Source organism: Onychomys torridus, chromosome 13, assembly GCF_903995425.1.
Source record: "Onychomys torridus chromosome 13, mOncTor1.1, whole genome shotgun sequence".
Classification (NCBI taxonomy): Eukaryota; Metazoa; Chordata; class Mammalia; order Rodentia; family Cricetidae; genus Onychomys; species Onychomys torridus.
Genome location: NC_050455.1, coordinates 61,900,162 through 61,972,250, shown reverse-complemented (window position 1 = coordinate 61,972,250; position 72,089 = coordinate 61,900,162). Strand labels below are relative to the sequence as shown.

General features: G+C 42.3%; 1 protein-coding gene across 1 annotated transcript; it reads right to left on the bottom strand.

Annotated features, from left to right (window-relative positions):
• Nucleotides 1-27,526: 27,526 nt before the first annotated feature.
• Mex3c (mex-3 RNA binding family member C) lies at nucleotides 27,527-46,918 on the bottom strand. The gene is made up of 2 exons (XM_036204785.1): nucleotides 46,112-46,918; nucleotides 27,527-29,820 (listed from the first exon to the last, which is right to left on the bottom strand). The coding sequence occupies exons 1-2, from the start codon at nucleotides 46,869-46,871 to the stop codon at nucleotides 28,595-28,597; spliced, it is 1,986 nt and encodes a 661-aa protein (XP_036060678.1). The 5' UTR covers nucleotides 46,872-46,918; the 3' UTR covers nucleotides 27,527-28,594.
• Nucleotides 46,919-72,089: the final 25,171 nt, after the last annotated feature.

Sequence of the window (72,089 nt, the reverse complement as noted above, 5' to 3'; positions counted from 1 at the left end):
GAGTTGGAGTGGTTGTGAGCTTTCTGACACAGATGATAGGAACCAAACTCTGGTCCTTGGGAAAAGCAACAAGAGCTCTAAACTGCTGAGTCATTTTTCCAGCCCCAAGTTCATGGATTTTCAAGGCTACACATAATTTCATGTATGAACACAAGGTCATCAACAAATACCTTATTGTTATTGGGTGACTGAATTGTGTGCACACAGGCAAGTCCAACCTACAGCCTGTGGGCTGAATGTGGCTAAGGATAGCTATGAATGTGACCCAATGCAAAATTGTAAACTTACTTAAAATATTATGAGTTGCTTTTTCAAGATTTCTTTTACTTTTGAAATGTATTTGGGGGCGGGTAATGGCTAGAGAGCTGTTCTTGCAAAGGACCTGGGTTTAATTCCCAGCATTTACATGATGGTTCATAGCCACATATAAGTCCAGTTTTAGGAGACTCCAGTGTCTTCCACTGACCTCCATGAGCACTAGACACATACACAGTGGCAGTGTATACACATGCAGGTAAAATAAATCTCAAAATATTTCCAGAAATTATTTGTAAAATTACAGTTTTTATTGTACTTGTTCTTTGGTAATTTCACACACATGTATAATGCATTCTGGTTACTCCAGCTCCTTCTCTGTCCCATCTCCTCTCACCCCCGTCAGGTTTCTACCCCCAGCTTACATATAAGTCTCTTTCTCATGCCCATGTCTTTTTGTTTTGTTTTACGACCCACTGAGTTTAACTAGAGCTGTCTGTGTGGCCATGGGTTTGGAACCGTCCATTGGAGCCTGGTGGGCTCCCTCGTGGGCACACAACTGAAGACAATGACCAGCAGTCCTCTGCTAGACCTGTCAGTAGCCACTAGTTCAGCAGGGAGGGTTAGGGCCTGTGCGACCCTCTCCCACCCAAGACTGACTAATGCTAGGCTCATTTTGTGCAGGCTCAACCTCGCTGCTCTGGGATCATGAGTGTCATGGCTGAGTAGTGTCCGGAAGATAGCATGTCACAGTCCTTTGCCCCGTCTTCCCTGTCTTCAGTTCTCCCTCCCTCCCTCCCTTCTTCCCACCTTCCTTTCCTCCTTTCCCTTTAGAATTTCTGTTATTCAATTTTTGACAGTTTCATGCATGTATCTCTTCACGTTTTATCTCCTCCCTTTTCAGAACATTGAGTTTGATTAATGCTTCATGCTGGAATGTTCCCGTGATCTTGGGCAGATCACCACAGCTGTAGCCTGTTCACAAGTACAACATTTATGTCACATCCAGAAGACTGTAGTCCAAGGACCCCTCCCCATCCTCTGGCTCTTACATTTCTTCTGTCTCTCTTATTTAAGAATTATTGGTAATAGTTCTTTAAAGGTCTGATAACATTTACAAGTGTTTCAGTCTGCGCCTGGACTTCTTTAAGTTGTGAGATATTAAATTATTGTTTTAAACTCGCTGTTTGTTATAGATTTATGTACATTATTGGTCTCGTCTTAGCTTAATTTTAGTAGGTCATATACTGTTAATCCCACTGGTCAAGAATAAAACCACTACTACTATTTTAAATCAAATTTGAAGCAAGATTTAATTAAATACTCTCCAGGAAGGATGGACTGTCTGGCTAGGTCCATCTCTGGGTTCCCAGAAAAATGGTACCAAGTCATGTTTTGTAGAGGCTTAAAAAGGCGAAATCCACAATTCACTGCATTTCCCATCAGGTCCATTCAGGTGCAAACATACATCCTGACATAGTTCCTGCCTGTGTACCTTGTACCCACACCCAATCAGGGGCCATCATACATCCTGACATAGTTCCTGCCCATGTACCTCCTCTCCACATGTGATCAAGCACATCTGGTGCAGTTAGGTCAAACAAACACAGGACAAACAGGAAATTATTCTTAACTGTCTTAACTGCAAACAGAACCCTTCACCTGCAAGGTACAGTTTCCCATCTTGTTATCACACTAACTTACAAGGTGTATTGTTCTTGTTCCTGCTTTGGTCTCACAATACATCTAGAAAAAGAATTCATCTATTTTTTTCCAGTTCTGTAGAATATATGTCTTTAAGGTATGACCTAATAATTTTCCTAAATTTTATTGGTATCTGTTGTGATTGCTCCCTTTTCATCTCCAAATTTTGTTAATTTAAATCTTCTCTCTTTTTTGGTTAGTTTAGCTAGGAATTTGTCAATCTTGTTTATCTTTGCAAAGAACCAACTCTTTGTTTCATTGATTCTTTGTATTTTTTGGTTTCCATTTTATTAACTTCTGTCTTGGTCTTAATTTCTTTCCAGCTACTTATTTGGGTTTAGCTTGCTCTTTCTTCCCTGCTTAACCCATTTAGCTAGCCTGTGTCCTCTGGTTGAAGAGTTGAGGTCACTAATCTTTGTTTTTAATTTAATTTAATTTAATTAACTTTTTCATTTATTTTATTTTATTTATTACTGACCAAAATTTTCCCTCCCTTCTCTCCTCCCAGTTTTCCTTTCTTTTTTTTTTAAATATGTATTTATTATGTATACATTATTCTGCCTGTGTATATATGTCTACATGCCAGAAGAGGGTACCAGATCTCATTACAGATGGCTGTGAGCCACCATGTGGTTGCTGGGAATTGAACTCAGGACCTCTGGAAGAGCAGCCAGTTGCTCTTCACCTCTGAGCCAACTCTCCAGCCCGAGGTTGTGAATCGTTTGGGTTATTGTTAAGGGTGTGTTTCAATTGCTGTCATTTCGCTGCTTTTGTGACATGAGTGTTCGGAGTCCTCCTTTGGGGACTCCTTGCCCTAGCTTCCTTTCTGTTGTTGTCTTAAAAAAGCAACTTAGGGGAGGAGAGGGTTTATTGGCTTCTATTTCCAGGTCACAGTTCATCACTGAGGGAAGTCAAGGCAGGAACACTCAAGCTGAGACCATAGAGGAGCACTGCTTGATGGCTCCCTCACTGGCTGGTCAATAGGCTTCTCGTACAGCCAAGGGCCACCTGTGTAGAGAATGGGGCAACCTACAATAGGCTGGGCCCTTCTACATCAGTGAAGACAAGACAACCCTTTACAGACATGCCCACGGGCAAATGATAAAGACAATTACTCAACCGAGACAATTACCCTCTGCCAGATGACTCTAGGCTGCATCAAGCTGACACTTGATGCTAACTAGGACCATGTTATTTTCATAGCGTTAATTTGTCCTCATCCTATACCCTCTGGGTTATGCTTACTAGTCTCCATTTCTAGGCATCTCTTCTAGTGTTTTCTGCAGGCCCAGATTGGCGGACATAAACATGAATTCCTTTAGCCTGTTTATGTCACGGAAAGGTTTTCTTTCTCATGTAAGGATGGCAGATAGTTTTGCTGGGTAGATTAGTCTGGGTCAGCATCTCTGGTATTTTAGGACTTGATGTACCTTATTCTTAAGCTCTTCTGGATTTCAAAGCTTTCATTATGAAGTCAGCTGTTACTCAGATGGGCTTGCCTTCATGTGTGACTAACAGCTTCTTGGTGCCATTTTTTTTGTTCTGTATATTTAGTGTTCTAGCTATAATATATGGAGATTTCTTTTCAGATCCTATTTTGGTATCTGTGTGCCTCTTGTGTTTGAATAGGCACCTCCTTCCTTAGTTTGGGAAACATTTCTTCTCTGGTTCTATTGAAGATCTAGTCTGTGCCTTTGACCTGGAATCCTTTGTCTTCCATGCCCGTAATTCATAGATTTGGTCTTTTCATGATGTCTCAAAATTTCTGCATATTCTGCTTATGAGTTGAAAAAACACATCATTTTCTTTGATTAAGTGGTCCAAGTTTTTTTGCTATGTCTTAAAATCCTGACATCCTGTCTTCTTTAGGATCCACTCTGTTTGTATAGCTTTCCATTGAGTTTTTTTAGAATTGGGTTGATGAAATTTTCACTTCCATATACGTTTCAGCTTAGATTTTCTTCAATAGTTCAATCTCTTGGTCAAAGTCTCATTTTATGCCCTGAATTGTTTTCATTACTTTACTTAGTTGTTTCTGTTTTCTTGGCCTTCAACTGGGAGTTTATTCCTGTCCTCTTTAAGTTCACTCAAGTATTTATTAGTCTTTGAATCCTTTGCTCCATGAACACGTTTATAATTATTCTTTTAAATTCTGTATCTTGAAAGTTGTTTACATTGTTCTCATTACTATAGGATTGATGGTCTTTGTGGGGAACATAGTCTTTTTTTCCATATTGCTTATGTTTTCTGTAATGGGACCTGGGCCCCTGGAGATAGGTTTTTGGTTTGTATGTTTGATATGGGTTTTAAGCCTCGTGTGTTATATAGGGGTTTATTTGATCCTGGGTTTTTTTTTTTTTTATTGTTGTTTACTTTTTTTTCTTTTTTCCTGTTCTCCTATCTTAAGTGACTTTAGATAAGGTAGTGTATGAGTAGTTAGTCGTTCAGACTCTCAGGATGAGTGGGGAGATTCCAACTCTGTGGCTACTGGGGGTAGCTGGGGTCAAGGTGGCTGTGTGAGTAATGGGTGAGGTCTGTGGGTAGGCATCAGGGTGGGGCCAAGGTGTCTAACTCTGATGACTGTATGAGTAATTGTTTAGGGAAGATATGGGGTAGGTGGCTGGGAGGGAGGGCTGAGGGGACATATCACCAGCACCTGTAGGTGTGGCTGGCTGCTGGGGTTGTGCCCGGGGAGAGCAGCTCACAGAAGGATCTAGGGCTGGGGCTGCAAGGGCTGACTAAGAGTCCTTGAATGCTTAGGTAAATTTTTTTGTAGTAAAGTGCTATTAACCCCTTACAGACTTTTTATTTTCCCAAGATTGTCTAGGGCTTACTCTTAGTTTTATCCATTTTTGCTTTCTATATTTTTGAGGCTTATGTTATTATGTGTAGACTTATACTGGCTAAGTCTTCCAAATGAATAGAACTTTCATCATTTTACAATACTTCTCTACCTATAGTGATGTTTCTTGACCTTAAGGTATTTTTTTCTGATATTACTAGAATTCTTTCAAATTCCTTTAGGCGTTCTATTGTTCAATCTTCTTTTGTAATTTGAGTTTTGCTGGTCTGCATGTTTTATTAGTTAAGTTTGTTCTTGGGAAATGTCATATGTATATAATGTATTCTAATTATCTCCTCCCACCCATTCCCACTCTTGCCTTTCTCTCATGCCTACCAATCCCTTTCCCAGTTTCATGGCTTTTGGTTTTGTTTTATGACCTGTCTAGTTTAACCAGGGCTGTATGCCTATTGGATTAGAACTATCCACTGGAGGCCACTGGAGGTCTCCATTGGGTACATAACTGAAGGCAATGACTATCCTTATCCCACTAGTTTAGCAGTGAAGAGTTGGGTCCCTGATGACTGACGACTGATGGGCCTATTCTTGTGTAAACCTAATGCAGTTGTCTACAGCTTCTGTGAATTCATAATCACAATAGTTGTGTTTTGCCCAGAAGATGGCATCCCATAGCCCTCTGTCTAACCTCCAGTTCTTACATTTGTTTCCACCCTCTTCTAAAATGCTCTCAAAGCCTTAGAGGAGATATCTTGATCAAGTTTACAGTACCAGGTATGGGCTTCTTTCTATGATGTGGGCCTCAAATCTAATCATGGGGTGGCTTATCCCCGTAACAATAGTGCAACTGTTGCGCTGGGGGTATATCTTGCCTGGTAGATTGGTATTACAAGTTTAAAGGCTCACATCTGGGTAAGATCACCAATGCCTTTTCCCCTAGCATCCTCTGTAACTTGGAAGGCTAGTCAGTAGGGAGGAGGCTTCAATCTCAATTCGGGTTGATTTCTCTTTATCATGCAAGATGTGTGGTGTCTTCAGCAATAGCGTCTTGTCATCTGGCACTTGCGGGGTAACCAAGGGGAATGGAGAGATCCTGTGTTGTTTTGGGGGCCTCTGGGACCTCACTGACCAACCACTCATAAGGAGGTACTCCTCTGGTGTTGGACCTTTCATGTAATAACCCACAGCTTCCAGAAGCAGCTTTTTTTGTTTTTTGTTTGTTTATTGAGACAGGGTTTCTCTGTGTAGCGTTGTGCCTTTCCTGGAACTTGCTTTGTAGCCCAGGCTGGCCTTGAACTCACAGAGATCTGCCTGGCTCTGCCTCCCAAGTGCTGGGATTACAGGCGAGTGCCACCAATGCTTGGCTTCCAGGAGCAGTTTTTTTTCAGGCATGCAGTGTGTCTACTTTTAAACTTTAAAAATTATAAATTTTGTTTTGCTTTTCTTAGACTGGGCAAGCACAGTAGTGAGAAGAGGGGAAGTGTGGAACATGAGTTTTCAATCTGTAACTGACTGTGAACAATCGATTGTGATAAGTCACTACCTTCAGACCAGCCGAGTTATGTTTATTAACTTGGTTACAGATAGACTTCCATATGGCCTTTTCACATTCCATTCATTTTTATTAACTCTATTCCACCCCTCTTGTCTCCCCATTACCCCGCCCCACCCCCTTTTCAACATTTCCATCACCAGTATTCTCCCCTTCTACTTACATGATCCCTGCTTTCTACTGCTCCCCTCCCTTAGGGTCCCCCATTCCCAATGGTCTCTTTCTAGTTCCTGGCTTCCACAGGTGCTTCCGGCTGAGATTAAAATTAGAGATTCACCGGCGGCGGTGGCACACGCCTTTAATCCCAGCACTCAGGAGGCAGAGGCAAGTGGATCTTTGTGAGTTCAAGGCCAGCCTGGTCTATAGAGTGAGATCCAGGAAAGGCGCAAAATTACACAGAGAAACCCTGTCTCAAAAAATAAATTAATTAATTAAATAAAATTAGAGATTCAATGCCAGGATCCACGTAGGAGTGCGACCATGTGTCATTTGTTTTTCTGTGTTTGGTTATCTTCCTCAATAGAACACTTTCCAGTTCCATTTACCTGCAGTTATTACAATTCTGTTTTTTGTTACAGGGGAGTAAAATTCCATTGTGTTCATGTACCACATTTCCATTTTCCATTTCTTAGCTCCTGTGACTGGAGCAGCAATGAACATGGATGAGCGAGTGTCTCTGTAATTGGAAACAGAGTTATTTTGGAATATGCCATCTGTGTGAACATCAGCCAGCGTCCTTGGGCTCTTGATACTGATCTACCAGTGTCTGCCGTGCTGAGATCTTGACTTGCTCAGTAATTTTTCACTCTTCTGCTGGCTCTCCGATGCCTCCAATGATGGTTATTGTTAATCTAGTGTCCCTAGTTGTTGAAACTATTGCCATCTGCTTATTCTCTCATTAATAGAAGTAGAAATTTAGTACTAACTGTACGCTATCTGAGGAAGAGCAGGTATAGAGTGTTGCCACTAAGAGACTAGCCTAACCCATGTGGGAGAGTAGCCTAACCCTCAGCAGGACCTGGCAGCACAGCCCTGTAATATCAGCTAGAGGAAGGCTGAGACAGGAAAGTCACAAGTTCAAGACCTTCCTGGTCAACTTAGTGAGATCCTGTCATAAAAGGGGGGGGATAAAAGGAGGATAGGATACAGCTCACTGATCAGGTGCTTGCTCAAGATGCATGAGGCCATAAGTAGGTTCAGTCCTGTCTTCATTAAGGTTTCTATTGCTGTGAAGAGACACCGTGGCCACAGCAATTGTTAAAAAAGAAAACATTTAATTGAGGTGGCTTACAGGTTCAGAGGTTCAGTCCATTGTCATCATGGCGAGGATGTTGCTGAAGGAGCTGAGAGTTCTACATCTTGATCTGCAGGCAACAGGAAGTGAACTGAGACGCTGGGTGTGGCTTGAGCATATATGAGACCTCAAAGCCCAACTCCACAGTGTCACACTTCCTCTGAAAAGGCCACACCCACTCCAACAAAGCCACACCTCCTAATAGCACCACTCCCTATGAGCTTATGGGAGCCAACTGTAGCAGGAATCTTAAAAGTTCTTATTAATGAAATCAAACCTGAGCCAGGTATTGGGGTGAATGCTGGAAGATCAGAGAAGCAGAACAAGCCACAGCTATCTCGCCTCACCAGTTCCTCAGCTGATCCTGTTTCCTCAGACTGAATGCCTCTGAGTCCTCATCCAGAATGAATCTCAGCTGAACTGTGCTGCTCCAAAGCCTGAATGCTTAACCAGCCAAAATGCTTCCAGTTTCTGGTCTTCACACCTTATATATCTTTCTCTTTCTGCCGTCACTCCCTAGGATTAAAGGCGTGAGTCACCATGCTTGGCTGTATCCTTGAACAGATGGATTTCTGCCTCTGGAATGCTAGGATTAAAGGCGTGTGCTACCACTGCTTATCCTCTATGTTTAATATTGTGGCTGTTCTGTCTCTGACCCTAGATAAGTTTATTAGGGTACACAATATTTCAGGGAACACAATACCACCACAGCCAATTACAAATCCCCACTACCGGGGCAAGAGAGTCCCATCCACAGTGTCTGGGAAAAGATGATTCAGAGACCCAGCATGATCCTGCATCAGAGGTTGAGGGTGTGTTGTAAACTAGGCTTGGGAACTTCATATATTGCTCATCTATGTACTGAGTCTTTTTCTGTCCCACCGGCCAGCTCCCAAATAACTACATGGAGACTTAGTAATTATGAAATCTTGGCCTTAGTTTAGGCTTGTCCCACTAGTTCTTATAACTTAAATTACACATTTATATTAATCTATGTTTTGCCTCGTGGCTTTTCTTTCATTTTGTCCCTCCATGTCTTGTCAGCCTCTGATGTGTGCCTGGATTCATCTCCTACTTCCTTTCTCTCTGCCTGGAAGTGTCGCCTATACCTCCTGTCTATTGGCTGTTCAGCTCTTTATTAAACCAATCACAGTAATATATCTTCACCCAGTGTACAAACATCCCATGACACATCTGAGTAAACATAACCTAAAAAAGTAAACATAACTCAAAAGAGCACCTGAGATGACCCATGCCAGCCCAAGCAGAATTTGGATCTGACACTAAGCCAGTGTGAGTGCTAAGGGATGGTTTGACAGCCTGGGCCTCAGAGATAGGAGTCTAGACCAGAGACCAACAGCCAACCTGCCTTTGTTTAGGGCCAGGGACTAGTGAGTGATATCCAAACTCTAAAGGTCTGACCCCTTACTCTAGACTTCCAGCCTCCAGAATGGCGAGGAAATGAATTCCTGTCCTTTAAGCACAAGGGGACAAGGAAGGGGGAGGGTGTGGTCAAAGACTCATTGCTGACGGATGGTGAAGTTTCTGTTCCCACTGGCAACGGCACTCATGTGCTCCTGAAGCATCCATCTTCTGACAGACCCTCTCCCCCACCCCACCCTCCGACTTTTCCTTTGCTCCATTTGTTTCTAAGTGGGACTGCTTCACTTACAGTGTCTTTCTTTACCAAGCGCATCCTAGTGAGTTCAGCAACTTCTCTTCCTAGGAGACAGAAAGCCCAGATCTCTGAGATTGCTGTCTGTGGGGACCCAGCATCTGACATCTCTGTTCCACGGCTGGAGGCCCAGGAGACTGTTGACTGGACTTGAGTGCTCACCTCCCTATGGGCAGCAGGGCTAGCCTTGCACTGTGTGTTGTACACTTACTCATGAACATCACTGTTGTGGAATAATCTTTTTGTACACTGTGGAGATGTGTCACTCGGACTGGTTTAATAAGAAGCTGAATGCCCAATAGCTAGGCAGGATTTTCAGGGCAGAGAGCGTACTGGGAAGGAGGAGGAGTCGCCAGCCAAATGCAGACGAAGCATGACATGTAGAAAATAAGGTAACAAGCAGGAACCATGTGGTAGCATGTAAATTAATAGAAATGGGTTAATTTAAGGTATAAGAGCTAGTTAGAAACAAACCCAAGCTATTGGCTGAGCTTTCATAATTAAGTCTCCATGTCATTATCGGGGAGCGGGCGGTGTTGATAAAAAAAAAAAAAAAAGTCCAATTACACATCATGGTTTCTGCTTGTAAACCTCTTGGGCTGCTGTGCTTCTGCTTCTGCATCTAAGGAGGATTGGTTCCTGGGAAATCTGAGCAGCAGCCCCAACAAGGCCATGACCTTCTTTCCCAGCTGTACCACCCCAGACCTAATCTCAGGGATCTTCCAGTCCCCTGGCTTGAGAGGCCAGGGATCAGGGGACTTCGTGCCTTCCCTCCAAAGTTGTGAAACAGTTAAGTATCTTAGTGTTCTATTGCTGTGAGGAGACACCATGACCACAGCGACTCTTATAAAAGAAATAGTTTGACTGGGGGCCGGCTTACAGTTTCAAAGGTTTAGTTCATTATCTTGGTGGGGAGCATGGCAGCATGCAGGCAGACATGGTGCTGGAGAAGTAGCTGAGAGTTCTACATCCTAATTCACAGGCAGCGTGAAAAGAGAGAGGAGAGAGAGGAGAGAGAGAGAGAGAGAGAGAGAGAGAGAGAGAGAGAGAGAGAGAGAGAGAGACATTAGGATTAGCTTGGGCTTTTGAAACCTCCAAATCCACCCCACTGACATACTTCCTCCAAAGAGGCCACATCTCCTAATCCTTTCAGTGCCACTTCCTGGTGACTAACTATTCAAATCTATGAGCCTATGGGGGCCATTTGCATTCAGACCACCTCGCTGCCATGGCAATGACCTCACCTGGCTATGGTACCTTTAATGTATCTGCAGCTCTTTAGGGAAATGTGTGTGTGTGTGTGTGTGTGTGTGTGTGTGTGTGTGTGTGTATACATGTTCACAGATAAATCATATATCAGCTAGTTGTAAGTTAGTGCACATATATGAAATTCACTTTGTCTTTATTGACCACAGCAGTAAAATCAGAACACTTCAAGCAAAAGGATGATCAGAGACTGTGCTAGACAAACCCACCCTGGGCCCCCACTGGCTGCTTCTTCCCTAACTTCCACCTTTGCCTCTTTCTGCCCTCTGCATCTGTTTCCAGGCAGGCAGTTTTTGGCGGCGCACCTCCCCAGCACTCTTCCCTTTGCTAGTTCTCAGCCTTCAAATACTTCAAAATCCTTCTAGCAGTCACCATTGTCGTCAATAATTGTAGACCTGTGATTCAAGTACAAAAGTAGTGATTTTTAAAACTGAGTCGTGCACAGGACTCTTAACAAAGGAAACCAGAGTGCCAGAGTTGATGTAAATTATTTTGCCTATCACATTAAACACGAACATTATTTAATATAAACACATATGACATCAACACCACATAAAATTATATAAGCTGCATGCTTCAACAGCTCTTATATAACTCTAAAACCCCAGGAAATCTAGAAACGAACAACCAAGGTCCCCACAAATCAGCCCAACCTAGTCAGCACCTTAATAAGAGCTGTTAGACTGTTTTCTGAATCTACACTCTGTGAAGATACCATCCTGAAGGGATGATGCCTGTCTTCACTATAACCTCACTGGAGAATGACATCAGCGTTGTGTTTGTACGTGAAGTAGTCTGCTCTATCCTTTAGAATTAACTGAATTCAAGAAGTGGGGGCTGGATCTGGTGTCCAGGCTGATCTTGGACAAGGATCACCCAATCCTCCTGCCTTGGATTCCCAAGTATCTGGGAGTGCCTGAATCACTGCCTGCTCTTTTTCAAAGATTAGTACTATGTAGTCCTGACAGTAGTTTGTGAGATGGTTTTGCATGTGATGTGAACATGTTCTCATCGGTCTTTAAGGTTGTCATTGGACTCAGACTGAAATTGTCGCTGAGACTATGTGGGATGTTCTGGGGTGTTTGTAGACCGCAGTCTGTATACGAGTGTATTTTTCTGCCTTTCCCAGAGGGAGCTGCTTTGGCTCTTCCTGCCAGGCTGTCCCTGGTTACTCTAAACACCCTAGGGAGCCGAGGTCCCCTAAGGAGCACAGACCTGTTTTTGTTTTGCATTTCCTGGGTGGGGCTGGGCCCACACACAATGCCCAAGTGGACCCCAAACACAAAAGGGCCTGCTCAAGGGTGGCTCCTGATCATCGTGCAGCTTGTCTGTGTCTATCCCCAGAGTTGCTTGGTGGTGGTGAGGGAGGGGGCCTCAGTTCCCTGGCTGCTCCTGACTGGGAGACTAGTTGCTCACGGTGACTCCACCTGAGGAAAAAAAAATTAGCAGTTCAGTCCTTGAAAGAAACTAGCAACTCAAAGGATGGGCATAGCAACTAAATGTGACAGAAAATAGGATTTCAGAAATGCCACAGGAATCCCCATACTTCCTCCGAGTCTCAGTCCCCAACTGACATCTAGGCCACTGGTAGGAACCAAAGCTGATGACTCTGGGCAGGGGTCCAGTAGCTGCTTACGCCCTACCTGCCTCAGGCGAGACTCTGTACTTCTGGGCATGTACACATGGGCAGATGTCCTGATGAAGCGCATCCCTTAGAGGCCCCGACATTGTTTTTAGAGGAAAGGAGAGGGATGCAGTGTTCAGTAGGCAGCTGAGGTAAGCAAGATGATCTTTGAGGTCATGAGAAGGAAAGATTAATCCATCTGTGAGGACTAGTGTTTCACTGCAGAGCTGAGGAAGCCCTGCACCCTGGAGCTCTAGATTGCCCCATAGTGCAAGGCTCTGGGGAAGAGAGCACCATGTGTGCATGGCTGGGTGAGCAAACTGCAGCTGAAATGTCCCTACTGAAGGGGATTTCAAGATTTAGTTATCTATTTTTAATAACCCAACTCTCTTAGCTGCGTGTCGGTGGTACACACTTTTAATCCCAGCACTCAGAAGACAGAGGCAGGAGGATCTCTTGAGTTTTTGGTCACCTCTGGTCTACATGGTGAGTTCCAGGACAGCCAGGACTACACAGAGTAACCCTACCTGGAAAAACAAAACAAAACAAAACAAAAACTAACAAAAAACAAAACAAAACAAAACAAAACACCAAACAAATAAAACACTGTTGAAACGAAGCTTGGACTAAAGATACACACTCATGCACATACTGCAGTGTGCAGGCCCCAAATGGCAGACAGTAAAACAGTGGCTCTTTAATCAGCAGCGATGGTGGGGATTTGGTCAAAACTGAAATAATTCAAGACCACTGAAATATGGTTTCACATCTGTAAAATGTGGGGAAAAAAGTTATCAGGAAGACCCTCTCCATCTCTGCCCCAAACCACCTTTTACAGGAGTCTCTTGAGAACCAGGGGAGTCATACAACATGGGATGCAGCCACAGTGGAAGGATGCCTGGTTCAGACAAGGCAGTGAGATTGTCAGCATCTCGTGCTCAAAGCACACCCATGTTCACCCTGGCCACTTCCTGTGGTGGCAGGCATTTGCACCTTTTTGCATTGACTTCTGATGAAAAAAAAATACCAGAATGACAGACCTTGCGTGTAGGCTGTGGAGAGCAGAGATGATTGCAAGCAGCTTCTTCTTGGGCCCAGCATAGCCACATCTGGTGCCCCAGTGTAAGCAGTATGGAAGTCTGCTCATTGCTACTATGCATGGCGCCCAAGAGTATTGTCATTAGAGTTTATCATGAAGCTTCCTGCAAAAGGGCCAGAAGAACCATGTGGGAATAACAAATTGTGGATGGTCCATTCTCCCCTATGATCAGTGAGCTTGCTCAACTCCTCTGCTCTGTGAGACAGATTGCTATAGTGGGACGTTTTCATTGGAACTGTCAGCTCTCCAATAATAACACAGAGACTTATTAATTATGAAAGCTTGGCCGATAGCTTAGGTTTGTTCCTAACTAGTTCCTAACTAGTTCTTATAACTCAAATTAACCCTTATCTTTTTTTTTTTTTTTTTTTTTTTTTTGGCGTTTTTTGAGACAGGGTTTCTCTGTAGCTTTGTGCCCTTTTCCTGGAACTCACTTGATAGCCCAGGCTGGCCTCGAACTCACAGAGATCCATCTGGCTCTGCCTCCCGAGTACACCACCACTGCCCGGCTAACCCATATATTTTAATCTACATTCTTCTATGTGGCTCAGTTACCTTTACTCTGTATTTTCCATGCTGCTTCCTCTCCATCTGGCTGGGGACTTGGCCTTCTTCTTCCCAGAATTCTCTTTGCCCTGAAAAATCCTGCCTAGCTATTGGCCATTTAGCTCATTTTTAAACCAATCACAGTGACATGTCTTCACACAGTGTAAAGGGATATTCTACAACCGAGTGCTGATGACTGCAGATGGTCATGAACGTGGGGCACATGTGGAAAACAGCTGGGCCTACTGTACACACCCTTGCATTCTTATTGGGTGCTGATTCAACATGAGCACACCCCAGAAAACCTTTGTGGGTTGCTCCACTGCAAATTAAACTCGGGGCATCTGTTGGATGAACTGGCATTAATGTAGTTATCCATCCCTCCAACACATAGTGCTGTCTGCCTGTGATACCACTAATGAATAAACAAATATAAGTGATACCACTAATGAATAAACAAATATAAACACAGGCTTCCCTGCGGTTGTTCATCTAGAAGGACTTGTCTCTGGTGATTTCCTTGGACACCATGCTGCTGGGAATATGAATCAGGAAGTTACCTGGGTGTGGTGACGCACGCCTTTGATCCCAGCCTCTGGGAGGCAGAGGCAGGCAAATCTCTTGAGAGTTTGAGGCCAGCTTGGTCTATGTAAGCAAGCTACAGGACAGACCCTGTATCACACAGACACACACACACACACACACACACACACACACACACACCCACACACACATACACACACACACACACACACACACACACACACACACACAACAAAAAAAAAAGAAGAAGAAGAAGAAGAAGAAGAAGAAGAAGAAGAAGAAGAAGAAGAAAGAAAGAAAGAAAAAAGAAGAAAAGAAAAAAGAATTTGAGGTTAGATGTGGATATGAACCTTCCTCCTCCCTCCTCTGCTGTGCCTTGAGTGAGTCACTTTGGCTTTTGAGCCATAGGTTTCCCCCTGTAAAATGGTGATAACATGTCTTATTCATTCAGGGCAACTACATGAGATGGGGATGAATGCAGAGAACTAGGAGTTGCTCAGTCCTTTGGGGGTTCTAGAATATTTCCATAAACCTTCTCAGTTGTGCGTCATTCATTTGGAAATCTGAAATCTAAACACTTCAAATTCTGAAACTTGCAAAGTGTCATGTCTCAAATACCTCAAACATTACAGCGACGTGGAACAATCTGGCCTTTCAGCCTCCTTGTGGTGAGGAAGGATCCTCACAAGTGGACGTGTGGGGAGGAAGAGTGGAGAGTGTGGGCGCAGCTAGGGGCAGGGCTGAGATAACATCTGGCTCATCCTCAGCTAACCCGCAGATGTGGCATGGGAGCCTCTCTTCTCATGAGGTCTGAATGGCTTCCGTGGGTACCTTAAATGCAATGGCTGCAAAGATGGACGGCCACTGTCTGCTAGACAGTCCCAGGACACAGCAGGTAGCATTAGCCAGTCAATATATCCCCCAACACACCCTGTCTGGGGCACCCTGTGCTCTGTGTGTTTCTTTTCCTTCTCAGTTTCCCCTCTTAATCTGTCATTAAAATTTTACCTTCAAAGCAGAGCTACTGACAGAAGACACTAAGACCTACGGCCTGTCGTCCAAACATGGCCAGAGCCTGTTCAAACGGGGCCTTACAAACAGACGGTGCTAAGTTTTGTACTTAGAAACTGTTGAAAAATCTCATTCACTTTTGTGCCACACAGACTATTTACAGTTTGACCCTTTGTGATGAAAATGTCTGCTTATCCCTGAGTTCCAGATACCCTGCCTTTCGGAAGCACCTGTATTTTAATTCACATCCATGCCATGAGCTTTTTTGGAGGGCCTAAGCTTCCTGTGGCCCTCCTTTGCAGGAGAGTGCACCGACCGGGTCCTTGTAGTTAAAGTTTTCCTGCCTGGCCCACAGTCAGGACAAATCTCTCTCACCCAATAGTCCCACAGTCATTCAGATCCAACCAAGAAAGCACATAGAGACTGTATTATTATAAACTGTGTGGCTTCTTGTTATCTACTTCTTTTATCTTAAATTAACCCATTTCTATTAATCTATACTTTGCCATGTGGCTCGTTGCTTACCAGTACCTTACATCTTTCTTGTCATGGCGGTGGCTGGCAGCATCTCTCTACCCAGCCTTCCACTTCCCAGAATTCTCTTCTTTCTTGTCCTGCCTATACTTCCTGCCTGGTCACTGGCCAAATAGCATTTTATTTATATAGAGCAATATCCACAACAGGTCCTGCCTTCTAATTCAGCTCCAGCTGACTGACAATGGGCCTTTAAGCAAAATGGCCACTGAAGATCTGTACTCCTGATCTCACAAAGGAAGACAACAGCTAGCAAACGTTTGGAGATGGAAAGGGCCACTCCGACATAAAGATTGGCCAAGTCTATGGCATTCTGCTAAAAATCTAGTTCTTCTCTCCAATTTGCAGTTTGACAAAATTACTATAGACCTTTGCATTTTTAAGAGAGATGCCTGAAGCATTTTTAAGAATATTTCACCTGCCAAATTCCAAACCTGATTATTTCCTCATACTCCAGTAAAGCTAGGGATGGTTCTGCACCTCAGGGCAGCTAGCTGCTCTTTCCTGGTTATGACAAACACAAGCCCTACACACTACCTGAAACATCCTTTGTAAAGAAAGGCTCTGTGTTCACTCTGCTGGCTCCCTCTAAAGTCTCAAGAGGGAAAAATTTGTCGTTAACAAATGACATGGATCTACTTTATTTATTAACAACCAGGGACTCTGGCTTACGGGGGGCCGTTTCTAGAAACTAACACGTCTTTAAATATAAACCCCTGGGAGTTGCTTGTTTTTATGGCAATCGCAGCTTCTAGAAACTGCTGATTCCAGTAGCAACCAATGCCCACAAGTCACCTGAGCAGGCCAGTGCCCTGGAAGAGATAGCAATTGCATTATTATTTGGACACCAAAGCAAGTTGCAGTTTGAATGGCAGCCACACCCTGCAACAAACAGTTGCAAAGCCTGCAACAAGCGCCTTCCGAAGTGGCACTGGGTTCTGTTTCTGCCCTCCTCACAGAGCACACATGCTCCTAAAAACACAAGCCCACATCTGAGCCCACGCCATAGATGTTGCAACAAATTGCATCACCTAGATTTTTCACTGTTTATAATGACCTATATTGGCTGTGCAAATTGGCCGCTTGGGTCCCTTCAAAACCCCCTCCTGCTCTGTCCCATCACTCTGTGCCGGTATCACACAGCTGCCCAGCAGGGTGGGATTTAATCTCCATCAGAAGAATGCATGGAAGTCTTTTTCCTCAACCCCAGAGGAGAGCTGAGTGGGAGGTGAGGACCCAGGCAGCTGAAGACAGAGTCCTTTTCATGTGTTTGACTGAATGTGTTTGGTTCTTTAGGCTGAATGCTGGGGCTAGCTGACCAATGTCATTGGGAGGGATCACTGGATGAGGTGGCTGGATGGCAAGGAGAGGCCTGGATGAGGTTAGGTGGCCGGTGAAGTACTTTCCTGAGGATACAGGAGGAGAGAGATGTCAACGCTGCTGTCCCCGGAGTCTCACCTGCCTGTTCGAGCAAGCTGTGGTTGGCATTGAAGTAAGGGCTGCAGGTTAGACCAGCTGGTACCCCACCATTGCCAGAATCTCCATCCCAGGCCAGAAAATGTATTTGGCCAAACTGTTCTCATTATTGGTTCTCACAGTTAGGTCTCTGGACTGGGGGCTGAGGACCGCTCTTTTCTCTGCTGTCTCTACCTGGTTTAATAAAGGTTCCTTAGTCAGTGCATTCTTTCCTCTGAAAAGGCCTACAGTTACACCCTGAAAAAGCATAGGGCTTAGCTGTATGAGACTAACACATCCCCGTGATCTGTTTGGAAGCCAATGACCTCCCTGGTCCGAGCAGTTTCAAGCCTGTTTCCTCCTCATGCCAGCTAGTCAGAATGTGTCATCTGGACCAAATCCCTTGTAAGGCTTGAGGAGACAAAGCATGGGGTGTCTAGTCCTAGAGGCACTGATGTGGGTCCAAGACCACCCTAAACGCCACCCCCCATTACTGTTTTGAGCCCGCTAAGGGGGCCATGCAGAGTGTTCCAGATAATAAGACACTGTGTATGGAGCCATAGCTTGCAGAAGGGGTTCGAGGATGGAGGATGGCAGGGACCAACATTCCGATACAATGAGCAATATGGAACAGACAGCATTTTGTGAATGAGTTAGTTCACATCCAAGGGGCATTGTTTAACCATATTTCATATAGCTATGAACTTGGAATTAAATGTGAAACATTCTGAAAAAAAAAAGGTAGTGCAGGTCTGCTCTGGGGGTGACTATGGCCTCAGCTTGCTACTGAGTACCACAGGTTTGGGGGGGGTCTCAGTTCTGGAAATGTCGGTCTCCTCCCTACTCCATCTTTAAAACGAGGTGACTACTCTATGGATTGGTAGGAAAGTCCTGTTCACACTGCCCAGAGTGGCATGAAACAATAAGACAGAACCTTCACCCCCAGGAGCTCTAGGCCTGGGAACTGAGGATGGAGAAGGCTCTCTCTCCCTGTCTGGCTTTACCATCTCCTGCTGATGACTGGAGGCTCTCCATTTGTGCTGCCTTTCTGGTTAAAACAAAATGTTTCAGCAGAGTGCCTCCCAATCCCTTTTTGACTGCTTTCTAGAAGCCACTGGCCCTGGGGCTAGAGGAACCCGATCTATTGATTCCAGTACTGGGCAGCCAGAGCCCTAGACAAACAACTGTCACTCCTGTGAAGCTGGCCAGTGTCCTCCTGTGACCCAGCAGCTAGGGGAAACAGTAGGAGGGCTTTTTGACAGCTTGTCCCAACGGTCTCCAGGAACACAGGAGGGATGTGAACATCTTCTTTGGCATTGGTTTTACTTTTGAAAGGTTGTGTGGGGAGTTAAGCAAATAAAGGCAGTTTTTACCAAAAAAAAAAAAAAAAAAAAAAAAAAAAATGCTCAGAAAATACTTCTTAGTGATTACAAAACACATTACCTTCAGATTACCTTCAAGACATTTCAGGCTTTTGGCTGAAAACAGTCTGGGAGAGGTGAACCACCTTTCCCACAGTGCAGAGCCCTGGCTGAGCCCTCCAAAGGCAGAAGCCAGTCGGCCTCAAGTGTTCCCAGGTGACTCCAGTGCTCAGGAATATTGGGCAGCGGCATCTCAAGGGTGTGTCTGCCCTTGTAAGTCAGGTGAGAGGTTGCTCACACTCCCCCAGCACTGGGTCTTTCCAGGAAGACAAACAGAGTTCCTCAAGATCTGAGTGATAGAGACAAATCCACGGGGAGCTTTGCTGGATCACTCCCTTGTTAAGCCCAAAGCCCTAGGGGGTAAGCCCACAGGGTTTAGGTCCAAATGGTCTTGGTACTGTTCAAAGACTCCCATTTAGGGGTCGCTTTCCATCATATGCCAATGAGGAACACACAAGGCTGTCAGATTAAGTATATTCCCGGGTTTACGGAGGCCAAAACTTGGCTAGCCTAAAGACCTCTCAGTTCCTCTACTCGGAAAGGGCCAGAGGGAAAACCAGAGATAAAGGAGGCTTCATGGAGAAGTGCAGGTGTCCCAATTTTTTAAATAAAATCTTGGGATCTAAGAAAAACAGATTCACGGGAAATGGCTTCATATATAGAATATTTAGTGGTGTGCTTAGTTCTTGTTTGTTCTCTAAGCGATGGATCTTTAACCAAACAGATTGGGGAAAACCTGATGTTGCTAGGAAGGAGTCTTCCAGGTGGTGCTTGGTGGCTGTAAGGCATGTCCTCAGGGCACCATGGCCAGGCATCCCAGCAGCAAGCTGCTCTTGGGCATCTGGGACGTGAAAGAGACAGATTGTAAAGCAGACCTCAGGCTCAGGCTTACTCACTGCAGCATGTCAAGAAAGCAAGCTGCCCAGGGCAGAAAGCAGTGTGGAACCCTGTGAAAGCCACACACATTAGAATCCCACAGGTATGGACTCAAACTCCCACACTGTATGGCAGTGGGGCAGCTCACTAATTTTATTTATTTATTTGTTATTATTTATTTGTTTGTTTGCTTATTTATTTATTTAACATTATCTATCTATCTATCTATCTATCTATCTATCTATCTATCTATTTTTTGAGCCGTCTCTTCTGTCAGGGGGTACTACTTTCCTCCAGAGTCAGATTAGGTGTGGCTGCATATAAAACACTTACTGGCAAGCTTAATTCATATACTTAAGAGTGGCAGATATTTTAGCTCATTGCAAAGGTCTTCACTTGCTTGCCCTAGTACCTAGGATCTATCTGTTCAGGGCAACAGGTCAAGTAAGGTCTGTAATTTCCATTTGATTGAAGCGATGCTTAGTGAGAAGGGACACATTTACCCTTTAGGGTGAATTGGCAATGTCAGAAGTCAACAGTGTCTAGGGAGCAGAAGGCAGGAAATATTGGTAACTCCCTACCTACACTGTACAGGAGAGTCCCTGCTCACCCCTGCCCTGACAAAGTATCCAGCCTCATACAGCGGTAACGCTAAAGCTGAAACCAGGACCTGAAGAGAATCTGGGCTTGGGCCAGAGGAGGAAGTGGAAGCAAACAGCCTCCTAAGTGTGGGATCTGGCAGCATCTGGAGATGACACCCACCACCCAAGGCTTCTCAGGATTATCAGTGGCAATTCAAGGAACATTAAGACAGAAGACTCAATTAAGACTGACTCCTCCCAGGGGGTGGGGATTTAGCTCAGTGGTAGAGTGCTTGCCTAGCAAGAACAAGGCCCTGGGTATGTTTGGTCCTCAGCTCTGGAAAAGGAGGAAAAAAAAAAAAAAAAGACTGATTCCTCAGTGGATGGACTTAGTAGCCTTTCGGCGAGATGTTGCTCTAGTTTGGACATAAAAAGCCCCCCGAAGGCTTCTGTGTTGAAGGCTTGGTGTCCAGCTAGTTGTACTATGGGGACAAATTGACAGGAAGGCACTGACTTCACCAGCGGATAAAACCATTGGTGAGTTCATGGCTGAATGGTCGGTTAAAGGGTGAGGCATGGTGGGGAGAAGCTGGCACTTGGAGTGTGCCTTTGAAGGGTGCCATCTTCTCTGCAGTTCCTTAGTGTCTACTTCCTGTCTACTAATGAGCTCAGCCCATTTCCCTCACCACATGCCATTTGCCAATGGTATTCTGTCTCACTACAGGTTCCTAACAGAGTCAAGTGATGGAGAACTCTGGCGCTCAGTTGAAACAAATCTTTCTTCCTGTCACCTCATGTATTTTAAAAACACAATCTTAGTCGGTTGGTGGTGGCACACACCTGTAATCCCAGCACTCAGGAGGCAGAGACAAGCGGATCTCTGTGAGTTTGAGGCCAGCCTGGGCTACCAAGTGAGTTCCAGGAAAGGCACAAAGCTACACAGAGAAATCCTGTCTCAAAAACAACAACAAAAAAAAACAAACAAACAAACAAAAAAAACCCCACAAAAACCAAAACCAACCAACCAACCCCCCCCCCCAAAACCCCATAATCTTATGTATGGGTGTTCTGCCTGCATGAGTGTATGCACTAAATGCATGCTGTATGCCTGTTGCTCTTGGAGGCCAGAGAGGGCATCACAGCTTCTGGAAATGAAGTCATAGGCTGTTGTGAGCCACTGTGTGGGTGCTGGGAATTGAACTCCGGGTCTCTGGAAGAGCAGCAAGCGCTCTTAATCATCTCTCCGGCCCCAGTCTTGGATGTTTTGTCACAGCAATAGAAACTAAGTTCACAAAGATGTGAAATCAGTGGAAAGGAGAGGATGAAAGGTGCAGTCAGGGAAAATGGTACATCACAGAGTAGTAAAGTGGAAGGCTCACTCCTCCCTTAGAACTCCTCTCTAGGATGAGGCACACCACTTATGAAAGCCCCCGAGGATGGAGTGGAAGCTTGAACAGCTCTGGAGAAAGACAACAAAGTTACCTGGCTAGGCCACAGTTTGGACATGTGTATTTCAAAGAGGAAGTAAAAAACTCCTGGTTCCACCACAATTTTGGCTGATTCTGACATTTCACTTTAATCACTAGTGAGTTACAAATCAACTCTGAAGCAAGACTTGGTTCCTCAGTGTAGGTCAAACCCTTCATGGTCATTAAGGTCTTGAGAATACAAATTAACCCTATCTTATTGAAGTATGTTGTTAATCTTTTGATTGATATTTCCAGGAATTAAGAAAGTAAGAATTGAAATGCAAAAATCCTTAGTTTAGCAATAAAGGAGACATTGTTAATGGAACCTTTGGAAAATGTACTTAGACTTCAGGGGTTTTAATTTTTACGGATTTAAATTTTTACTTTAAGCCAATTACTTAAATTCTTAACCCAGCTTTATTCTCTGCAAAATGGAGATAACAGTACCTACACTCTTAGGACCCTGGTTAATTAAAAAAAAAAATATGCACAGGAGGTTCACTTTGTATTATGGTGGTCACGTGGCTAGAGGCAGTTCCTGAAACTCAAGGCTTTTTCTTCACTCTATTGTTTGTTAGGTACAAAGAGACATACCAGAACTAGGAGGCTAGCTAGGTAGAACAAAATAGCTTCTTAGCAGCTCTAGGATTCTCTTGAGTTTCATACAGTCCCTAGAGGTATTCCAATTCATAGATTGACAAAACAATATTCAAAAGTATAGAGTAAGCAAGATACAGAAGTAGATACCCTCTAAGGGAGGCAGGAAAAGGAAACCTGAATTACAAGGGTTGCCTAAGCCTGGAGGAGATGGAAATCTATCACCGTGTCTTAGGAGATTTGTAGGCCTAGCTCAAAAGCAACCTAGGCACAGTTGGCAGGACTTGGAAAGCATGGGAAAAGACAAAGAACTCAGATGTACTCCAAAAGGTGAGACTACACTCTTTGCTGGTCAACTACAAATTAAAAACCTCTGAGTGAGATACATGGTCTAAGTGGTTCCATCTTCTGCTTGGAGAGGGTTGCACCAAAGTATGTCCAAATGGTACTGACAGTAGAAGAGATGTCCATAGATGCTATTCCTGAGGAAGGTTTTAAAAGCCAAGTCCCTTGGAGAGAGATTATACAAAGGGCAAGAACTGAAATTACCTAATACAAGTCTTGATTACAAGCTCTGACATGAGGATATTATAACAAGAACCAGGAATCACTTGCTTGGAAAAAGATGACTAAGTTCTCACTGTACGTCTCTCCTTTTGAGAATGAGACCTTATCTTGCTGTTTAAATGCAGTCAAGAAAGGGTACTGGGAACAGTCTAGGGAAAGCATGTTTTTGGAGAGACAGCCTTCTCAAATTCAAATGACAGCAGCTCTCAAAATATGAATTCAGTGAACCTTCATCTTCTGCTGAAGGATAGCCCTGGACAGGTAAGGATCTGTCTAGCTTCTAGGTAAGGTCTTCCAGAGTTCCCACTCAGCATTTCCACTGGCGAGGCAACAAATGTGTGAAACATGCTGGTTAAGTTGTCATTTAATCCAAACATAATTAAGGGATCATTCATGGCCCCATCTTGTTTTTGTTTGTTTTGTAGCCCAGCTACAGAAAAAGTCCTTAAGGTAGAAAAGGCTACTTTAAGTAAGGAGCTTTAAAGGCTGGGGCAGTCTGGTGGTAGTACTTGCCTAACATGAATGGGTTCATTCCCATGATCACATGGAACCAAACCAAAAGGACACTTAAATTCCCAGTACTCAAGAGGATGGAGGAGTAGTCTGAGGCTAGCCTGGGCTATGCATTGCAAGATCTTGCTTCAAAGAGGTGTGGGTGGACTAATGTTAAGCGCCATTTCTAACACCCATATGACTACTTACACATAAATTTTCTTGCATCAAAGCAAGTTTTTGTAGTCAACATGAAAGAAACAAGGAGCATATCTAGTTTTCCTGTGGTTTTTAAGTAGCCTTCCAGAAAATTTCCCTTGTGAATATAAACAATTTCTTAGCAAGTATAGGCTATTTACTAGCTCTATTGATTAGAGATAGAATGGGTATAAAGCATATATTGAGGTCATATAATTATACTTTTTATTATCTAATAAACCTCAGACTTTCAACCAAAGTAACTTACAAATGTTTATTAGGATTGGCTAACTATGAAATTATCAGGAATCCTTTCCATCCTTGAGATTGTTTATTTTAAATTGCACTTATCTGTAATACCCAGTAGCACATGTGACTCAAAGTAGACCTCAAACTATTTCATTTGTGTCTTGGTAATTTCCTTAAGATTGTGGGGAGAAACTAGGTCAAAATTCCACTGACTTTCATCTTGGGAAATGTCATGAAAAGTTATGAGCCTTAATGCTTTAAAATGGGAATATCTACAATTTAATTTCCAGTTTAAAGTATTCTCTCGCAGTCCCAGGATCATGTAAAGAAACTCAAAATTTCACTTTTGAATACAGGCAAGTGATTGTTAACTTACCCAAGAGTATTATAATTTAACAGAACCTCCATCAGTCCAAGTTGTCCTACATTTTAAGGATTTATTCAACCCTCAGGATGATGTGGCTGCAGATGGCTCCAAACCTAACCTATACGGATACATATATGCATGTATGGTTATGTATGAATGTCTGTCTGTCCATGGTGTGTGTGTGAAAAGGTGAAGTATTTGTGAGGGCTGGGGAGACAGGAAAATGCATTTTATACATATATAAAATTGTCAAAAAATGTTGGGAATTGAACCTAGGGCCTTATATATCCCAGGCCAGTGCTCTACCATTTAAGGCCCTTGTTCTTGTTACTAGGTCAGTTTTTAGTTTGCTGTAGGTGAGTGTAGCTCAGTATCTCTCCTTGAGCCATCTATAGTAAAATAGGAAGAAGGTATTCACACACTGCTTTGACAAATGTGAGATTTGTAATTTTAAGGGCATCCAAAGGCAGCTGGAAAAGTAATTCTGTAATTCCTTTGTCCTTGGGTTACAAACACCTTGTTTACCAGGAGACATGAATGGGGAGCTCAAGTAGTAAGGGTCTAGGGATATGTGGCTTCATGCATTTTCTTTTGCTTAATGATCTCCATCTTTGACCAAAGAATTTTGATATTTGAAATCTCCTCCCTACTGAAGTGCTCTGGCACTGTACAACGATATTCTTTGAAATTGAGAAAACACAAGTGAATACGAAGGTAGCAGAGATCTCTATGTAGCCCTGGCCAGCCTTAAAAATCAAAGATCTTCCCGAATGCTGGGATTAAAGGTGTGTACCACTACAGCCCAGTAGCAGAGATCTCAATGGCAGGAAAATTCAATTACCTTGTAACTTTTGATAATTCCACACAGCCAGCTTAAGTAGAAAGTTACTATGAGATACTCAAATGGTAAGGTATTCTTAGTATGTATTAAATATAATCTCATTAGGCTTCTCAGTGTCCTACATCTTTTCAATGCCCCATTTCCCAGTTACTTAATGACTAACAGCAAAATAGTTGAGGTATAGAGCAGTCCTTATGGGCACTACTGCAACCATTAAATTGTAGAAATATATTGACATGGAAAAGATACAATGTAGTATGACTGCTTTAACCCCTTGATGTCTAAGGTTTTTGAATGAGAAAAATAGAAATTTAAGGGAGGAGGGCAGGTAGCAGACGGAGCAGCAGTGTCTAGCTCTGGAGGAAAATCCAGAGTAACTCAGCTCCTAATGTCATTATGTCTGTTTCTGTTTTCTAAATCCAATTATTTTAGTCTTTTACACTTTAGCTAAATACTTACTTTGTATAGGCAATTGATAAAATCTTGATAGAAGTGTGTAGCTTCAAAATTTAAATGTTTAGCTTCTTTCCACCCAGGTTGTGAAAATGGAAATAAAGTTCTCAACAAGGTTTGCTGGCTGCCTGATTATTCATGCTGCAGACCAACCAGAATGGGGTGGAAATCCCAGGCAACATGGGTAAGAGTTCCTGGAGCCTCTCTTTCTCAGTCCTTACTGGTTTTGTTGACACTGGTTCTAACCAGTTCAAGCTAACCCTGGCAAGCCTTTACTCTTATATACCATCTGGTCTTGCCTATCAACCTACACATTCTAGTTTTCCAGCAGTCTGTCAAACACCTACAATGAAAAGACTTCCTATGGTGTTAAACCTCTACAGATTGAGAATTTAATTACATTAACCTTAAAGATTTGTAGAGACTTATTGAGGTTTCCTATTGAGAACTTACTAAGGGCCAGAGAATCCGAGCTTGCTTTACCCAGCAGGGATGCATAAGGGGATGATCTGGGCACGGGCGTGATTAACAGATGTATGGGTCTACACTTGGCTGAAGGGTTTGGATCCAGGTCCTTCTGAAGCTATCCTGTGTTTCTGTCCTTCTCCTCTCCACTATCTAACTAAAAGTTTCTTATTCCTCTCTCCTCATCATAGGAACCCTTTAAAAGGTGGGAGCTGGGGAAAAAAAATGGTGGGAGCTGGCTTCCCATAAAGATTCCTTTATTTTTAACCAAATGGTGTTAATATTTTTGTCAAGCATATGTGGTCTTTGAGAAGGTAGTTTTAATCAATCAAAAGTTTCAAAGCTGTACTTTCAGGCTGGAGAGATGACCAGATGAAGGGCCTGCTGTCTGTGCAAGAATGAAAAGCCCATGTGAAAGTCATGAGCAGCAGTATATACTTGCAATGCCAGTTCTGGGGGTGCAGTGAGGCAGGCCCAGATAGGGGGATCCCTGGAGATCTATGGCCAGCCAGTCTACCAGAATCAATGAGCTCCAGGTTCAGTAAGAGACCCTGTCTCATAAAGTAAGGGAGACAATAACAGAAGAGGTAAATGTAGAATAGAAATGACGTATTTAACATCAGGAGCATGTGTATGTGCAGACACTGACTGACAGACACACACACTTACTCTCATGACACTACAACCAAGAACATAAGTTAGAGAGTGGAGCATGTGTAAGTGCAGACACTGACTGACAGACAGACACACACTTACTCTCATGACACTGCAACCAAGAACATAAGTTAGAGAGTAGGGAAATTTGGTTAAAAAAATGCATTGTTAAGTAGTTCCCTTTGTGTAAGATTAAATGATAATAGTTATATGAAAAACACCAAGGAGAATACATTCAAGTTAATGGAAACAAGTCTTTATTAAGTAACTTTTAATATCAGAAAAATAAAACTCTTATAATTCTCTTTACAGCAAATATATAATATCAGTGCTTTGGCCATCTTAAGTTAAAGGCCCTTTATCATAAAATATATGGTTTTAAACTTTACTCAAATTGAATTTATAATCCCTATGACTTCCCTACATATACATAACAAAAGAGTGTAGTAAAATTAGCAAATACTAAACTATATTGATAATTTATCATTCTTAGTTTGTGGTTTTTAGAAACAGTACATGCACCTAATATATGTCGATTCCTTGGCTGATTAGTTGCAGTGTACAATGCAACAAAATACAAAACACATGCTTGGTGACATTTGTCCATATCTACAAAATGGCAGCTAGAGATTAGGATTCAATACTGACAATTAACTGTCCTACAAGCAATTAGCATTACATCATAATATGCCATCAAGGCAACTTTTTTTTATGCTGAAAAATAAAAATAAAAACTGTTGTTTGTAAACTTTATATGAAATGTATCTCTTCAAGTGGAAATAAAAAATAAAATTTGTCTATTTACTATTGAATACACATAAGATTTCAATTTTTGTTATACTGAGAAAAAAAAGCTCTTTTGTGTTGGGAAAATAACGCTTCAAAAAATAATTAGTAGAAAAACCCACCAGTATAGTGTTTTGTCCGTTCAGTGCCAGCAAATCTGGGGACATACTAAGGATGAAGTTAAAACATCCACAGCTGAAATGTACAAGTGTGTTTAAAAGAAATCTTTCTTTGTGATTGGAAATAGGTTTGAAATGAAGTAAACTGATTGGAGGTTGTCACAGCTGCTTTCATGAATTATGCCAAGGGCATTATTATCTCTCTCCCCATCCCCTACATTACTAAAAAATAAAAATATATTTATAATGTGCAAGACAATATGGATTGAACATAAAATGTTTCTCATTTTGATCTACTGTCTAAATATTAATAGCTTGATCAGACTAATGAATGGAATGTTCTCATTCTCAAATTTTTCAGCCAATATAGGTGCATCCAAAAGCCCATCCTGAAATGGGAAAACTCAGGCGGCTATTTCCACATTCACCAAGGAAGGCAATGGGTAGGAATTCACAATCAAAGACAATTGTATTCCTGATCCACTGAATACACCAGCCTTGAGCACTCTGGGTGAGATGAAGTCAATGTAGCAGTTTTTGTCCCAAGTTATAACCAGTGATCTAGTAAACTGCCATCATCCCTATTATTACTAATAAGTAACCACAATGCTTTAAAAAGTTACTTGCAATCCTGCAGAATTAGGCAGAAGTTGTTGTGAAATAAAAAACAAACCTGTTGTGACAAAACTGGCAGTGTAAAGAAGGCAGCACTGGAAAGTCAGTCGTCTGTAAAGCCAGGCACCTCCATAAACTCTTAATGTGCGAGGCTTTGGGGCCCACTGACTACAATCTCAGGTGTACACATTTCGCTCATAGCTTACACAGCCAAGCAGAACTTCAGCTTTAACAACTCTTATACAAGCTATGTCTCATAGTCTACAAGATAGTATTAATAATCCAAACCAAACTAATAGACAAGAGACCACTTAGGTTTAGTGTGACCATAGCAGCCTTTTATAAGTGTACTAACAACTTTAGCCTAATCCCAATAAAGCCTGCTAACAGTCATAAGAATTCATTAGGAAGTTTACTGGGGGTCCCATTACACCCATGCCTTTACGAGTCCATATAGAGCTATAGTATTTATGTATATATATATAGTTAAGAGTGAATTTGGATTGCCTGAGTAACAGCTGTCTGGCAAACTGGACATGATGGCGGTCTCTTTTCACAGATCTTGTTGGCACATTCCATGCAGAAGAGGTTGTGGCCACATGGAACTAGGGCAGCAATAACTTCATTTTCAAAGCAAATCACACAGTCGTGCTTTCTTCTTGATTCTGGAGGTGAGCTAGAGGTGGAACCACCATTGGAAGAGGAGTAACTATTGGTACCATTAGAAAAAGCAGGGATGTAGATTGGAAGGCCAACATGGTTGCCTGTACTGGGTGGGTCGCTCCTAACCCTCCGAGCAAGTGGGTGTTCTATGCTCTCAGGAAATGTAGGAGACAGACGAGGAGTTGATGGCTGACTTCCTCTACGCTGAGTCTTCATGTTACCAGAAGGATCACTCCCAAAGCCAGAGAGTGGGTTAACTGGTTCAAAGGGAGTCCAGATAGTTTGAGCAGATGTTGGTAAAGAGTCAAAGGCAGGAGAGTCTACTGCAAGATCTTCTGAGCCTACAGATGGTAGTGTATCTCCAAACCAAAAGTTTCCTGTGCTAAATGGGCTTGTTGGACTAAAGTCAGCCAGCCTATTGCTTCCAAAATAAGAATCAGTGGAACCACTTCCTAGAGAACTAGAACTGTCATTTCGATAGTTGGACATCATTCTTGCACGGCTAGGAGGAACTGGATTGGAAGAGAGCCATGCAGAGCCAAGAGTGCCACCTTCAAAGCTCACGTCGGTACCGTTATAATGGAAATCATTTTCTTCATTGAGCTCTATGTAGTTTCCTGTGCGCATGGCGATATGCATTTCTATTTCTTCCCGCGCTCGATCAACATTTTCGGGCATCCCTGTCACTTCAAAGACCGGCTCCTTATCTCTGCTTGGAGTTACTATGTACGTATGGGTCTGCTGCTGAATTCTCTTAATTGTTGCTCCTTTTGGTCCAACTACTAGCCCTACCACACGATAGGGGACCCTGACTTGGACCGTGGTTTGACCAGGCAGATTAGGACTACAGGATAACCCTCCCAGCGCAGGGCCATTTTTGTTTCGAGATGCACGAATCATAGAGAAGTGCTCTGCAGCCGAGAGGATTTCTCTTTTGGCCATGGCAACATCTTCTTTCCGTCCAGTGACAACAAAAATGGGCTCTTCACCACGAACAGGTGTCTTGATATACGTGTTTGTCTTGGCTCTCAGTGCTTTAATTTTACAACCTGTTAAAAGAAAACATTTCAGAATTAGTATCTACTTTGAAAGTATTTTAAAGACAAATCATGAAAAGTTCTTTTCAAACTAAATGTCCTTTAGAGTACAGTTCTTAAGATTTTTTTCTCTGTCATAAACTTAACACTAAACCATGACATTTTCCCAATTCCAAGCAATACTGCTGGAGATGGATGTGTACTTGTCTTGCATTCTCTCTTTTGGGAAGAGAGGGAACCTCTACTGGACGGTTACTACTCAGAAGTCTAGCTTGTTCTTTATTAGTTACTTAGAAAGATGTACATAGGAAAACTATACCATCAGTAAGACTGAGTTTTAACATACTAGTGATTTTCTACTTTGCAAAAATGTTGGCGGCAAGAAAATTATTAAATGTAACTGAGACAGCTAATATTGTCTTGCACTAACTGGACTCAGTGTTATTAAAATATTATAAGCTGGGCGGTGGTGGCACACGCCTTTAATCCCAGCACTCGGGAGGCAGAGCCAGGCGGATCTCTGTGAGTTCGAGGCCAGCCTGGGCTACCAAGTGAGTTCCAGGAAAGGCGCAAAGCTACACAGGGAACCCTGTCTCGAAAAACCAAAAATAAAATAAAATAAATAAAAAAGAAAGAAAGAAAGAAGGTGGTGTTATTGAAGATAGCCACAATTTGGGCAGGCCTTTTTCTTAAGTCTCCCTTTCTTTTCCTCTCTTGTCCACGACAAGTCATTAATAGGTAAGAACTAAGGCTTTATATAATTAGATATATAATTTTAGCCCACACACCTGCAATACATATCTACAACCCCAAATGTCTCCAACCTCACCTTACGTGAGTTATTTCTCTTTATTTCCTCTAATAGGACCATGCTTTCTCAATACAGCATGGTTTATATGGACACTTCTTTGTAGAGTATTTTACTGGTTCCTGATACACTAAAGTCGAAACAGTAGGCACACAAAGCATTTCCTCAGCTAGTTCCTGACTTTTTAACTTGGATTCTTCCTACACTCTTTTACACTCTATAGTATACTGCAACCTATGGCACATTCATGCTTCCATAATTAAAATTTTCCCTCTTTAGTTCTTCAGTCCCAGCTCTGTTTTGTTTAACTCCTATTAATCGTCTAGGAGTTGACATTAATATTTGTGGAAAGGAAGACTGCTAATTTTCTGTATTAGAACACTGGGCCTTTTTAATGTTATTTTGGACCCCAAAGTCCCCTTTAATCCCTGCCTTTCAAGATTTTCATCTTCTGGTAGTCTCATCCATACTGAAAGGAGAATGTACATGCAAATTAAATGATAGCATATTTAAAACAGCTTAGCCTACTATCGAACTTGAATCCTAACCACAAATTAATCAAGGTCTCTGTTCCTCCTTCTAACAACTGTAGAACTTACAAACTTTCAGAAATCTTATAGTTCAAGAGAACAAGGAGAACTTAAGAACTATACTAGTAGGTAAAGAAGAAACAAACCACACTCCTAACTGCAGGACCCAAACCAAAAATTTACGAAAAGCATTTAATTTAGTACAATAGGGCTATCAGGAGGAGAGTTTGGTGGGATCGATCCAGAAATCACAAACATATTACTGTGAAACATGAAAACTTTTCTAAGTGCTACAATAAGACTACATCTACAACCAGCTATATTAAAACCAAATTGGTGATGGTTACTTTTGAGTAAAAGATGAGTTATATTTGTTTTAATGTGTAATAAAATGAACTGGGTGATCACAGCAAATCTTGTCTCTACACAGTTAAATCTTCATTGGTAGGTGCTGCCTGAGGCTGAGAATTGAGATCGCATCCCTTGGACAACATGCTTACCTACAGAGATGCCTAAGAAAATCCGAAAGGCGAAATACTAGCTGGTCATACTCTATACTCAAAGAGCATCATTCAGTTACATGAGTTTACACTCCAGGCTACAATTTGGTAAGAAGGTGGCCTCCTAAAACCTCATTCCTGGGCTGCAGACATGGCTTAGTAGGTAAGAGCCCTTTGCTGCACAAGCATGAATCCCCAGTGCCATGTGAAAAGCTATCACAGGTGTGCTTTTAACCCCAGTACTAAATAAATGAGGGTGACAACAGGAGGAGCTCTGGAGTTTGCTGGCTATGAGCCTAGCTGCAGGTTCAGGAAAGAGATTGTATCTCAAGGAACAAGGCTCCTGCACACACATGAGTTCGTAACACACACAAACTGAAAAATAAAACCTCATTCCCAGTAACAGGCAGTCCTGGTTCATCCTGCAGAAAAACACGGACAATTTCTACTAAATGCAAAGTATTTTTAGAGTCTAAGTTTGTCTCCTTTTGATCTTTTCTAGTATCAATCAACAGAAAATTAAGACCCCTGTCATTTTAAATAACTACTGCTGAGGGCTGAGAGAATAGCTTAGTGGTACAGTGCTTGCCCAGCTGGCAGGAGGCTCTTGGGTTCAATTCCTAGCACTGTGACACACACCCCAACCAAAAGAGAAAAAACAAACAAACAAAAACAAAAACCCAAAAGCAAAATACCCAGTGAGACAGTAACTTTTAAGTAATGTCAGTTCTATCTTACAGGTACCTATGGCTGGTGCTAAAAACAAAACCCCAGGTGTTTAATGTGTGGTCAGTGGAGAAAGAAGACCCTTCAGCTTTGAATCACTTCTGAGATAGGAAAGCCATTGCCCCACAAAGGGTAATGTACTTTGGTTTTGCATAGCAGAGGAAGGAGGAGGTAAAACAAACAAAGGCAGTAAGATCAAGCCTTTTAAGCCCCTGCCAATAAAAACAGAGGTAAGCACTTCTCCCCTGAACTTTAAGACAGTTCGTAGGAAACCTCTGTCATCACAACATGGCTTCTATATAACAGAAAGATACTGAGTTACAAATAACAGGTTTCTACAATCAAATTGTGAAGGTGGGGACTACCTGAATAGGTAGTTTTTTCCTTTTTCTTTTTCTTTTGGAGACAGGGTTTCTCTGTGTAGCTTTGGAGCTTGTCCTAGAAATCACTCTGTAGCCCAGGCTGGCCTCAAACTCACAGAGATCCGCCTGGCTCTGCCTCCCAAGTGCTGGGATTAAAGGCGTGCGCCACCACCACCTGGCGTATAGGTAGTTTTCAAAAGGTGACATTAACTTAAGGAGAAGTTACAATTTTATAATTTCTTTGTAGGTAGAGAGGAAAAAAAATAGCTTTATGGAGTATTTAATCTTGAATTTCTGTTTGAAAATTGAGATACTTAAAAAAAAAAAAATGGAGGAACTAGCAACTCCAGATGCTTTAAAACAGAAGCAACAGGGTATTGATAAATTGTGGTATATCTTAAAAATAATTGTTGCATGGCAAAAGCCATCAAAAATAGCTAAAAAATTAAAATGTTTACAACTCATCTCACAAACGCCTAATTTCTCTCTTGCACCCCCATATTTCTTCACTATAAACAGTTAGCCCCAGGGGGTTGGGGATTTAGCTCAGTGGTAGAGCCCTAGGTTCGATCCTCAGCTTAAAAAAAAAAAAAAAGGGATATAATGTATTCATAAATTGACTTGAAGGGACAGGGTAAGGGAGACTTCTCATTGTGTATGTGTATTCAAATCAAATAAATATGAATAGAATATATGAATAATATTTTACTTTTGTTTAAGTAAGACTTTTAGCTATCATTGCTGTGATTATTTTAAGTTATATCAGCAGGATAAATGATTTTATAATCTGAAAGTCAAACTCAGTTTTGCAACTCTTAATTGTACTGACTACTACTTGTTTTCTTATAGCTATAGATAAAGCCAGCATGTATCAAAGTTTTATTGATGGTAGCTACAGGGTGGAAACTTGGACCAGAAGCTTATGGGTCAAGAACTAGAGTACTAATGAATTTCAGAGCTGCAATTTCAACTTAGTTTGAAGTAAATTCCCTGCAATAAAGCCTCTCTAGCTTACCTTGTTGGCATATGAACCCATTTTCCCTTTCTATCAGTGATGCTAGGGGCTGTTTCAGGCTAAAACTCTCCAACTTCAGCCACAACTTGTTTCCCTGCTCCTTGGTATAGCCAAACATTCTATCTTGCTTTTCAAGGTTAAGAGAACTCTTCCAAAGAAGGGGCGGATGACATCAGGTTTTCCAATCTATCATACTTCACCTTCTTCCCTTGAGACTAGTTTCTCACTGAATCTGAAGCTAGCCTGGGGCCATGATGAGTTTAGGGATCTATTCAGGTCCTTATGGTTGAGAGCTCTGACCCACTGAGCAAACTCTCCTATAGATGTAACCGTCTTGTTAAATAAGAAACACAGAACAATTGCAGTTAAAAGCCACGAGGTCAGAACAAGAGCTGAAAACCTTACCCTTCACTGCTTCTGCTGTTCTTCCTCTCCGCAAGAGACCTACTTCTGTGTGTGTTTTCTTTTTTATAGACTTTCTGTTCTGCTTTCTCACTGGTTGTAAACCCAGCCACATGACCTCCTCAGCACTGCCTGTCTGTACAGACCTCCAGGTCTTCTATGGTTGCAATTGAGATTAAAGGCGCGTGTCTCCATGCTGGCTATGTCCTTGAACACACAGAGATCTACCTAGCTCTGCTTCCCAAGTGCTGGGATTAAAGGCATGCACCACCACCACCCAGCTTCTGCTATGGCTTGCTCTGACCCCAAGGCAACTTTATTAATATACAAATAAAATCACATTTTACAAATATAGTATCACCACATTTCCCCTTTTCTATTTTAATAAAAGAAAAAAAGGAAAAAAGTTATAACTAAAGTGTCTAGTCCATTTTTATTTGACAAATTCAGAGAAAATAATTCCATTATCGATCCTATTTTGGTAAGTCCAAAATGTACCTGATTCACTTTCTATCCTAACTTATATTACTAACGGAATTGTCTTATAACGTCTTTCAAATTTATACACTTACAGCTCTTAGTGAGTTTTTCTGAAATCCCTAACAAAGAAAATTGTAAGTATAACTAACTGATCTTCAACTCCCTCAGAGACCCAAGAAGGAAATAATACTACTTAATAAAAAATAAAAACAGGAAGTGCATGCAAGCAGCTTGCAAAAGGAAAAAAAAAGTGAGTTGGCAGAAACAGCCAGCTGCCTGGACAGTCACCTGAGGTTTCTCAGCAGTGTTGGGGCATCATCTTCAGCATATAGGCTTAGCGTTATCTGACAGTCTCATTTGTGAACTAGGATGTGTACAAGGTCAATTTTGATCTCACATTTGGTGAGAGCAGTCCATGTACCAGAAACACCTGAATTCCATTAGTGTCATGTCATGATTCAGCATTTTAATTTCTGGAATATTTTCTTGGCTGTGTATATGTGGCTTCATCTCAGCATCCCGTTCCTCTCCACATCCCTCTATTAAATGCCAGCTGGGATTAAAGGCGTGTGCCACCACTGCCCGGCCTCTGCTATGGCTTGCTCTGACCAAGGCAACTTTATTAATATACAAATAAAATCACATTTTACAAATATAGTATCACTACACTCTCCAGCCCTGCTACAGAATTCCATCACTAATTACCATAAATGGTGTTTTCAAATGGCATAAACATAGATATACATACATACATACATACACACACGCACATAAAATATGTACTTATTACAAAAATATCACACAGGTTTCAACAGAGTTAAAAATCAAAACCATGGTAGGACCTATCCCCCCACCCCCTTTCTTTCCTGGAAGCTCTAGAAGGTATGTTTCCCTGAAGATTTATGTTGGTGGCAGAATTCAGGTGTTTATGGTTCTAGAACCATCCACATTCTTCAGAGTCAGCCATCAAGTTTTTATCTATCTTTCTCAGCCAGAGTTCACACCTGGCCGGGAAATATTCTGCTTTTAGGGACTCATTTTATTTTAACTGGTCCTACCAGATATTCCCAGACCCCATTCACACAGCTAAATCCATGTCCTTAAGCACATTTACAACATGCCAAGTGAAGCAAATACTTAAATTCAATTGTTTCTTTGGTGCTGATGGTGGGTTAGGGTTAAAAAAAAATCTTTGGATGTGTGAAGTTCTTCTGCTTATTATATTACCCCTTCCTTTCTTCTAAGCCCCCAGCTTTTAAAAGATGAATTGGTTCATGGGAATTTTAAACTCAATGAAAGAATAGTAATCAAATGGCCTCTACTGGCCAAAGAGAGGTTTGGAGATTTATAAAACATTGAAGAGATAGTGTTATTAATCAAATAGGAAGAAAAGAAACATACTATAAGCTAACTATTGATACGGACTCTTACGAATGTGACTCTTATGAGTGTGGCTCTATATAGGTGAGTAGCTTAGTGGGAGATAAACAAAAGCTGTTCTCTGTATCTATCTGAAGGGGTGTGTCAGTCAAGGTGTTCCTAGCTAAATCACTTCCTTGGCTCCAAGAGCATTTCATTAATCCTGAACTTGAGTTCATTAATCCTGAACACTGAGCTTAACCATTCCAATGTTAAACTCCCCCTAAAGTAAAGTACAGGGTCTACCTCCAGCAGAATGAGAAACTTGGTTGTTTCTGACTTCAAGGAGCTCATGTCCCAAGGGATACAAGCAATGGTTGCTTTAATGAACACAGGCTTACAAAGCAGTGGGAACACACAGAAGTAGATTAGTTTTATTGCTTTAAAACACATGAAAGAAGGCTTTAAGGGCCCAGGAGATTGATGGTGAAGAGCTTGCTACACATGTACAATAGATAGGAGAACCTCAGTGAGTACCCCTGAGGCTAGCTAGCAAGCTAATCTAGATGAGTCAGTGAACTCCAGGTTCACTGAGAGATTCTGTCTCAAAAGATAAGGTAGAGGGTGACTGAAGACAAAACCTAACATTGACCTCTGTCCTCTACACACAAGCACAGGCCAACCTCAAAGACATTTTGAAAAGAGGTTTGAAGAAAGTAGTTTGCCAAGCAGGGAGTTAGTACAAAAGCAGGAAACGAGTGCACTGCTGTAAGTTGAGACATTAAAGCTACTTCGGCATTCTGAGAGCTTCAGGTGACTAGAATAGAGGGAGAAGTTTGCAAGTCAGATAAGGGACTTAATCTTGCATGGACAAAAGATTCGGGAGAAGATGATTAGTTACAGAACTGGAAGGGAAGACTTACTTATCTGGAATGAAAGGTCATCACAATGATCAGCAGAAAAAGGAGAAAATGATAGCATTTAAGACGGAGGTAGAACGATTTGCATTCTGAATTGTGTGTATCTGGTGTTTAAAACAAAGATGAGCTTTATACAGAAATTACACTCATTGTATTTTCCAAATATTTAATAAATTAGTGTATGCATATGTATAGTGATTTAAGAAAACTTATGCCTTAAAAACAAACCCCAGAACCATGCCCATGTTCATTTCTGGTAATCCTCTGCAAATATTGGGAAATTATGCATACATTGTTTAATAAAAATGGGGAGGGGATTAAAACTTGAATAGCTTACTTAACTTGGGATACCTTCCTAGCATACATATCATACTTTCTCCCTCCAATCAACACAAGGGAAGTTTGAGAAGTAGAAATTGTCTGTATGGCTTTATGAACTAAATTTAACAAAGAGATGGGAAGACAGCTATTGGAAAAGAGCTGTGGTACGAACAAGAGAAGTGAGTTCAACCCTCAGAACCTCCATAAAAAGCCAGAGGTGTTAGTGTGCACTTGTAATCTCAGAGATAGACGCCTGGGCGCTGTGTGCAGCCAGCCTAGTCTGAACAGCAAAACTTCAAGTCAATGAGAGAGACTGGATCAAAAAACCCCATGTAGGGGACTGAAGAGCTAGCACAATGGTTAATTAAGAGTGCTTGCAGCTGTCCCAGAGGACCCTAATTTGGTTCCTAGCACTCAGACATTTACAACCAACTGTAATTCCAATTCCAGGAGATCTGATACTCCTTAGCAGGTGGTCGTCACCACCACCACCACCACCACCACCACCACCACCACCAACACCAACAACAACAACAACAAAACCTAAACAAATAAAACAAAAAAATAAAAATTCATCTTCAAAGTCAAACCAAATCAAAGATGATGTTCTTGAGGAATGATGGCATCCATGGCTGACCTTTGGTCTTCACAAGGAAGTTCACCAACATGAAACACAACCAACCCACATACACAAACAATGGATTAACTCAGTACCATAGCTACCACATTGAATTAGTTTATAATCTAGTTCAAAGAAAATACAGCAACAAAACTGATAGTCTGCAGAACTGGCTTCTAAATGACCATGACTGACCTGTTGCTTCCTCATTAGGATCCAATCAATCTATAGGTCTTTCTCAATGCTTACTTTTTGCATTAAATTCCTCTTATAGGAAATATCTTCATCATTCTCTAAAGTCAAACACACTGGGACAGCTGGGCAGTGGTGGGGCACGCTTTTAATCCCAGTACTCGGGCGGCAGAGACAGGCGGAACTCTTGTGAGTTCAAGGCCAGCCTGGGCGACAGAGTGAGTTCTGGGAAAGGCGCAAAGCTACACAGAGAAATTCTGTCTTGAAAAACCAAAAACCAAACAAACACCCAAAAAAACCACTGGGACAAGTGAATTCACATATGTATATCTAGTCTTTCCTCAAGGAAGAGTTAGTGAAGACTGAAAATGGAAGAAGAATGTATGGACAAACTATCATGAATCAGTGAATTTAAAACATGCCATGAAGCCTCTATCTACCTCTTTGTCATGTGAGAGTAACTAGTAGTATTAACGATAGTTTCCTCATTTAGTTGTGAGAAAAATTAAAATACTATATTAAAAAGCTTACTGGGATGGGTTATATAGCTAAGTGGTAAAGCATATGCTTGCCATGTCCAAGGCCCTGGGTTCATCCCTACCACCCTTCCCCCTAAGCTATTCATAACTCCTGTTTCAGCATTGAGAACCATTTGCCATTCCTCCACTATTTCTCAACCTGAGTAAACTCAGCTAATACCAGAGAGCCTGGAACTGGCTTTGAAAAAATGATTTCTAAAACACTCCAGCTTCCTAAAACTTCTCTTATAGACACATTTTCACTTATTCTTCATAGAGTATTTTGGGAAGGGCAGGAAAAGAACTTTGAGGGGTAGAATATCTTAGCTGCTATGTTAGATCTCAGACTCAAACTTTCTTAGTTTCACACTTTCCACTGCCCCACTCTTTTCCTCTAAAAACAACTATTTCACATTTCCGAATATAGTACAATTATTTGATTTTATAAAGTCCTTTTCCTCTTACACTGATACAACTATTCAAAAGCTCCTTTCACACTGTAAGAACTCAATTTCAGTATTATATATTCAAAGTCTGGTGAACACTAGCTAAGTCGTAAGAAGAGAGTGTCTCTATGCTCAGTGTGTGTGTGTGTGTGTGTGTGTGTGTGTGTGTGTGTGTGTATGAATGTGTACCTGTGAGAAGAGAAGACCTGAAGTCAAATCCCCAGCATCCACAAAATCCAGGTATGGCTGCCCGTGCATGTAACTCAGTGCTGTTATGGAGACAGAGACAGGTGTATTCCAGGAGCTTACTCTTAAGTGAGCCAGCCTAACCAAAATGGGGGCTTCAGGTTCAGTAGAAGACTCCATCTCATAAAATCAAGAGCTGAAAGGGGAAGACATCCAACATCTTTCTGTGGCTTCTGCAAACATGTGCACACACTCACACAGCCCTAACTCCTAGAGACACATCAGGTTGAAAAAAATGTTAAGTACTACACACTGCAAAGTCAGGACAAGCCGGGTGGTGGTGGCGCACACCTTTAATCCCAGCACCACTCGGGAGGCAGAGCCAGGTGGATCTCTGTGAGTTCGAGGCCAGCCTGGGCTACAGAGTGAGTTCCAGAAAAGGTGCAAAGCTACACAGAGAGAAACCCTGTCTTGAAAAACCAATTTAAAAAAAAAAAAAAAAAAAAAAAAAGTCAGGACAAAATGTGCAGTCAATCTAACTGATGACTGAAATCCAGTTTACTTCTGTATGAATTAGGGGCTCTTTTTGGACAAAGTTGAGATTATGAACTCTATGGTATCATCTAGTTTTGCACATTAAGAAAATAAGTTAGAATTGTCTAAAGTTAAAAAAGGACAATGACCCCCCCAACCTAAACTTTTAGATGTGTTTTTTTATAATTTAAGGGTGAGTGTATACACACATTTGTGTGCACAGATACTCAAGGAAGTCAGAAGAATTACAGGCATTTGTGAGCTGTTCAATGGGGGCTATGACTTTCACCCTGATCTTCATTAGAGAGCAGCAAGTGCTCTTATTAGCTGAGCCATCTTTCTACTCCCAAATTAGTGATTCTAAAATTCACCCGTAAGTATGTTAGACAAGAAGTCCAAATAGTTAATGAAAAAAAAGTTCCATTTGGCCTTTTATTAAAGCTACAACAGCTAGAAGATGATGTTTCCTTACTAGAGACCTGATGTTTTTACCCTTTAGAAAATGGTAATAGAATTCTCAGAATTACCAGGCTAGGGATGTAGTTCAGTGGTAGAGGACTTGTCTAGCACGCATGAGTTCCTGGAGAGATCTCCAGCACCAATAATAAACCAAAACAATACAAGTTTTAAGTGGATTCAGTTATCTGTAAAAGAGTCTCTTCTAGTCTAGCTTAACCCTTTGCTAGAAGTACATACTATAAACTTGAAAGATGTGGTATCTTTTAGGTAAAACACTAAAATGGCAATTTGAGACTTTATCTCGAATTTGCACAAAAGGTAAGAGTTGTCCCAAATCCCTGGCAACAGTGATGAAGTTAATATAAAGAGGGAAAGGCAAGGGTGAAGAGTGGTATAGGGATGTTCACGATCAAATTCTTTATGCCTAATTTCAACTGCACTTGGAATTTTCAGTAACACATTTTCTATTATTTTAAAGCTAAGTGTTACTATTTCATGCTACTATTTGTGGTCAAATAAGGCTTTCCTTACATGCAATGATTTGTAGTCTTCTGTTTACTAGACAAAGGCAATAGCCATACATACTCAACTGTCCTAAATTCAAACACTAGCATGAAAGTAAAATAGCACCGGTACACTTCTCAGAATTGGCCACAGACAACTATTCAAGCAGCATTATTCTATGCATATATTTAATTTCGTTGGGTTTGGTAATTCTAGTACTAGAAAATTACTAGCTGGGCGTGATAATATGCCTGCAATGCCAGCACTCATAAGGCGGGGGCAGAAATCTGGAGTATGACTTGAGGCCAGCCTGGACAACATGGAGACTTTCCCTCAAACAAAAATAGAAAAAACAAGTAGCTTAAAGGCTTAATTATCAGACTGAATTTTGCAAATCTCTTTATATTAACTAGTAGTATGTTAAGTTAAAAGCTGAGGCAGGAGGCTAACCTTGGGCTACAACTGAGAGGCCATCAAAAAGAAAAAAAAAACAAACCACTTTTAGAATCACCTTTTGATTTTTCTTAAAAAAAAAAAAAAAAAAAAAAAAGAAGTTTTACCATGATCTATTTACCTATTTGGTGTTTCCTAAAGTAGCAGCCTCCCTTTTTTCTCTCTCCCTTTTTTTTCTTTTTTGATGGTGCTGAAGATGGAACCCAGGGCCTCCTGGCCTATATCCCTAGAAACTGCCAATATAGTTTTTCCCCCAAAATTTCCTGAGTTTAAGTTACTAATGGTGAAAATCACAGTTTAAAACTGGCCTAAATCTAGATCTACTAAGTATTCAGATTATCATTTAGAAATCCAGGTTCTGCAAAATGCCTATAACCCCTAATAGACGACACTAGAAAAATACCCAGCAGTACTTAGCAAGGGGTCAAAGCCAGCCACCTTCTCCAGAAAAATAAAAAATACATCTACATCTATGAAACTCTTTAGTGAAATACATATGTACTTTTGGATGGAAAATCTATGCACAGCAAGACCAAGTGTTCTCTTTCTTCTCAAACACTACTGATAAAAATTTGAAGGTTGGGGATTTAGCTCAGCGGTAGAGCACTTGCCTAGCAAGCACAAGGCCCTGGGTTCGATCCTCAGCTCAAAAAAAAAAAAAAAAAAAAAAAAGAAACAATGGGAAGCCCCCTGCCCCCACACTAATACAGTGTCACTGGAGATCAGAGGTAACAAGATATTCAATCAATGAGGGAGTTTTCTAAATGGTCTAGCTCAGTGACATCTAGAGTATAAGAATATCGGCATTCATATAAAGACAAAGAACCCATTTTCATTTTACATTTGTTAAAATTTTTGTATGATGTACATTATTTTAGCATACATTATTTATACACTACTGTGTATATACCGTATATTGGGTGTACAAAGTTAAGGGTTTTTTTTTTGGACAGAATGTACAATTAAAAAAAGACTTTTCTAGACCTATAAGGTTAAAGAACATATACTAAAAATTAAATTCGTTGTTAAAAGTAGCTGAAAATGAACACTGATGTTAAACTCAATTTACAGCATTTAATTAGTTGATAGTGTAGTAAAAAAATGGATCCAAGCTGGGCGGTGGTGGTGTATGCCTATAATCCTAGCACTTGGGAGGCAAAGGCAGGTGGATCTCTGAGTTTGAGGCTAGCCTGGTCTACAAAGCGAGTTCCAGGACAGCTAGGGATATTACACAGAGAAACCCTGCCTCGAAAAACCAAAAAAGGATCCAGAGTTCTATTGTAATTCACCTTTTAGACTTACTGGATAGTAACAACTGTACAAACTGGAATAAAACCTGTTGACTTCAATCAAATCTGTCAACCACAATTAATGCCTTACAGGCACTACACTTAAAAACAGATATTCTGTATTTATAAAACAAAATTTTACAATGCTTTCAGTATGTGTACATCTGTGCATGCCACACACTGGAGGCTGATGTTGGATGTCCTCCTTTATGGCTCTTCACCTTGTTTGAAACAAGGTCTCTTGCTGAACCTGGAGCCGTGACTGGTTAGCCTAGTTGGCCACAAGTCTCAGGTCCTTCTGTGTCAGTCTCACAGAGTGGAGATTACAGCTGTATGGCACCAGATCTACCTTTTTATGTGGTGCTACTTGAGTCTGAACTTCATGCTTGTGGAGTAAGCCATCTTCTCAGCTTTCAACTTATTTTGATGTCTATATTTTAAATTTTCTTTTATTATTACTATCTCTCTAGTTCTTAATTTATCTTATTAATATAGTTTATTGAATATAATTAATAGATTTTATTACAATATTAACGATATTGTTAATTTCACAAAGTGCAACACTTAAACATAACAACAGTAACAAGACCAATTTAACAGTGTATAAGGGCCATATGCTCCTGGAAGTAAAATAGGAGGTCATATGCTCTGCCGGTTTTCATCACTATTTCAGTGGTCTGGGGAGAAGAGGGATGAAGAGATGGCTCACTGGTTAAGAGCACACACTGCTCTTCCAGGACTCCAGTTCAGTTCCTGGCACCCACATCTGGTAGCTGTGGCTCCAAGTCCAAGGGAATCTGACTCTAGTCTCTGCAAGTACCTGCACTTAAGTACACATACACAGACCCGTAATTAAAAAAGAACCATGGTCTTGGGGCTGGAGAGATGGCTCAACAGTTGCAGAAGACCTGGGTTCAGTTCCCAGCACCATATGGTGGCTTATAATCATCTTTAACTCCAGTTCCAAGGGACCCTACACACTCTTCTTTGGGTACCAGGCACACATGTGGTGCACATACACACATGAAGGCAAAACACTCATGAACATTAAAAAAAAAACTGGTCTGGGGATACATGTAGAGGCACATGTTTGTGAGCACAGCAGCCAGGCTACATGATGAAAACCTGTCCAAAACAAAATAAATACAATGTATGTTTTTGAAAGACAACAGAACTTGGGCCTATCTGCAAGTGTGTGACTCAATTCCATTCATCCTATACTCTGCTTCAGAGCTGCAGTTATGACTGTCTCCATCTGTAACGTAAGTATTTCCAAAACCAATTAAGAGATGTCAAATAGAAAATTACGACTTCAGGTAATGAACAAGATGGCAGGAATGGCTAATTCTTAAGGATGAACATTTAGCTCTTCCAGAGCAAACACAAAACTCAAAATGATTTACTTTTTTAAACTCACTTTTTAAAAACCCACTTAGAACAGGTACTCTCACAAGGAGAAATTGCACAGGAAACGGATGTGGACATTAGAAGCAACTTAGTTCTCTATAGGAGTGAGCAAATACAGGTTTTATTACTATGCAGCCAGGGTGTGGGGGTGGTAAAGGGGTCAATAATCCACTAGTTGAATGGAGCAAAACAGGAAAAGAGCAAGACTTTCTGCCCTTAAGATAAGATAGAGGAAGATGACATACTTTTAATACTCTGGGAAATATTAAGTGCAAGAACAGTCAGCAATTTGTCTCCATGTTCTAAGACACAGATTCCTATTTCCTCATTAACCAATAAGCACAGCCCTAAGAAGAAAAACTAAGACATTTATCATGTAATAGCATAAAATAAAAAACGGCAACTTAATCTGTATAAATACTACCAATTCACAGTTAAGGTGCTTAAGGATGTAAAGAAAAAAAGTTCACGTTAAACTAAACCTACTGAGATATGTTATTGTCATGTGATAAAACTAGCAAGCAAATGTTCTTTTCCTTTGCTACTGCAGACAAACACATGAACACCAAATTAAGTCATGCTGAGGTGTTTTCCCAGTATGCCATTCAAATTTCTATATTCCACAGCCTAAATAATCACTTCCCAGGCCCCTTCCATCACCCCAGTTCACCAGACCCTAATCACTTAACAAATTTGGGTGATTTTCTCACCCCCATTTTGCAGGTACTCCTCCTTCACTTTCCTTATGTTGTTCAATACTTGCATCTTTGTTTGCTAAAATGCACTGAGGGTGACGTTCTCATGTGGGGGTTTGCTTGCCTTAGTGCAGTTAGTGCCACTACCGTCACATAACTTTAGAGCCATTCCATTAAATTGTCAGTTTCTGATAAAGAGCAGAAAGTCTGTCTGAATCAACCTCAAATTCTCAGCTTATTCATTATCATAAACTCATTATCGGGCAAAATCAAGCACTCAATGATTTTAAATGAAAAGCCATCTCATTCTGTATCTATAAATAAAATGCATTTTTATTTCACATACATAAACAGTTTTCTCATGGGCTATTATCCTGATCAGCTCCTACAACTGGCAATCGAGGCATGTGAAACTAATTAGTCAATCTGAAACAAGCTATTTTGTGTGCAGATATCACAGAAGCTTTTCTTACCAAAATCCTAGCAAAGAAGCCAGCCACCTCTTACATGTGAAGTCACCGACTCAACAAACTCTTATTTATGTGTACTTTAGACCACTTGGGAGAATGAGATCATTCACGCAGCAGTACCATCGTCTGTCTCTCTGACCTCAACAAGAGGCGTGGATCAAGGCTACACCATGCTGTATCACGGCGGCAGCAGGTAGTATGTCCCCGTTTTGTAAAAGGGGCAAAGCTTCACTTGAGCACAGAGAACGTTCCCTAAAAATGTCGGATACAGAGGTACTGTGTGCATCCCCTTCCCCCACCTTCGCAAACCTACTCCTGGAATCTGAGACATAGGTCCTTTGTCTGAACAATGTGGGAGGAGTCTGTCTGCAGACCGGGTGTGCTAGCAAGTGAAGTAGAAAATTTATCGAAAACTGCACAAAAGCATAAAGTTCCTTAATTACCTACGTGTCCAGTTTTCCCTTCATCCTACCAGCTAAAGTGTTCCAAAACACTGACAGTATCTCTTCCTGAGAAAAGTGTCCACTGAGTACCTAAGACCAACAGTTGGGGTGCACTTCTAAAGCCAAGTTTCTGAACAGCGGAGGAGGGAGGTGGTGACGGGGCCGCTTGAACGTCTCTTCCCTCCCGAATAGGTTCTCAGGACACGCTGCCTCCGTGTCGCTCTACTTCTCATCTGCACAAGCCGTTGTTCTAAGGTAGGATGGTCCTTTCCACGGGCCACCCGGCTACACAAACTTGCAAATCTCGAAGCTCTCGGTTAACAACACCGTACCCACCACTTCTGACCTGACCTTTTTACCACCTCACCGAGGTTTCTGGTGCCAGGCCAGCCTGGTGTTCCACGAATTCACCGGGTAAAGTGAACACGACTTAGACCGGGGTGGCCCGAGAAACTTAACACTTCCCGTCCGGCTGGAGGCGCGGAACGGCGTGGGCTTTCGCAAGGTGACCCATCTCCTTCTCGGCGACCCCCGCGGTCCCTCCCAGACCCCTGGTCGGTGGACTTGGGGGAACTCTCCGGGTTCCTCCTTCCGCCGCACGCTCGTCTTTTTTGGTCTCCCACCCACGCCCAGGGCCGTGCCCGGATGAACCTCGGCGCACTCACCCTGGCGTCCGACAATCTCGGCGACATGCTCGGAACTGGGCACGGGAACGCACTCGGTGGTGTTGACGCTCTTCCTCCTCAGCAGGGCCGCTTGCTCGCCGTTCAGAGCGGCGGCGGCGGCCGCCCCTCCGCCGGGGCCGGGGCCGTAGGCGTGGGACAGCATCGCCGCCATCATGCCCTGGGCATCGTCCCCTCCGTACAGCACCCCCGCCGCCGCCGCCGCCGCCGCCGCCGCGGCCGCCGCCTCCCGGGCATCGAAGCCGGCGGTGGGCAACAGCACCGACCCCAGGGGCCCGCCCGGGATCGGCTGGGTCTGGGAGGCGGTGGCCGCGGGCGGCGACAGCAGCAGCAGCGACGGCCGGTCCTCCTCCTCAGCCTCCTCCAGCTCCTCCTCCTCCTCCTCCAGCAGGTCTCCGTCCAGCTCCGCTTCCTCCCCCTCCTCCTCGTCCTCCTCCAGCTCCAGCTCCGCCGTCTCGGAGGGCGCCGGTCGGCCGGGCGGAGAGGGTTCCTCCGCAGCCAGCCCGGCCGCCCGCCGGGCCTGGCACTGCGCCGCCGCCGCCGCCGCCGCGGCCCGGAGCGCCGGGGCGCCGGGCTCCGCCGGGCTGGGGTCGTCGAGGCCTAGCGCGGCCAGGCGTTCCCTCAGCAGCAGCCCGTCCCCCTCGAGCTCCGGGCCTCCCGCGGGCGGCGGCAGCGGAGGCGGCTGCGGCAGGGGGGCCGGGGCCGCCGCCAGGGCCAGGGCCGCGGAGCTGCCGCTCGGCATCGCGGCGGCGCGCTGTCAATGGCGGCGGCGGCGGCGGCGGCAGCGGGCGCGTCAGGCGCGGCGGGCGGCGGGCCCCATGGCGGACAGGGCCCGGGCCCTGCTCAGCGCGCAAACACCTTTCCTCGGGGGAGGAGGCGGCGGCGGTGGCGGTGGCGGTGGCGGCGGCGGCGGCGGCGGCGCCCGCGCCCCGGGCTGAGCAGCGCCAGGGCCGCCGGAGCGCGCGAGGGCGGGGTGGAGGGGCTGGGGAAGGAGCCGAGGTAGGTAACTAGGTGGGTGGGTGGGGACGGCCGCGGCTCCCCTCTCAGGGTTTCTTTTGTTTCATGGCCTTAACCAGCCCCCGGCGCGCGCGGCGGCCGTGGCGACGCCCCACGCCGCTCTCCGAAGGGAAGCCGGCGCGCTCTGATTGGCTGCTTTTAATCTCCGGGAGCCCGCCCTCTCGTCCCGCAGCCTTCTAGTTCCTTTTCCCTCAGCCCCGCCCCGCCGCGCCCCGGGCCGCTCTGATTGGGTGACGGGAACGAGCCAGTCTTCGAAGCCGGCTCCTTCCGTCCCCTCCCCGCGCCCCGCCCTCTTTCCCCGAGGGCTCACGAGGGAAGCCACTGTGATTGTTCGATTTAGACGCCACTCTTTGTGACGTGCCCGGGTGCCTGGGGGGAAAGAGGCGGGAGGAAGGTGGCCAAGGGGCGGGGCGTGGGGGGGAGGAACCGGACTGCGCAGGCGCGTGCGGTTTAAGCACACACTTGGGTTCCATCCACGCTTGTTCCCAGCTCTGTGGTCCATCGGGGATGATGGGGGTGCTAGGGAAGGCGCTGGGTGCGAAGACCGGCTTTGGGGCTGCAGGCGTGGGCCGCTGGGCGGTGTGCGGAAGCGACTGCCTTTCGGGCTGAGGGCTACGGAGCCGCCGGGGGAGGGGCCGGCGTGGCCTCCTATCCACTCGCGGGGGTGGCTTCCTGAGCCGCGTGGCTCCGGGGCCTTCTCCGCCTCTATCCGGGAGGGACTGCTCCTCCCTCAGGTTGGCCGCCCACGCCCGGCCGGCCAAGCTGCCCTAGCGGCGACGGTTCCTTCGTCGGGAGCCAGGAGAGCTGAATTGAAGTCCTCGGGGCTTTTGAAAGGAAGTTAGTTGGGTGTGTCCTGCTGGACGCTCTTGCCACACCTTACCTCCAGGCTCTTCCCCTCCCTACAGTGCCAGGTTAGCCTTAACCTCCAGCGTGGTCCCGGGGAGAGAATTTCAAGCAACAATGGAACCCTAAAGTTTCTAATGACCCCCATTAAAGTAGAAAGAAACAGCTTTAATACAACAAACCTACTTCAGTGCGTCCCAAACATTGCCGTTTCCGACATGTAAGCGATATACAATTACTGTATTTTACTTCCCCCACCCCCATGCTAAATCTCTCAGAGCAGTGCATTTTCCATCTATGGAAATGCCTATGTCCATTCATTTTGCTTCACACCAGCCACGTTTCAGACACATTTTGCCACAAAAACCTCTAGATCTTTTTTTGTTTGTTTTTGTTTTTCGGAGACAGGGTTTTGGTGCCTGTGCTGGAACTCACTCTGTAAACCAGGGTGACCTTGAACTCACAGAGATCCGCCTGGCTCTGCCTCCCAAGTGCTGGGATTAAAGGCGTGCGCCACCACCGCCTGGTCTCTTGAGTTTTGAAGTGTAACTTCAACTCAGCTCTGTATCATGTTACTTAAAGTTTGTTATAACTGTAGCAGTACCTTGACCCCATCACAACAACAGTTTAAAAAAAAAAAAAAAAGCTGAACTTTGGCTTCCGTTAACTATTTTGTGCCTAAAAAGCCTTTTGCAGAAACCTCTTCCCATCTCCTTTAATCAGAAGGGCTGGAGAATTTTATCTAAACCTTCCCTGTTACCTTCAAACTCTAGCTACCATGTATGCTTGTTTATAGCCGTAGCTGTGGAGTATGGATTCCCAACCCTGGCTGTACAGAAAGGTCTGAAAGAAACATAGTATCTGCATGGTGGCGCACATCTGCAATCACAGCTCTCACAGAATGCGTTCTGGATCGCCTCAGGGTCTAGCGGAGTTTTTAAACACAGTGGCCACCCCCCACTCACACAGACAGAAAGAGGGATATTCTTAATATTTTGATCTAATACACCTGGGCTAGGGGCCCGGCTGTGTTTCTAAAAGTCAAGCAGGTGGTTCTCAAGTCCCGGCGGGGTTGAAAACACGGTTCTGGAGTTTGACTGGGTTTGCAAAAGTCTATTAATTTTATGAAATGTGTTCTTACCTACTTTTCCAGTTAGGCAGAATCGTCATTGGTTTACTACAACTGAGATTTGCCTGAAGGGCATATTTCATGTGTTTAAATTAAAGGGACTGGGTCTTTTAAAGGGTACCAGTGACTAGCCAGTGACTAGTCATTCACATGTAGACTATGCTCCGTTTACTGCCTGACGGTTCCGTTTATTTGGGTGGGATTTTTACAAAAGCTTGTCAAAGTATACCAAGGGAGAAACCCAAATAAAACACACAGTGGATATATTGGTCACTGGAAAGGAATATATAGTAGACTGCAAATAGAAACTCTTGGCAGACTCTCTTTTTGTGAATTGTCTCAAATCCTCCTCCCCAGGATCCAACGCAAAAGCTATATAGCAGGAGTGCTAGCTAGTCCACCACTGTGAGGTGGAAAGGACAGATTGGTGTACATTAGGTCCACAACGAGGAGATTCAGTTAAGATTTTTTTAAAAGTTGCTAAATGGTTCAATTTAGGTGTTCATAATATAAAAATTGCTTTCTATTCACTTTCATATAATAAATGAGGTTTCATGTGTCCCCATACGCAAACATATACATCCATGTATTAATTTATATGTGATCAATATTGTGATTTATGAACAAGGCAGGAGATATTGAAACTTACCAACCTTCCCATTTGGGCCCAAAGTTATTGTCTTGTGCTAAATCTTGCTTATGAAGCAACTTCTAGATTTTCTTTTGCTATAAATGTATGACTAGGCTTTTCATTTAAATCCACCAAACAAACCAGTCCCTTCTGCCCTCCCCAGCCATGTATCGCATTAACTTTGCATCTGAATATGATTTCCCTTTTATTGCTCAGCTGCTGATTATGATGCAGTTTGATACAAGGGGCCGTTTGTTCTAAGGCTCTTTGAAACTATAAACCCTGTTTACCCATTAGCAGGCTGATTGTTGACCCTAGCCTTTTAAATCTAATCATTTTAATATTAAGACTGAATCAATTACAAACTAAACAAAACTCAAGATGTCTGTCCTTGTAGGAAAGCAGCTAACAGGAAGTTGGAAGCTGTCCTGAGGACTGCTACCAGTGTATTGCTAAAACTCAGACTTGCGCTCCTGGTAGCCGAAACTAAACACACACACTTTTTTTTTTTTTTAAAGGCAAGATGAGTTTCTGTAGGATAGTGATCAGTGGCACCTGGCTGCAAAAGCTCCCCCTCATTGAGGGAGTCCTTAACCTGTAGGGTGTATGCTTCCTTGGGTGGCATCAAAATATAAGGCTATAATAGCCAGCTGGTGCCTCGAGAGTCACATTTCCTGAAGATGGATTATTCTGCCTTGGATTTCAGGCTCTGCGGCTGCTTAAAGTTGTCCCCGAAACATGCTCACATCTCTGTCGTATTACAGAAACTGTCCTTTGACACCACACTCGCTCTTGCCACACTGTCTCATTCCTAGCCAGTCTGTACTCAATGACTGTCTCTTCACTATACACGGCAATCTAGCCATGGCTCTTCACACGGCGCTGGAACTGTTTGTTTGTTTGTTTTGACCAGATCCTTAAGTTGTTGTTGTTGCTGTTGTTTCTTCAGGTCTCCTGACGCACAGAATGGCCTCGGACTGGTTCAGTAGTAGCAAGGATGATTTTGAACCCCTTATTCTCCCGCTCCCCCTTTGTGAATGCTGAGACTAGTCATGCGCCACACCCAGTTTATGCAGAAACTGTCCTGGGCATTGAACCAAGGGCTTTGTGCTTAGGCAAACATCCATTACCTGAGCCACGTTCCCAGTCTTCAGTGAGTGCTTTTACCATTATGGAGCTTAATCTCCCCATGTAGGACTTGATCTTTTTTTTTTTAAGTTTCCCAAAAGCGTTTCTTCATTCTTCTGTTTTTACTCCCGTCTCCACAGCATGCCTTCGGTTACTTGGAAGGTACACATTACGTGTTAGAATGCACTCAGGACTCCCTTAGGTTTGCCTTCTGCTCATGTTATCCTTTCCACACAAAAGATTTGCTCCATTCCCAAGAATCGGAACTGACAATTCTTAGATCTCCCAGATGTTTGTTACAGCAGAAAAACAAAAACAAAAACAAAACAAAAAGCCATCTGCAGTCTTCTAGTTTGAAATATTGTATAATTTTTGTACATTTGTTACAGCAGTTACCTTACCTAATATACCAGGCTAGACCCCTCTGTGTTATTAAACAGTTTCTGCACACGTCTCTAGAGTACTTTCACGGTCACAGAAATCCATTCTGCGGCACCTAGTTCTCCCTCTTGCTTCGTTAACCCTCAGACATCACTAATATTCTCACTCTTGTTTTAAAACTTTAATAACACAGAGCTACAAAAACGCTATTTCAGATAAATAGACTAAGATAACGTATTGTCTTGACTATGAGTTCACCCAACAGACCTTAAAACACACGTGAAAATGTGGCAAAATTGAAAGGAGAAAAAAAAAATCCATAACTGTAGTTGAGGACTTGAGCATGGCTCAGTCATCAGTAGAATTACTATTAAATACACAGATGAGTAATATTAACAAAACGAATCAAGCAATCTAACCAGCCAACAGGATTTAATTGATATGTACATACTGCATCACTAAAAACTGAATATAAATTCCAGTACTATTGTAAAATCCACATATGTAAACCTTATCTGAATTATAAAATCAAACCTCAATAAACCCAAGAATCAAGATTATGTGGAATATTAACTGGCTGTAATAAAATCAAGCTAGAACTTAATAATTGAAAGAGAATAAGAAAATATTAAATGCATACATAGAAATTATGGAGCACATTTATAAGTAATCCATAGGTCATTGAGATGTCTCATGGGAAATAAAAAAAAGTACATTAATTTGGACAAAAATAAAAACAGCTCTAAAAGTTAATTTTAATTGTGAATTTAACACAAGCTAGAACCACCTGGGGAGAGAGTCTCAGTGAGGGATTGTTTGGAGCAGGTTGGCGATAGGCATGTCTGTGAGGGGTTGTCTTACGTTAACTGATGAGGAAAGACCTGGCCTCAAACTGCATGGGCTGGGTGCTGGACTATAAAGAAGGAGAACGTGAGCTGCGACCTGGCTGGCATGAACATGTTAATTCTTTCTCTGCTCTTGACATGGCCATGACTGAGCTGCTTCGAGTTCCTGTCCTTCCCTGAAATGATGGACTGTAACTTGAATCATGTACCAAGATGCACCCTTTCTTCTCTAAGTTGTTTTTGTCAGGGCATTTTATCACAGCAACAGGAAGCAATACCAAGAAAATGTGTGCAACAGAGCTTAGAAGTTTGTGGCATTAAATATATTAGAGAAAAGAGGCCTCAAAAAAACTGGAAAACGAACAGCAATATAAACCCACAAGAGAAGATAGAAGGAATTAATAAAAAGCAGAAATAAATGAAATTTAAAACAAGGGAAACAGCAGAAAATCAATGCCAATTTTTTCTTCGAAAAAAATCAATAAAATCGACAAACCTTTATCAAGATGTGCCAAAGAGGAGACACAAATTGCCAAAGTCAATAATGAAATGGGATTGTCAGTGTAGATTCTGCAGCCATTAAAGAGTTAAAAGGAGAATATCACAGACAACTTTAGTTCTTAATTTCCACCACCTGGAAGATGTAGACCTTTTCCTTGCAGCCTACAAACTGCCAATATTCAAGTAAGATGAAACATACAGTCGGAGGAAATGGAACTCATAACGGAAAAGCTTCCACAAAAGATGGCTTGACGTTTCACTGGAGGATGTTACTAATTATTTAAAGAAAAGTTAATACCAATTTTATAGTCTCTCGTAGAAAAGAGAAGAGAGAACACTTCCCATTTTATGAATCTGGTACCTATAGCAAAACCAGACAAAGACAAAACAAAATTACAAATCAAAATCTTTCATGCAAACAGACACAGAAATCTCAACAAGATACTACCAAACCAAAGAGGGTTTATTTCAGATATTTGAAGTTTACCTACTAGTTAAAGTCCATCAATAGTACCAACTGTGGCAGAGGATGCCTGTGATCCCAGCTACCTGAGAGGTTGAGGTAGAAGAAACCCAAGTTTGAGGGCTACCAGGGAGCTTAGCAAGATCCTCTTTCTTTTCTTTTTCCCCCCAGAGCTGAGGACCAAACCCAGGGCCTTGTGCTTGCTAGGCAAGCGCTCTATCACTGAGCTAAATCCCCAACCCCAAGATCCTCTTTCAAAATAAAAATATAGAAGGCTAAGTGTGTAGTTCAGTGATAGAATGCTTAGCAGTCACAAGATTCCGGGTTTAATCTCGACTAACACACACACACACACACACACACACAGGTCTATCAAAAGACAAAAACATATAATGTACAGGAATGTTCACTTACAGCAATGTTTTTTTTACATTTTTTTTTACATTTTATTTATTTATTTTTATTTTATGTGCATTATGAGTGTCAGGTCCCTTGGAACTGGAATTACAGACAGTCGTGAGCTGCCATGTGGGTGCTGGGAATTGAACCCAGGCCCTCCGGAAGAGCAGTCAGTGTTCTTAACCACTGAGCCATCTCTCCAGCCCTATAAGCAATATTTATAGTAATTAAAAAGCAAAAACAAATGCTGGTCAACGGTGGCAAATGCCTTTAATCCCAGCACTCAGGAGGCAGAGCCAGGCAGATCTCTGTGAGTTCAAGGCCAGCCTGGTCTACAGAGCAAGATCCAGGACAGGCACCAAAACTATATGGAGAAACCCTGTCTCAAAAAAACCAAAAAAGCCAAAAAAAAAAAAAAAAGCAAAAAACAAATCAAAACCCACAAACTAATAGATGAATAAAATGTGGCATATTCATATAATAGAATGTTATTTATCTATACAAAAGAATGAAACACTTCTATAGATATGATACACATAAATGTTAGAAATACTTTGCTAAGTGAAGTAAGTCATAAAAGGCCACCCATCATGATACTATTTCTATCAATTTCACATTAGTTAAATGGAATCGGAAGAAGAGAACTTCCCAAGGCTGGAGAGGAGGAAGAAAGAGAGGAACTGCTCTTAGGTACAAAGTTCTTTTGAGCAGTGGATATGTTCTAGAATTGATAGTGATGGTTCCCAATCTTGTAAATACACTGAAGGACAATTATGCACTTTAATGGATGGATTTTAACTTAAAAAGTCAATCAACGTAGGGGCCAGCAAGATAGTTTGCTGGTAAAGGCATTTGTTGCTATGTCTGATGACCTGAGTTTAATCCCTGGGACCCAAATGGTAGGGGGAGAAAATGGACTCTCACATGTGGTCCTCTGACCTATACACAAGTGCCACAGCACACGTGTGCCTACAAACACACTCACACATATATACATATACACACACAGAGAGACAGACAGAGGGCAGAGGAGAGAGGAGACTAAATTAAAAATACAATAAGGTCCATTAATATAATCAGTAGTCTAAAGAGGAAGCCATATATATCAATTGATATAGGAAAAACCATGTGACAAAATCCATTCATGATAAAATCTTTCAGACTTGGAATAGAGGGGAAATTCTAGATGATTGAGATTATCTACAAAAGGACCCTACAGGGCTGGGAAGATGGCTCAGCTGGTAAGGCCACTGCCTTGCAAGCTTGAGGACCTAGGTTTGATTCCTGGAATGCATGTAAAGAGAGCAATGGGTAGTGGTGTGTGTACTTGTAATCCCAGTGCTTAGGAGACAGGCAGGGCCCTTGGATGACTGGCCAACTAACCTAGAAAACTTGCTGTGTTCCAGGCCACTAAGAGACACATCTCAAAAAGATGGACAGATCTTGAGGAACAATCCTCTGGCCTCCACATGCACAAATACACATATGCATGCAAACATTCTATCCTGGCTAGTTTTATGTCAACATAAACTAAAGTCATGTGAGAGGAGGGACTCTCAATTGAAAAAAAATGCCTCCAGATAGATCAGACTGTACCCAAGGGAAGTCGGAGGGCATTTTCTTAATTAGTGATTAGTGGAGGAGGGCCCAGCCCATTGTGGGTAGGGACACAACTGAGTGATCTGGGGCTTCTCTAAGAAAGCAGGCTAACGCACACCTTTAATCCTAGCACTCGGGAGGCAGAGACAGGCAGATCTCTGTGAGTTTGAGGCCAGCCTGGTCTCCAAAGGGAGTTCCAGGAAAGGTGCAAAGCTACACAGAGAAACCCTGTCTTGAAAAACCAAAATATATAAATAAATAAATAAAAATTCAACAAGAATCTAAAGGGAAGGACAATCTCAATTCCAAAAGTTAAGATTTTGAAGTAAAAGAAGGAAAATTAATGCAATTGATTACCAAATCTGAAAGGAACTGATTTAAAATACTCAATGTAAATGATTAGTTATTATAATACAAAAGTACTGTAAAATAATGCAGCATATAGTCACAGAAATGTTAAGGAAAGTAGAAAATTGTCTAAATAAGGCATTATGCCTGTTGAAATAGAATAAGTTATGGCAATATATAAAAGAACATACATTATATAAAACATACAATATATAAAAGAACAAAAATTAGCATGAAAAGCTAAGGAAGGTAATGAAGATTGCAAGAAGCAAGGAAGGAGAAAAATACTGACATCAGTCTGAATATAAATAAATAGTAGTTGGTGGAGAAATATCTTTACATGATTCAAAGGAGGCCTGACAAATAAACACGATACATTTTAAACTTACGTTAAAAAAAAAAAAAAGCTAGATTACACTCAAGACACTTGGCCCATCAACACAATGTAATGTAATATCACTTTCTTTGTTCTTTGTTCTTTTGGATTGTCTCAGCTGACTTGAGATTCTTTACTCTCCTGTGTTCTCCACTTCTAATTATCTTCTTGAGTTTTAAATATTTAACCATTGTGAAATGATAGTTTCTCTCTTTTTTAAACAGTCTCATGTAGCCAAGGCTAGCCTTGAACTCATTATGTAGGTGAGGATATCCCTTAAGTCCTGGTCCTCCTGCCTTTTTTTTTTTAAGCTTCTGAGACTTACCAATTCAGTTCAGAATTTTTACCAAATTATCAGTTTGCTAGAATAACCTAATCCATAGAATATATGTTTCTTTTTCTTTTTTTTTTTCTAGACAGGGCTTCATAGGATATATTTTTTTGGAGACCATGGAGATTAACCTAAGGGAATTGGATGCTTTTTAGCTTGATGAATTACTTACCTGGTCTGTGCCTCACTTACTTATCGAGCGGATTAGTCTTTAGCCTTTGCGTTGTCCCGGTTGCTGTTCTAAGTATTTTGAATAAACTAGTGAATAGAGAAGAGCTCCTTTATCTTCTACATTCTACAAGGAAGATGCAGAAACTGAACAGTGAATAAAGTACTCCTCTGTTAGGAAGTAAGATGTATCATATCTATGTATATATGGCTAGAGATGCAGATGTGCGTCTCCAACCACAACTTAAGAGTCTGATAGAGACAGGAGAGCGGCAGCCACAGTGGCTTTGCCAGGCTGCACTTCTGAGCATGGTGACCGAGAAGGTGATGTCTGCACGCAGATTTGGCAATTAGGAAATTTAGTCAAGCGACTGACTGGAGAGTGAGTACTCCCATAAGGGTGGCCCTGGAGGCCATTTGGAGGATTTTAGCTTTAGTCCGTGGGAAATGAGGCGCCATCCTTGAGCCTTTGGGTTTTTGTTTTGTTTTGCTTTGTGTTTTGAGACAGAGTTTCTCCATGTAGTTTTGGTGCCTGTCCTGGATCTCGCTCTGTAGACCAGGCTGGCCTCGAACTCACAGAGATCTGTCTGGCTCTGGCTCTGCTGGGATTAAAGGTGTGCACCACCGCCACCCAGCTGTCCTTGAGTCTTAGTTGAGATGTGACATGACAAAGGTGTCGAGAATTGACTGTAGGAAGCAATGGCTGGAAGCAGATTCAGGAGCTAAGGTTTAGAGTGAAGAGGGGGCCCATGGTCAAAACTGCAAGTTACATATGTGGCAGTGAGTACAGAAGCTGGGGTCAGAGGCGAGGTTAAAGGTGAAAACAGCAGCGTGGAGAGACTGAAGAAGATAAATAAGGAGGCTTGGAGCTGGATATGAGATAATCAAACTGAGCAGATAAGAGGAGGGGTCGTACTTTGGGCCCTGACAGCAGTGCAGCTGCTTCCCCCTTCCTCACCTCCCAAGGAGCATATGTTTGTTTTTTCTTTTGAGGAATCCTTCCAATTTCAGGAATTTCTCTCACTTTTCCTTAATTTCTAATTTTTTCCCTCAATTTCCCCCTTTTCTGTAAATAAATCTTAATACACTTTGCTCTGTTGATTCTGCACAAAAGTCTGCATCTTTAGTCTTCATTGGTTTGAGGCAAGGAACTCAGGCTCACAGGCTTAGGTTGACCTTTGATGACTGATGCATGTCTTGTCTCTCAGGACTCTGGGTCAATCACAGCTGGGTCAAGAAAGATCCCGTAGTACTAAAAAAGGCCAGCAGCAAAGCCACAGGCAGTGGGACACAGTTTTGAAGACAGCCATGTGATAAGAGCATTTGCCTGCACACCTGCCCTCAGTGGGAGGGGCCGCAAGCAGCCTGATTCAGGGTCAAGTATTTCTATGGTTTGAAGAGTTTCGTGCGGATTGGTGCCCTCTGTTTATAGTTTGAATTCAAAGATAATATCTCTGGTTTGGTATTTCTCACCATCTGTGGTCTCAGTTCCCTGTTTCTCCTTTCCAACTTGGTGGGCAGGAAGGCCAGCCTGATTTTGGCACTCCTCCCCCTTGAGAAATTGCCCCTCGGGACCTGTCTCTGAGAGAATGTGTGATTCTTATCTGGAAAAATAAACTTTCCCTTTTTCTTAAAATGAATGTTTCCTCCCCCCGCATAAAAATTGTGTTTGGGGACTGGAGAGATGGCTCAACAGTTAAGAATTCTTGCTGCTCTTGCAGAGAACCAGAGTTTGGTTCCCAGAACCCATGTTGAGGTGCTCACAGCTATAGTGATATAGTGTACTCTAATAAATTTGCCTGGGGATCAGAGGACAGAGCCAGCTCCTAGATTAGACATAGAGGCCCCACAGAGGTGACACACACCCTTAATCCTATCACTTGGGAGGCAGAGATGGTTTGGATCTCTGTGAGTTCAAGGCCACGCTGGAAACTGAGGCAGGCAGTGGCGGCACACACCTTTAATCCCAGGAAGTGATGGCAGAGTGGAGAAAGTCTATGAGGAAACAGGAACTAAAGTAGTTCAGCTTTTGAGTGAGGACTCAGAGGATTTCAGTCTGAGGATTTGTGGAGTTGGCGAGGTGAGGTTAGCTGTGGCTTGCTCTGCTTCTCTGATCTTTCAGTTTTCACCCCAATACCTAGCTCTGTTTTTTTTGTTTTGTTTTTTTTTTTTTTTTTTTTTTTATTATAACACTGTTTAAGATTCGAACACACAGTGACCTGTAACTGCAGCACCAAGGGATGCTAGATCCCTTTGTAGTCTTTGTGAACAGCTGCACACAGGTATACATACGCATATACACATGCATATGCACAGATAAAAATAAATTAAAAATTATGTCTTGTAGTAATTTATTTTTGGAAGAAAAAAATGAAGATAATTTTGCAGTATTGGAGTATTCATTTCTGTAGGTAGGAGAAATGGGAAAACATTTCTTCTTGCAGTGTTTTGTAAAATATTTGAACCTCGACATGGTTTAAAACTTCTCTTAAGGATGAGTATATATAATACCATTTCTGTGTCAATTTCATCGCTGGCTTATTTGTTTTGGGTCACACATAGAAGTCATTGAATCCATTGTGGATAAATGAGTTTTAAAATACACCAACTGTCCATTAGGACCTGAGCTGAAGCTATTACCTTATTTTATTCAGGTCCTTGGGTAGCTGTAATGCAGACAATAGTCCCCCTGCTCAGGTTTGCCGAAGTCATTGCATAGCAAAACTTCCCCAAGGCCACATTCTTAGGTTTCATTTTCAGGATGTTGGTGCCATAGGAGCAATTAAAATTTGTGAATAATGTATTTTCCCCTCTTGATAAATAATGTGGATGGCCTGCAGTCTGCTCATATTCCTGGCTAGGGATTTAACAGGCTATTGTGTTAGCAACAATATGGATGCAAATTGTAAACATTTATCATCTCCAATGTTTCATGCAATTTTCAAAACAATGTCAGTTGAAAAAGATGCTTCAACCCCACCTCCATACAAATTGCTGTTTGGATGCTTTATCCACATTTTCCAAAACAAGTTTGTTTTCCAGTAACTTCTATTTTATAAAATATTGTAAAGTCTACCAGAAAGTGAATAGTAGTGGGTAAAAAACTTAATAATGCCCTGTAAAATTGATTTCCCATCTCTTTAGATCATATGAACTACTTAAAGGTATATTACCCAAACCTCCCATAGAGTGAAATTTATTAGTAAATCCCCTCTCCATGTTCATTAGCATGTTTATTACAAGGCAAAATAAGTTTATGTAGTGAAAACTTCCCAATGTTATCTGTAATCTTATAATTTTATGACAATTATTATCTTTATTCATGAAAATCATTGATCCTGATTAGGAAATCCAAAGATTTGAAAGTATTAAGATTTTTTTCAGGGATGGGAGACTTTTGAGTCTTGAGAAGGATGTGGGTCAGTAAACACTGGCTACCTTCTTCTAAGCCTCTGAGCTAAGCATGTGGGGAATAAGAAAATATAAGTCATGGGTTAAGCCTCAAGAGACTCAAAATCTAGTTGGCAGATTGGTCAAAATGTAAAACACAGCAAGATATAGGAAGTAAAAATTTAGTAAGTGGCCAGCAGATAAATATATTTTAGGTTTCCTAAGAAGAAATACTATTTTCTGAGATGCAAAGATTTCATAGAAAAAGTGAAATTTGAATGGAAAATGAAAATGAGGCGGGGTGAACTCTAAATAATAGTAGTCCCTTTGATTCATGGGGATGCATTCCAAGATCCCGGTAGATGCCAACACTACGTATTATGTATTTTGTATTTTTCCTAAGCGTATCTATGATGAAATTTAACTTATGAATTAGGGACAGTAAAAGACTAGCAGTGACTAATAAGTAGATTAATTAGTACAATATTATTGCAACATAGAATTGTCAGTATCACTATTCTTGTGCATTGGGTTGTCTACTAAGTCAAGTGAAGGTTACATGAATGTTGGCACAGTGGGTTCCATTAAACTGAGAAATGGAGATAGGGCAATGAGAGGAAGCAAAGCCAAGACATTTGAAACGGCTGAGACAAACTGCTTTGATGTGGGTTGACTGGTTTCCTGGGTAAGGATGCAGGCCGGAGAGGTAAGGATTCAGCTCTCCTACATAAGAACAGTTTAGTTTGGATGCTTTAGCTTCTCCAAACTCCAGTTTCTCTTCTCTGCGAAAGAGATTGTATCTACCAAGTAGAGATGTGAAGGCTGTATGAAGTAAAGGGTTCACTGTGACCTAGCCGAGGGAATGCTGATCATATTAGCAGTCATTTCCTCGGTGCTGGATTGGCATGGTGGACACATGGAGGTCTTGTGCAAAGGGAAATGATGCCATTCAAGGAATAGGTATGGAGTTTGGCAAGTGTTACCTTTGGAATGGAGTGTAGAATTAACTGAAGAAAGGTTTACGTGTATGTTGGGGTGAAGGGAATGCTGGACCACACTGAGATGAGGCTTGAGATAACCATTCTGTAGTGGAGCACAGTAGTAAAAATGAACTTAATATTCAAAAAAGAATGAAGGGCCCTAGAGAAGACATATAAGTAAAATATATTTATAAATGAAATTAAAATAAAAAGGAAACCTAGGGAAAAATATGTTAAAGAAAAAGCATCAAACTAATTGAAGAAAATACTAATGAAAACTTATAAAGAATGCTTTTTTTTTCTTTCTTTCTTTTCTTTTCTTCTTCTTCTTTCTATCAGCTCTGAGTACTTAATTTTGTTGGCACTGACCATTGGTCTGAAGGTGATCATGTCAGAAAGTTGGGCCTGTTTTCTTACAACATTTATCTTGAGGACAAATCCCTATGATCTTTAGATATGGAGCTAACAGGTTATCAGGCAGGAGAAAAGCTCCAATGGAGTGTAAGACTATGAGGCCAAACAGGGATTAGAGGCGAAGAGAGAGGCTTAGAGGTTTGGCGTCAACAAGATTCATTATGGCCCGCAGGGTTGGCAGAGGTCCTTTAACATTTCTATAAGCTAATCATGACCTTTGCAGTAGATCCTTTTCCATTTAAGCTAGGCTGTGTAATGGAAATACCAATAGATTAGACAGCATAAGAGAAAAGTTTCTGCAGTCCAAAATATGATTTAAAAAAAAAATCAGCTGGGCAGTGGTGGCGCATGCCTGTAATCCCAGCACTCGGGAGGCAGAGGCTGGTGGATCTCTGTGAGTTCGAGGCCAGCCTGGTCTACAGAGCTAGTCCAGGACAGGCTCCAAAGCTACAGAGAAACCCTGTCTTGAAAAAAAAAAAAAAGAATAAATAAAAAAATTTTAAAAACCAAACCAAAGAAATTGGTAAACATTTATAATAAGTACAATTTGACAAAAGGGTAATTATTGAATGGAAAGAATTTACAAATTAGTAAGAAAATAACATTGTGAGAAAGGAGGGACATCAACAGGCCACATGCAGAAAAATACAGTCAATAAAATAAGCCTGCTTGAATATCAATCAAATATAAACCCAACAGCAAAGGTTTTCCATCAATCATATCTCAAAGTTTTAGAAAATAGGAGAGTGGGGTTGGGGTTTAGCTCAGTGATAGAGCATTTGTCTAGCAAGCGCAAGGCCCTGGGTGCAGTCCTCAGCTCTGAAAAAAAAAAAGAAAATAGGAGGGTAAAATTTTTGAATAGTAAATGTATTGGGTATTCCACTTTTCTTGAGGTATTTCTCTATTGTATGTATCAAAAGCCTTCAAAATGTCTATAATCCTTGATGGAAATATTCCACATTTAGGACTTAGTCTAAGGATATAATCAAATATCCCAAAGTGAATCTTTCTGTATCTAAGACTCTGGGTATACATGCACTAAGATTCACATACAAAGATGTTCACTGTGGTGATATTTGCACAAGTAAAATTGTAAGTATTTAATTAATTGATTAATTGAGAATAAAGAGTCATATGATGGAAAATGATGCTTGATATTCCATGCTTTGCTGATGCCCTTTCTGAGTGAATACTGAGGAGGGTTGGATAGAGGGGGTGGGGTGGAGGGGAGGTGGAGGGAGGGAGTGGGAGGCTGTGAGTGGGATATAAAATAAATTAATAAAAAATTAAAATGCATGCATTTGGACTGTATTTCTTGGCATTGGAAAAGTTCACTGTAGAGTTCTAATGCAGAATGAGTATGGGTTAAAATGATATGCCAAGTTCTCAGTTACTATTGTTTGAGTTGTGTATGTATGCATAAAGATATTAGACTGTGAAATGCAACTTCTGCTGTCTTAAACTTTTGGCCAGACCTACGCTATGCATAACTGGTATTCATATTCATATTCTCAAAAAAGGGATTAGATGTAGCTCCATAGTATTCACTAGCAGAATGCTGCAGAAGAGATTTTTCTCCCCCAGAAAGGATCATTAGTAGCTAGTGTATAGAAACAGAGTGCTGCATGGTGTGGACCCTGGTCCTGATGGCACTGGAGTTGTCTGAAGATGGGAAGTTGGCTGGCACTGTTTTTAATGGAGGCAGGGGTGGGGGCTGGCAGTGGGAGCAGGCATCACTGTTACTTCTGGATGATGCTGTGTGGATTTTCCCATAGGGAGAGAGATGGGTTGAGAAGAATGACCTCCTCCACTTTAGGCGAGTTGCATCTAGATCTGGGCTCAGAAAGTACAGTTTTACCTAGGACTTGAACCTGGATTTGCTAATGTTTGCACTGTGTGAAGCTCCAGTACCTCAAAGAGAGGAAGGCTATGGGGTCTGCCTACATTTAAGGGCTGAGGATTTGGGGCAATGACGGATGGTGCATGTTTGAAGACAGTGCACATGTGTGTGGGATGGGGGAGTGATGGCTATGCTTGAAGGCAGTGGGCATGTGTGTGATGAGCCTCTTCTTTCCTCCACCAGGCCCATCCTATTAACACCGCTCCTAGAAACCTATACCAGGATTGGAAAACCTTATACATAAACAGTGTCTACAGCCACCTCTGGGTGGTGAGAATATTGGTGCCTTTAATGCCCCCTTAACATTTTTATATATTTTTTCCATGTCCAAAATGAGTATATACATTTTTTTGCAACAAAATAAAAAGCATTACCATAACTAAAACAAAGATGTGCAAACAAAACCAAATCAAAATGAAACAGAATTAAATGATTCAAACAAGATATAGGGTTGGGGATTTAGCTCAGTGGTAGAGTGCTTGCCTAGCAAGCACAAGGCCCTGGGTTCAATCCTCAGCTCCCCCCCCAAAAAAACAAAAACAACAACAACAACAACAACAAAAACCAAGATATAAATGAAAGTTATAAAAGAAATGGTGCCATGAGGTAGGTGGTGGTGGCGCATGCCTTTAATCCCAGCATTTGGGAGGCAGAGTCAGGTGGATCTCAGGTGAATCTCTGAGTTCAAGGCCAGCCAGGTCTACAGAGTGAGTCCCAGGACAGCCAGATCTACACAGAGAAACCCTGTCTTGAAAAACCAAAAAGAAAAGAAAAGAAAAGAAAAGAAAAGAAAGAAAGAAAGAAAGAAAGAAAGAAAGAAAGAAAGAAAGGGCACCATGGATTGAAGACCCAGTAACAAGAGGGAAATCATGCCTGCTACTGGAAACCTATCTAACTACTACTCAGTGCTAGTGAGTTCGTGGTTTATGGAGGAGAATCTACAACCTCTAACTTACTAAACCAGCATAGTCGCTAACAACTATCTAAAAACTAGTCCTTATCCAGATGAGTGTAGTCCTCACCCCTCATCAGGGAAGCTTCAGTGGCAACAGATGGTGACCAGGACAGAGAACTGCAACCAATCGAATGCAGAGTTGTCAAGTCCAGTCCCAGTGGACACATCTACAAAACGCTCCTGCACCTAAGGCTCAGGGAACATAGCAGAAGAAGGGGTGGAGAGAGTGTAAGAGCCAGAGGATCAGGGTGTTTACTGTGAGACTCTATCTCCTAGTAATGCCAGAAGCTACAACCCATAAACTCCCATCCCTTTCACTGACCAAACACAGATGGTTTGAACAAGGATGACACCAATGAACATGTCACATGGGACAGGAAAAAGCCTACAGGGCCTCAGGCTACACAAAGAACCATAGACAATGGAGGAAAGTTGGGAGAGGTGGCCTTCCCCAGGGAAGAGCACACCAATTGGTTGTTCAAGGCCAAATGGTCAGTCCTGAAAACATACATACAAGTAACATTATATGCCTTGAACAGGTTATATTTAGGAATATACATGTATATAGTATACATATATGCACGCAATAACAATTAGTGGGAAAAAGAGGGCATAAAATTAAAGGAGACTGGAGATCTATGCACGGGAACGTTTGGAGGGAAGAAAGAGAAGGGAGAAATGTAATTACATTATAATAAAAAAAAATGGTCCCCCTCTCAAAAAAAAAGAAAGAAAAAAAAAAAGAAAGAAAGAAAGAAAGAAAGAAAACAACAACAACAACAACAAAACCACCCAGGTCAGAAGTTCAAGAGGGAAGAGAACTGTCCCTACGTATGTTCAGTGAGCTGCTCATTGTATCTGTATTTCTGTTAGAGTGCCTTTTGTCTTTGTCCTTCATCACGTCTCCATACTGTGCTCTGTCACCCTCCTTCCTTGTGATGTCATAATTGATAGATATATTCTGCCTGTCGAGTTCTGTTTCATCAATAGGGCCATCTTCTGAAAATGAGTTCTCCTTAGTTTTCATCTCCCCCAGTGGTTCCAAAATATCTCCTTAACTTGGGTCAAGCCAGTTTCTCCATCGTCTCTTATCAAAGGACTAGGGAGAACTATGTGGGCTCTGTTAATTTTCTCATCTATTTAAATTGTTAGCATTTCCAGGAGCTCACCTTGGGTACATTCTTCCGTGTGTGTGTGTGTGTGTGTGTCTGTCCGTCCGTCCATCCATGAGTGATGGGACCTACTGTGTGTTTTGTGCACATATTCTTATGTTCTATACTATATACTATATTATTTAGGACATAATTATAAAATATCATTGACTTGATTGCACCTAAGTAATTTCCATGGACCTGTTAAATCTGATAATTCATTACCAAAGTTTTCTGAAACTTAAGTTGGCCCCCATTCCTTTTTTAAACCTGATACATTTTCTAGATCATGTTTTATTTCGTTTTTGTTTTTGTTTTTGTTTTTGTTTTTGTTTTATTTTTCGAGACAGGGTTTCTCTGTGTAGCTTTGCGCCTTTCCTGGAACTCACTCTGTAGTCCAGGCTGGCCTGGAACTCACAGACATCTGCCTGCCTCTGCCTCCCAAGTGCTGGGATTAAAGGCGTGCGCCACCACCGCCCGGCTATGTTTTATTTCTTAACTTCATGTTATAGGTATGTGAAAATAATTTGGCATTATAATATCTTAGGTAGAATAAAATAGATTCAGCTAAAAAGAGAACCATCCAAATTTAAATCAATTTGTACTTACAATAAAAAAACACTTTTATATTACTATTATCATTTAAAATTTCTTTTTGAATACCCAAACAAGCTTATTAAATTAAAATATAAAAAATGAGAGGGGCTGACAAGTGAGTAAAGCCACTTGCTGCCAGGCCTGATGACCTGGGGTTGATCCCTAGGACCCACATGGTAGAAGAGAACAGATTTCCACAATTTGTCTTCTGACCTCCACATGCAGACTGTGGCATGTGCATGCCTTCACATATATGTGTATGTACATACACATGCACACATTAAATAGAATAAAATGACAGGGGACTTTTCACATCTCTAAGTCTGTCATCTGGGAAAATACCCTTTGCTTGACATTGATGAACAAATCCAGGGAAATCAAACAGGCTTCTGCTTGTCTACACACTTAATTTTGAAGAAAACATATAAATTTATCCTGCCTCTATACAAGCTAAGTATTAATTAAAGTACACGTGAGAGAGAGAGAGAGAGAGAGAGAGAGAGAGAGAGAGAGAGAGAGAGAGATTATATAGTGGTAGGGGCTGAGAGGTTCTTTCTAATCCAAAAGAAGGGCCATATCTAGGAGGGTTGACTGTGAGCTACCAACTTCAGACATCCATGATACAGTGTATGTATGGATTGGATTTGACCTCATCAACATTAACAACAGTACTGGCCAGAATACCAATGCGGCTTTAGATTTCAAGTATTTTAAAATTCACATTTGACCATACATAGACACTCATCCCTAGGTTTAACAGATATTTCTTAGTCTGTGCCCCTCTTTTATCAGATACCTCAATTCTAGACTCTGCCACACCTGGCCTGGCTTTGGCCTGAAGAGCAGCTCATCTGTGGAGGCTCCGATGGCCCAAAGGTAGTTAGGCTCTTCTGCCCCCAGCCCCTCTCTCCACAGGCTAGTGTCGCTTTCTTGTCACACCCTCCCTGCTCCCACAGTCCTTCTTAAGTAGTAAAGCACCGTGATTTGGGCGGTTCCCTACCATTGGATTGGTAGGTTGCAGAAGGAAGGTGAAAACCTGGCTGTTCCTGCTGGTGGTAATGGCAAAGGTATGTGCTTTACCAGAATTCAGAACTCACGTCTCCATAGAAACCATGCTATACTGTTAGGTAGGTTCCATAGCTCACTTAGAACTCCAGATGGGGATTTGGGTCAAATGGACTTGTGTCAGTTCTGGGCAATCTATTTACCTCATTAAGCCAATGGGAAAATTGTTCTGTGTTCCAGACAGTTGTCCATTTGCTCTTCACATAGAGGGAACCCCAGAGACACAGGGTTAAACTGTCTGCTTTGGATTCCATTGAGGTGCTACACTTACTGTACCCCTAGTTCTAGCCCCCAACTCTTCAGCTGTGAGGGAATCCAAGAAAGCCCTTAGAGTGAGCACTCCAAAGGGATGTGGCAGACCAGAGGGAAGCCAGACATGCAGGAGCTCTGTGGAAGGTGGTAGGAACTGAATGCTCAGGATGGGCAAGGGTGCAAGTTGCTAGAGGCATTTTGGCTCAACTCCTAAATATTGTAGTGTCTCATGTCCAGTGCATCCCAAAAGATTTGTACTAGTTATTGGTGCTCTGAAGAAGGGTTGTAACAAACAGCAAGTGGTTGTGTGCTCAGAGCACACCAGGGAACAAAGGCCAGGAGTAGGGTATGCCCCCCCCCCCCCCCCCCCCCGACAGGGTTTCTCTGTGTAGTTTTGGTGCCTGTCCTGGATCTATCTCTGTAGACCAAGCTGGCCTCAAACACACAGAGATCCACCTGGCTCTGCATCCTGAGTGCTGGGATTAAAGGCGTGCGCCACCGCTGCCCGGTGTAGGTTGTCTTGTAACTATTGATAAAGCACATTGGAAATGTATGTGTGTGGGGGGGGAGAAAGATTTTTTAAAATTTATTATTATTTTTTTTTTGTTTTCCGAGATAGGGTTTCTCTGTGTAGCTTTGTGCCTTTCCTGGAACTCACTTGGTAGCCTAGCCCAGGCTGGCCTCGAACTCACAGAGATCTGCCTGGCTCTGCCTCCCCAGTGCTGGAATTAAAGGCGTGCACCACCACTGCCTGGCAAAAATTTATTCTTAAGGGCTGTATTTGTCACTGAAATCAAACACATGACTAAAGCAATTTATAGAAGAAATACTTTTTTTTTGGGGGGGGGTGTTACAGTTCCAGAGAGTTAGGATCTGTAATAGTGAGGATAGTGTGACAGAAGGTAGCAGACATGGTACCTTGCATTACAAGCATGAAAAAGAAGCATGAGTGTATGCCTGCACACACACACACACACACACACACACACACACACAGACATTGGGAATGGTGCTAGGCTTTTTAACCACAGAGCTCACTACCAGTTATGTACTCCCCCCAAGGCTGCAACACCTCCTCAAACAACACCTCATTTAAACCATCCCTTGGGGGTTCCTTGAGGGCAATTGCTCAGCCAGAACAAAAAGTGTTTCTCAGTTGTTGCTGAGGTCAGACCAGCCTGCTGAGGTCTCCACCACATCAGGGAGAGTGGAGCCTTAGGAAATGAGATCTAGAGCATACGTCTCTGATGAAGACTGAAAGCAGCACTAATATATGGCTACACATTGGAGTATTTGGAAGGCAGTTTGACCACAGGTCTAGTTAGCAAAACAGTAGTAATCGGTTATCCGTGTTAGAGGAAGTACTCTGTAAGTACATGTTAAATGCAACTGATCTATTTGATAAACTCGCGAGTGTTGTTGTCGATTTTTAGTTTGGAAAACTTACCTAGAGATGAGAGTAGGGTGGTAAAGTTTCTCACTATTGCTGTTATTAGTTGGAGTACCTGTCTGACTTTTCACGCCCTTTTAGTGTTTGAGATCTCATGTCTTTGCTTGGGAAGGACAAATGCCTTTAATCCCAGGAAGTGGTGGCAGGAAGCAGAAAGGTATATAAGGTGTGAGGACCAGGAACTAGAGGCTTTTAGCAGCAGTTCAACTGAGACCCTCGGGGGTGAGGACTCAGAGGTTTTCAGTCTGAGGGTTCATGGAAACAGGATCAGTTGAGGAGTTGTCAAGGTGAGGTTGGAGGTGGCTTGTTCTGCTTCTCTGATCTTTCAGCATTCACTCCAATATCTAGCTCTGTTTTTTTTTTTTTAATTAATAAGACCATTTAGCAATTCATGTTATAGTCTGGCCTATAGCTGGACAGAATAAGGTTAGGTGAGAGAGTCAAACTGAGAACACTGAGAGGAAGAAGGGCAGAGTCAGGAGTCATAAGCACACTCAGAGAGAAGCAAGATAGACATGCCGTACTGGGAAAAGGTACTGAGCCATGTGGTAAAGCATAGATAAGAAATATGGGTTTATTTAAATGTAAGAGTTAGCTAGTAATAAGCCCGAGCTATTGACTGAGCATTTACAATTAATGTTAAGTTTCTGAGTGATTATTTGGGTGGCTGCTGGTTCAGGAAAACTCCACCTACAGAGTTTATGTTAAAATCAGTTACACCAGCTTGTTTTTTGGTTCCATTTGCTCAACAGGTTGACTTCCATTCTTTGACTCTGTGGCCTGTAGAACACACCTCTCCTAAGCTAGCTCCACTCCATGCCAACAACTCTCCTTGGTCCTGACAACTCCAAAATCCTTGGCTATGCCTTCACAGCATCATGCAATGGCCTCTCAAGGCCTCCTTGCAAGGATTCTGATTCTGCCAAATGTTGCGTGGCCTCAACTGTTCTCTGAAACTATGGAGCAAGACTCCCCTCAAAGCTGCATTAAAAAAATCATATTTCAATTCATTTTCAGCATATTCATACCTTGTCCTGATACAGTTTTCACTTTGTAGTTATAATGTTTTTCATTGGCTTTAAGATACAGAACAACATCTTTGTTGTGCCTTCATCAACGTCACTGATAGAGCCCCCTCCTACTCCATCATCAGCATAACCATTCCCCCTTTCCTGCACATCCACCTCCTACCTCCATGCATGCCACTTAAGCCTCTGAAGAGATTGTCTTATATGGTGAAGAGGACATTGCATGTGTGATTCAGTTAGGGATACTGAAGTGGAGATTTAGGGGCAATCCTGGACCATCTAGGGGCCCAATGCAATATTCAGAGCTCTCTTCAGAGGAGACAGCAGGGTCAAAGGCAGAAAATAAGATGTAATGAAGGCACCAGGGACCAGACTGACATGAATGGGGGGCTGTGACATGCAGTGAGGGAGGGGCTATGGCATGGACTGTAGTAGACACTTCTAATAACAGGTGAGGAAGCGTTCCTTTTTGAGCTTCCATAAGGAATCCAGCCCTATCACCACCTCAGTTTTAGGAAGTCAGAAATGAAAATACATTTATGTTATTTTAACTCACCAAATGTATGTTTATGCACTCTGTGTGTGTGTATGTGTATGTGTATGTATGTATGTATGTATGTATGTATGTATGTATGTATGTATGTATGTATGTGCTTATAGTGATACCAGGAAATGAATGCACCAACTATTAATCTAGGAAGCTGCACTTAGCACTTCCAGATTTATTCCACACCATCTTTGTACTGCACTCTGCTTCCAGGCTGGCTAAATCATTGACTTCTTTTACCATCTGGTTCTGGTTGGCTTTGGGAAATACGTGAAGTATGGAAGGGTGGTGTCTATAGCAATTTCTGTGTCGATTAAAACCTTCCATCTTGGAGGGAAGGCACAAGATGTTTATGGGGAGGTGAAATAACAGGGTGTTCTATGAGGAGGTTGAACAGTCCATCCATCTGTGAAGCTCTTTAAGACAGGAAGCAAACAAGTACTTCAGGAAAGTCCCTGAAACTGGCCAGTTTCACTAGCTGCTCCCTCCCCAAGAATATATAAGCAGTAAAGGCCAGAAGATGTTCTTAGACAAGCCAAGATGCCTAGAAGAGTCTCAGACCAGGTGAGCTGCCTAGAAAAGACAGATTGGCCAAATTTCCTAAAAAAAAAAAAAAAAAAAAAAAAAAAAAGCAGACACTGGCAGAACTACCTGGAAGAGGCTCAGACCAACTGACGCACGAGCATAGGACACCCTCTGTTCTGTTGAGCTGCCTGCAGGCTGTGCAGTATGCTTCCCAGCTTCTGTGAGCTGTCACCCATGCTGGGGTGGGTTTTGGTGAACAGCTGTCTGAGTTATTTCCATTCTTGTAAGTAGCCCTTCACTCATATTCCTATAAGTACCACCGATAAAACACCTGGCTTCACCAAGTTGGATGTTGGAGGTATCTGTACTTTGACCTGTCATCTGTTCCCTATCTGAGGTGAGTAGATATTTGTTCACAACTCCTCAAGAACAGTGTCAAACAACAGGTGGAGGAAAAGTGAAGCTGAGTTATTTACTCCTCTGCCATGCATCATTCGATGGGACTCACTGGCTGGTCGCTCCTTCCTACCAAAGGCCATAGCTCCTATTAGGCAGCCCTGCTGTACTTGGTTTATCTTCTAATAACTGCATGATCCCTTCTTTGCTTTCACTCAGGGTGAGGATGGTAGTGAAGGGTGTTTGCTGTTGCTAACTATCCTCTACTGTTTCCCTTATAGCTTGATCTCTTTTTGTTAGAGTCCTTTCACTGACCATTCCTAAAATTACCTGGTGAGTAAGGGCCATCTGCTCCCCCCCCCCACCCCCCAGGATGCTGACAATACAGACCTCATGGATTCTCTTCTGTCTCAGGACCTTTGCATATTCTGTGTCCTTAGCTACAATAGCCCTTTTAAGTTCACTGTTCCTATATGAATATCCAAAAGGCTTACAAAACACTTCCTCAAGAGACTCTGCCCTCCTCTCAGATTGGTGTGGTACAGTATTATTTCATATATCACCATAGAGCTTTTCTGCTATTTAAAAGATATGTACATTTGTGAAGTACTTTTGGAGTCCAGATGATGGTGCTGGATCTCCTGGAAATGGAGTAACAACAAATTGTTGAGAGCTGCCGTGTACGTGCTGGGAACCTAACCTGGGCCTTTTGCAAGAGCAGCAAGTGGTCTTAAGCACTGAGCCATCTCTCCAGCTCCACAACAGAATATATGTTTTTTTTTTTTTTTTTTTCATTTGCTTATTGCTTAGCGTTCCCTCTAAAGCCTCATTATCTATAGAGTAGCCATGGTATCATGGAGTTGATCTAGCCTAATAAAGGAACTGAATTTGTACATTTTTCCTATTTTCACTTAATTCCAATTTAGGAACTAAGGACAAAGTTTTCATCAAACTTGCAAGCATGTTTGAAATTACTTGGGCATGTGGAAATATCCTCTGTTGGCTATAAAATCTATAAAAATCTATAAATCTGTATATAGATCAACCACATCTGCTAAAATGTATTTACTTCTAAAAATTATTTTTCCTTTCTTTCCCTTTTACTCCTTTCTGATCATATTTAGTATCTGTATTAGTCAGCTTTCAATTTC

Bases quoted from the DNA above. Each gene is read 5' to 3' on its own strand.
- Mex3c (XM_036204785.1), bottom strand. From the start codon at position 46,871: ATGCCGAGCGGCAGCTCCGCGGCCCTGGCCCTGGCGGCGGCCCCGGCC. The intron at 29,821-46,111 runs GTGAGTGCGCCG...TTCTTTTAACAG, and splicing joins CGAGATTGTCGGACGCCAGG to GTTGTAAAATTAAAGCACTG.